Here is a 62500-nt window from a genome sequence, read left to right as displayed (position 1 = left end):
TTCAATAATATCAGTGCTGATAAATCTTGGAATATTACATTGATATATAGTTTCTTTTAATAATAAAGTTTTATTTTAAATTATTTTCATTCTTCTAATGACTATTCTTATTATATTTAAGCCAACACTTCGAAATGAGAGGAGTATAGAATCAAAAAAGGACCAAAATCAGGTATAAATTTGGCTTTTTTTTTTAATTTAATATATTTTTTCTTAAGGTAATTTGTAGATATATTTAAAGGTATTTAAAAAAGTAGGAAAATAAACGATGGGGACAAGACAAATAATTCTAAAATGTGGGAATGTAAATAAAAAAATCAATGCAATTTTATTTAAAGTGTCAATTAATAATTAAGTTACCTCAAGACACGTAACAGTTTAAGAACAATAATATCGGAGAAAATAAAAATAGATTCAAGACAGTGGCGAGGAGAACTTTATTTTAATCAGGAAGAAAACCTTGAGCAGAACCAGACTCAGTGTTGACTGCTGTGACCGACTGTTTGTTACAGAAATATGAAGAAGAATCTAAGTGTTGAATCCTTAAAGGTCACAAAAGGTCGTAACTACTAAAGAATCCTTAAAGGATGTGGAAAATAAACAAATGAATAAAATAGAAAAATACAACATTTATGGACATGAGTTTTATTATTATATATTAATATAAATGTATTCATGAATATTGGGCCTTTTAAAATGAGAAGGATTTTTTATACTCAGAAGCTATAATACATATTTAAACAAATATAAAGAACAGCAAATCCTGTAAAAAAAAAAAAAAAAAAAAAAATGAAATAAATAAATACATATGCAGTGGTGAAGGTTGTTCACCTTTAATGCAGAGGCAACACAAGGGATACCGCAAACACATTTGTTTCCGGGCCTTCGGGTCACCTTGACCCTGAGATAACACAAGGGTAAACACACATAATAAATGCTAAACTTGGATTTTAAACAAGATTATTGACACATTTTCAAATAAGTATTCGTTTCATTTAGGACTAAACTTTCTTTTTTATTAAAAAACAAAAACAGTGTTTAATCAGAGGAAGTTTTGAGACGAAAACTGACAACTTGTTTCAACCGGTCGGTAACATTCAGTAACCAAATAAAAATAAGTAAATAAAAGAGTGCTCGTACCTGCAGAGACAATACTAGAAAATTGTTGTAACTCACAGTTTGACGTTTTTACGATCACCTCTCATGAATTCTTTGGTTTAACAGGACAGATCGGGGAAACATTGCTACGTGTCGACCAATCAGAGAGCAGGGTTTACGCTGATGAACCCAAAGATGGAAATTTAAAAAAGAAGAAGAAGAAGCAAAATAGAGGGAAACTTGCCGCCCTGATGACTCCTCTGGATGATCGTTCACCAGAGATGGCATCAAAATCTGCCCAATGCTATGCCTCAAATCCTGCACTTCTCTAAGTGCACTGCTTTACAGTACACTGTAAGACAATTTTCTGTCCGTTTGAGTGCACCAATTGAGTGTGCACTACATTTTCGCACACTGTTTAGTCAAAATATATATACAAGTTTAAGCACAGAAGTGCGCGATTTGGGACCCACCACAACTCATCATTTCTAAACCACCATTTTGACTTTCCACTAACTTTAGACCCAACAGATTTCCCTACTATCTTAAGATGTCAAAAGAGAACATTTCCGCCTCTTAACACTGGAAACGAGTGATGAGAATCCATGTTGAAAGTCATCTCAGTGAATCTACACCAGAGACATGAGCTGAATATCAAACCATCGTTCCAAACATCCCATAATAGTCCATATATTCTGACGGGAGCTGAAGTACAGACAAAGGGAGACAGGGTGAGACGGGGGGAGAGAAGGCCGGCACCAGGAGAGGAATAATTATTTCCAACAATTTGATCTCCTCAGGATTTCCTGAACGAGCGAATGAATCCACTTCCCGTCACTGAGAGTCTTTACGAGCGTCTGACGAATGTCGAGCTTCGGCTACGATTAAAACCGACGTCTGCGACGATTAAATCCCGTTTTTATTGCCTCGCGACGGCACCTGAGAGAAGACTCGTCCTCTCCTGGAGGGAGGGATGATTGTCTGGGATTCACGAGTGACAGACGGAGGATCGCTCGTGAGAATCCCCGTCGGTTCGAGTGACGTTTTTCGGAAGCGAGCGAACGTCCGATTGTTGTCGGGTTGAATCACGCGTCGACGGGATCGTCTGGAGCCCGGAGGGCAGGAAGCGGTAGGTGAGCCCAAATCACGAGGAGACGCTTGAGATCATCGGCGCCTCCCACGGAGAGAGACGCAGGAGTTGAAATAGAAACATGCAGAATCCGCCCGAGGCTGCTCTTCATGATACTTTCACCTCGAATCATCGTCACCGAGTTGAACTGACGCAGAGAGAAGCCTTAACTTGTCTTTTTTAGGCAAAATATTACCTTAAATTAAAAGTTAAACTTTGAATATTTTCTCAAATTTAAGTCGAGAAAGTTCATGTTGTCATCAACAGTGGATGTTGTGTCAAAGGACAGAAGCTCGTTTCCCTGAAGGCTAAATTTAACTTCCTTATCTCCGTGTTTGGACTGAAAACACTTGAACACAAAACAAACACTCGTTCACATCCGTCATCACATTGTTTTCTCTCCATGTTTAAAAATGGCTTTTATAATAGAGAAGGTTCTGATCCAGGGAGATGGTCACATGATGGGGTAGGATGTGTACGAGTACATTACTATAATATTGCAATACTTTTTGTATCAATATTCAGCACTTCATCCATTTTTCATTTTCAAAAACGGTAACGTTTTTTTTTTTATTCATTTTATTATTATTAACATTCTTTTTATGGTTTAGATTTCAATCAAATGTGTGTAAAATAAAATAGTTTGATTTTGATATACAATTAACATGAAAATATTAAATGCGCTTTTTTTTTCGTTGCCAATACGTCCTTCGCAGCTAAAGGAACAATGAAATCTCGCAAAATCCCAGTAATTACCGTGGACGAGAGGATACAGTCGACTCCAGCAGCTTTTAAAGCTGATGTTTGAACATATTTTGGTTTCAAAACAAATGAAAAAGGTTACGACTTTATCAAGAGTCAAGTGGCCTGTAAATTCTGCAACACCAGAGTCAAGTACTCGACAATACTACACATATATCCTTGGTACTACAGTATCACAATATGTCGTATTGTAATGTGAAAAGAATCTTACTTTTTCTTGCCAATAACCAGAGCTATTTTTCTTTATTAAAAAAGTTAATTATTGCCAGGATCAATCACAGCAGAGACACACTCAAATTACACACACACACACACACACACACACACCCAAACACACACATATATATACATATTTAAATCTTTTTTTCACGTTACTGTATCAACAGTGTGGTATCAATTTTTTTGGCAAATATTCCCAGTGTTTCTTAATTTTGGTGATGCAATTAAACTTCCGTCTTTACGAAACGCAGTCTTTACGTCCTCCGCATCTAAAGCAACAATAAAATCCTGCAAGATATTGCTGAGGACGAGAGGATACACAACCAGATCAGCTCTGTATTTTTTTTTTTTTTTCACCATGGGAGGAAACCGGGAGCAAACACACACACACAAAGAAAACTCCACACAAGTGCCGTCACCAGACACACTCGAAGATGCAACAAACTTATTCAACTAATCTGTGTTTGCGATAAATCAAAAGTCCTACATGGATGTAACGTCCTGCAGTCGTAGCTCCGGCACTAATCAAGCTGGAGTTTCCACTGTAAACATCCCAGGAACGCTTCATCCGTCTCCTGACTGACGGGAGTCTGGCAGCAGCAGCATCATTAGAGCGCTCAGAAAAAAACACTTCGGATCAGTGCTCCAGAAAACTGCTCAACAACACATCGTTCCGACGTGTTTTACTTTGAAAGCATTTACTGCATTTTTAGTTCACTATTTCCTGAATAACTCTTGAATAAAAACTGGGAGACTAGACCAGGGGTTGGCAGTTAGACTCGCTCAGGGGCCGCATGCCATTTTACGACTGTAGTAAGGGGCCATCAAGCTATAAGGAATAAAATAAAACTTAAATATAATCAGAAAAGAAAGAAAAATAAAGAATGAAAAGGACTATCTGAAATAAGTTTAGGCTTTTTTTTTATGGAAAATTATCTCATTTTAATTCAAGATCAAGAAGGAAATATAAATTAAATATTTTACTTATGACAACAAAAAATAAATGCAAAAGATAAAATGTAGTTATGCCATGACATCATAATCTAAATAAGCTATTTTATGGTGTAATATTTCATTTTAATTACAATTAGAAATATTATATAAAACACTTATTTGAATAGTATTTCCCCCAAACAACAGAGAAAAGAAAGAAAAGTGAGGGGAAAAAATCCTCAAACAAAGATCTTTAACGACTTAAATTGGTTAAATAATCAAATAGTTCACCATCAGAAACATTTAAAAACAGAGGGGCCACATGGGCCCTACTACTAAGCTATTTTAGCATGTTAGCAACAATTAATGCAACAATGTCACTTTGGAAATCCAAGTCGTTTTTTTTGCTTCTTCAATCAGTACTTGAATGAACCTTTTAAAGGTGTGTAAGGTGTTCCTCAAAACTGCGTGAGCAAGCTGCATATTTAATTACGTGGAATTAAAGAGGGGCGGGGCATTGATTGACATATCACTATCCAATCATGTCAAATAAATAAAATTAAATAATTGTAGTGTATTATTTTTGCTGTACTGTTTATTTAAGGGTGACTAAAGTTTTCAGATTTTAATTTTTTAACTAATAATTAATGGTTTTTCTTTAGCTACATTAGCATTAGGCTCTAAATTTTCAATTTCACATCCGAAAATATCACAAATCTTCGCCAAACACGTGTTAGCCACCTCCGTTGACCTCCGACCTCCACGTTGGCCGTTCCCATCGCTCCACTGTTTACTCTCCCAGACTCCCATCAGCCATTGCGGGATCGTCTCCCGTGGACACCGTGAGTTGGCCAATGAGCCCGAGCCGCACCAGCGCTCTGTGCAAACTGGACTTGTGTGTTCTGTCAGTCAAACACACGGATGACCCGAGACTCTGTAGGTTCTGACTCATCATTTATAACCGCCGTGATGACGAAACACTAACACTGTGAGATGACTTGAGTTCTTCCATCGTTTGAGGTGGTCTGGATGTTCTGTTCAACTCAACCTCGAGATGATGTTATTCTACGTTTGTATCCTGTCAGGTCTTCGTGTCATTTCCTTTGATCTATGCTTGTTATGTTTGCACTTTGTTATGTCTTTGCACTATTCTCTTTTTATTTGCACTTTGTTCCTCAATTTCATGAAACTCTTGTACCTCTCCAGAGGGATTAATAAAGTCCATCTAATCTAAAATGAAAAGTAACATCTTTAAAGTTGCCGACTCTTCATATTTTGGATCTTCTAGAACAGACCTCGGAAGTGTGGCCGGGGGGGCCACATGCGGCCCCTCGACTGTAAATTCCTGGCCCTCATGATATCAAAAATAATATAGAAACTAACATTTTTTATTTTGCATTCATACTCATTCATTACTAGTCTATACATATTTACTGTGAGATTACTTTGAATTTTAAGACTTTTGTCAGGTTTATGTGGGTATTGTTTTGAGTATTTATTGATCCTCAAAAAGATTATCAGTAATGTGGCTAAAGAAGTGTTTTTTTATTTACCTGCTGCCTTTTAAGTATCTTTAAAAATGTGCTTAAAATTTGGATGAAGCTACACCAAACACTAATTATTAAATTACACAGAATATATCACATATACAACGTTAAACAGTTTTAAAAATGTTGCTTTATTTTGCGAAAGAAAAAAATTGTCAGTTAAAATATTAATTTTCCATTAAGTTTTTTTTAAATTAGCGTTTCTCCCCCTAGTGCTGGAATAGTGTAACTGCATCAAGGCAAATCCTTCATCCTATCGTTTACTGCGTTTTACAAAAGCATAGAAAGACTCTTTATCTTCTGTAAAATCTTAAGTGCTGCTTATTTAAAAGCCGGGCATTTTTGAAAAGTAATGTTTGACATAGTTATTAAATAAAAACTCCGAAATACACATCCTTATATTCAGAATATCTGTCCCATCCAGTGTTTACAACTTTCTTTTCACACTCGCGTTCAACACAAATTCAAAGATCAGCAACACAACCACAAACATTATTTACCCACAATGCAACAACCGATCAGACTACATCTTCCCACTTGATTCGTGATCAGCTGAAGAGAGAGAAAAAATGCTGTTTTCAGATGCTCACATCTCTATTTTCAACCATCTGTTCATCTTCCCACCCTCTCGCCCGCCTCACCGTCGATACTCGTCTGATCCTGACAAACCATCACATGTGCTGACGCTTCATATCCAGAGACCCCCACAGTGAAACTAAATAAGTCATCAATCACGTTCTAGTTCCTGGTATTTGACAAACATTTTTCCTCCGTGGATTTTTACTTTTCAGCCTCAGCCTATTTCTGTCCGTTTCCATCTCTTCAGTGAACTTCTCTTTCTCTGCCGCCCATCTTTGTTCCTCACGTTCTTCGCCTCATCTTCAAGTGAGGGAGGAGAAGACCCGTGGAGAGGTTTTCGGTGAAGATATTTTTTTGGGTTGTTAACAAATATATTTCAAGTTGTGTTGCGAGAAAAATCAGATGATCGATGGATGGATGAAGAGATTGGAATAGTGAAAGATGGGTGGTCGAGAAATGGACGGATAGGTGTATAGAGGCTGGGGGAATGAAAGGATAAGTTTGAGGGATGGGTGGATAAAAGGATAGATCGTTTAAAGTATTGGGGTGGATGGAAGGACGGGCGAATGGACAGATGGGTGGTTTGAGGGATGGACGTACAGATGGACGGGAGGATTGAGCGATGGACGTACAGACGGATGGAAGGATTGAGGGATGGACGTACAGATGGACGGGAGGATTGAGGGATGGACGTACAGATGGACGGGAGGATTGAGCGATGGACGTACAGACGGATGGAAGGATTGAGGGATGGACGTACAGATGGACGGGAGGATTGAGGGATGGACGTACAGACGGATGGGAGGATTGAGGGATGGATGTAAAGACGGATGGGAGGATTGAGAGATGGACGTACAGACGGATGGGAGGATTGAGGGATGGACGTACAGACGGATGGATGTAAAGACGGATGGGAGGATTGAGAGATGGACGTACAGACGGATGGGAGGATTGAGAGACGGATGGGAGGATTGAGAGATGGACGTACAGACGGATGGGAGGATTGAGGGATGGATGTACAGATGGATTGAAGGATTGAGGGATGGACGTACAGACGGATGGGAGGATGGAGGGATGGACGTACAGACGGATGGGAGGATAGAGGGATGGACGTACAGACGGATGGGAGGATTGAGGGATGGACGTACAGACGGATGGGAGGATTGAGGGATGGACGTACAGACGGATGGGAGGATTGAGAGATGGACGTACAGACGGATGGGAGGATTGAGGGATGGACGTACAGACGGATGGGAGGATTGAGGGATGGACGTACAGACGGATGGGAGGATTGAGGGATGGACGTACAGACGGATGGGAGGATTGAGGGATGGACGTACAGACGGATGGGAGGATTGAGGGATGGACGTACAGACGGATGGGAGGATTGAGAGATGGACGTACAGACGGATGGGAGGATTGAGGGATGGACGTACAGACGGATGGGAGGATTGAGGGATGGACGTACAGACGGATGGGAGGATTGAGGGATGGACGTACAGACGGATGGGAGGATTGAGGGATGGACGTACAAACGGATGGGAGGATTGAGGGATGGACGTACAGACGGATGGGAGGATTGAGGGATGGACGTACAGACGGATGGGAGGATTGAGGGATGGACGTACAGACGGATGGGAGGATTGAGGGATGGACGTACAGATGGACGGGAGGATTGAGAGATGGACGTACAGACGGATGGAAGGATTGAGGGATGGACGTACAGATGGACGGGAGGATTGAGGGATGGACGTACAGACGGATGGGAGGATTGAGGGATGGATGTAAAGACGGATGGGAGGATTGAGAGATGGACGTACAGACGGATGGGAGGATTGAGGGATGGACGTACAGACGGATGGATGTAAAGACGGATGGGAGGATTGAGAGATGGACGTACAGACGGATGGGAGGATTGAGAGACGGATGGGAGGATTGAGAGATGGACGTACAGACGGATGGGAGGATTGAGGGATGGATGTACAGATGGATTGAAGGATTGAGGGATGGACGTACAGACGGATGGGAGGATGGAGGGATGGACGTACAGACGGATGGGAGGATAGAGGGATGGACGTACAGACGGATGGGAGGATTGAGGGATGGACGTACAGACGGATGGGAGGATTGAGGGATGGACGTACAGACGGATGGGAGGATTGAGGGATGGACGTACAGACGGATGGGAGGATGGAGGGATGGACGTACAGACGGATGGGAGGATTGAGGGATGGACGTACAGACGGATGGGAGGATTGAGGGATGGACGTACAGACGGATGGGAGGATTGAGAGATGGACGTACAGACGGATGGGAGGATTGAGGGATGGACGTACAGACGGATGGGAGGATTGAGGGATGGACGTACAGACGGATGGGAGGATTGAGGGATGGACGTACAGACGGATGGGAGGATTGAGGGATGGACGTACAAACGGATGGGAGGATTGAGGGATGGACGTACAGACGGATGGGAGGATTGAGGGATGGACGTACAGACGGATGGGAGGATTGAGGGATGGACGTACAGACGGATGGGAGGATTGAGGGATGGACGTACAGACGGATGGGAGGATTGAGGGATGGACGTACAGACGGATGGGAGGATTGAGGGATGGACGTACAGACGGATGGGAGGATTGAGGGATGGACGTACAGACGGATGGGAGGATAATAAACGTGATTATTAATATGATTAGTCAGCATGTATTTTACAGACATGACTAATCAAACATGAACGTTCGTGCCTCAGTATCGAAGATGATGAGAACTTTCTCTCCATGAACATCTGATGAGTCCCTTCATTCTCTCTCGTCCAACCACAGCCAAGCAAAGCCAAGCCAGAGTTGCCATGGATGCTGCCGTCAAGGAAACGACTTCCAGATCCAGACGCCGTGTGAAGAACAGACGACCAGGAAGGCTCTGCTGTCACAGCCAGAGGTTCCACCAGCGAGAGAAACTCTGTGGACACTGGTGTGTCTGAGAGCCTCGAGCTCTTGATCCAACCAGACAAACAAATCCCTTTTTAAAATTACAGCTGAATTTACAGCCTCGGAGGAAACTTCCTGATTTACACGGATCAGATAAAAACTGTAATCACGACCGACTCTCTGATGTCTGCACCACATTTCTTAGATTCTCTGGACGTGTGAAGAATCTCTGCCTCGTGACCTTCAGTCGATTGTCCTCCACAGAGATGTTGAACATGTCAAGGTAGTCGTAGCATCAGCGTTCCTACCAGTCGTCACACAAGGATGGGTTTCATTTCTGATTCACTAGAGCGTCTCGTTAAAAGATACCTTGAATCTGATGTAACAATATAGTCCATTGATTTATAATCTGTTAAAGTTTCAGTGAGATTTTGGGTAAATTCTGTATTTTTCAAACCAATCGAATGTCAATTCTGAGATCATTTAAATCACAAATGTCAGTGGAAAGTAAAGATGGCAAAGTGAAGGTATAGTGTTGAATATTTAGCATCATATTTTTGCTAGAATGGGATAAAAATGTGTATTTATTATCAGTTAAAATGTTTCTATTTTCATCATCACAACTATATTTCCTATATATTTAATAACATTAACCTTGAAAGTAAAAATGTAATTATTCCCGGGCATTGGACAATTTTGGTCAAAACTTTGTCACCACAAAACTAGTGATTTTTTAAAATTATAAAATAAATAACATTTTCTGATAATTTAGGAAGATTTGGGAAAAAATATATAAGGAAATAGAAGATAAATTTAATGTTTTTTATTTGGCACTAAAGGAGTAAAAATTCGGATTTATTTATTTAATAATCGGACATAAGGAGTAGTATCATATTCAGTAGTATCATATTCATGATACTACATGATAGTAGTATCCTAGATAGTAGTATCATATTCATGATACTACATGATAGTAGTATCATAGATAGTAGTATCATATTCATGATACTACATGATAGTAGTATCATAGATAGTAGTATCATATTCCTGATGCTGTAGTATCATATTCATGATACTACAGCCGGTATTTTGAGATGAAACTTCGGCTCCCTCTCCTGGTGATAATTAGAAATGCAACTTCATGGTCCGTGTTTGTATCTTTTCTTTCAATTCATGCATTTCTCTTTAAAGGATTGAATTCATTTTTTATAAACTCCAAATATGTTCTGCTTTAGAAAGTCCCCAGACTGACACAAAATATTCTATTGTATTGCAACTTTATTTTTCTTTTACATCAAAACATTATATTTAAGAGTTTTTCCCAAGAATCTTGCATGAAAAAGACAGTTTTTGATAACAAATACAGTTATAAAGATATCTGACATTTTAATCTCAAAAGTGACAAACATTGAAATAATATTTTCTATATTTTTTCAATTATTAAAAAAAAATTGCATTAACAAAATAAGTTTACAAAAGGTTTAACATTTCCAACTTTATAAAAATGCTAAGTGTAAAGAAAAAAAAGAGGTTTTGATTCGATTTCTAGATAAAAATGTAAAAAAAATCGGAAAAGTTTTGAAAAGTTTTATGCATCAAGTCAATATATAATGATGAAGCACAAGAACAGAAGAAAATAATTATCATATAAAGTAACGATAAAAACTCTTGAGTAAGAAACATGATTTTTAAACAAAAGTGTAGTATTCTAACTAAAAGTATAACTTTTTTAATAGATTCTCAACCTCATGCATTCATGTAGTTAACTGTCATCTGACAACAGTATTGTCTGGTAACAAGATTATACTAATCTAATACTACTATTATATATTGATATTGATATATATTATATTGATTAATATAATCTAAAAGGCTATGATAAAAAAAAAAAGAATTTTGATAATTTTTTCCTTTTTTTTATTATAATAGCAAACTATGTGTAAAAAACAATTCATTTTTTTAATATATTCAGATTTTTATTGAATCATTTGAAAAAAACAACAACAATAAAATAGCCTTTCAAATGAAATTCAATCGTTCAATTTTCCGATGTCACTGATTCCCTTCCAAAGATTCTCCTCTGACAGTTTGGTGTCGATTCACGTCGTCTCACACTTTGGCCGCCGTCTATTTCTGTGGTCGCAGTTATGTGCGAGTGTCTTCAGGAATGAGTGGGACCACATTACCCCGGAGGACCCTCCCTCGCAAGTCTCTGCTCAAGTAACAGCTGATGTCAGTGCTGCTTCCAGACCGACCGCCACGAGGGTCCCTCTGGACTACATGACCCCTCGAGAAGTCAGCCAAAGGATTCTTCCCCATCCTTAGTCCTTCTTGGCAGCGCCGGTGAACCCCATAATCGCAGGTCCCAGGTTACAGGGGTGGGCAGTTATCCGAGGCTCCTAGCAAAACCGCATTTGGACCATGGACCTGCCCTGTCTGCAGGTTGAGACCCCCACCACGTCCAGCTCCTGCTCCACGGATCCCGTGTACGACAACTGCCCACCTTTCACCCCGCGAGGGAGGGACGGAGACATGGAGAGCAGGGTCCTGTGTCCTGCTGTAACTGGATTCCCTGGCCCCTGTACCCCCTTGCCTGGTCTGGCCCCAGCTGGAGCTGAAGTTCCCACATGGATCAGTGAGAGACCAGAGCCTGGAGCGTGGCCAGACCACAGCTACTGCCGCTGGAGGGGACGCTCGGGAAGACAGGCCTGGGAGACGCCGTGGGATCCGGTCGCCGGCAGAACCCTAGGAGGGGCGACGGGGGACTGGAGGAGCCACAGAGGAAACGACAATGCTAGTCCCTCCCAGAACCCGAGCCCATCGTCCAGCGCCGACAACCGGAGCACCCTGTCCGTGTACGACAACCTCCCCGACCCGGACGGCCTCCAGAACATCTACACCATGGAGCCCGACTTCACCGAACACATGCTCAGGTTCCAGAAAGTCGAGGACGAGAGGAGCATGTGGTCCTCTTCCCAGGACTTTCTCACAGACTTCAAGAACCAGGCGGACCAGGAGTTTGTGCAGGAGGATCAGAAGATCCATCTCCGTCAAGCAGAACTCGGACCACAGCCGTGTCTGCGGCGAGAAGACTTTAAAGAGGCCGTTGGGTCGTCGAGGGTTCCCCCACCTGTTCCCCCTGCTGACCCCTCAGCCAGCGCTCTTCGCAGCCTCCTGACGGGTCTACAGCAGCAGATCCTGAGACAGCAGGAGGAGTACGAGGCTCGGATACTCAGGTACGCTTCCTTCACTGACAGCAACCACGACAACATCGAAATAGTTGAAGCTTCAGTCGCGATCTCTGCCGTTCCCAGGCCGTTGACCTTGGAATGACCCGACATCCTGTTTCGTTCCCTCACAGACTTGTTGAACTCAGATGTCGAGCTTTGTTTAACTCAGCGTTTCCCAAAATATACACCAGGGTCCGACTCTAGACACGATCCAGAAACTTGCTCCTGGATTTTCCACTGTATTGCAACTTGACATAAATACATCAAATCTTTGTACAATTACACTTTGAACTATGAGCTGAAATCTTTGGAGAGTCAAAGTGACTCAAAATACCTAATTTAAATATCAATTTGTTTTCAGCATTCGTTTAAGTAATTAAATTTCTGGTTAACGATAGAAGAAGAGTAATAAAAAGTAATACTTTTAATATAAAAGTTTTTTAATAACTATAAATAACTTTTTTTAATTCCCTTGGAATCCATTGTAGGATTTTAACCTTTAGAAAAAAAGAATGTTTTGACTATAAACTGATGATTCAATAGCAGTTTGAAAAATAAAACAACAGTCAAAAACATGTTATGTATTATGTATTGATTCAGGATATACTGATAAAACAACAGCATACGAACGGAGCAGAAGACATCTGTGATAAATATATAAAGATTTTTTATTCCCTTTTTTTTTTCAAGTCGTTTTATCGTCATTTGCTCAATCATTGTATCTGGGTTCGATACTTAATGCCTGTGAAACTCTGTTGTATTTTGGACAATATGTAATTAACAAAAGTTTATTTTGGTTCATATTTAAGTATAAATATTTGATTAATAGGCTCTTATTTTTAATATGCTTTGTTTACAGAATAAGTACTATGCAAATATTTTTTTTATTAATTCAATTTCGGCGACTTATCTTGGCTTTAAATCCTTAGAGCTCATTATGATGTCATTGGTTCATTTAAAAATAATGTTGTGGCTTCATAATCTGTAAAAAGGAAAACAGAAACATGTATAAAATGGTAAATCCCACTTAAGAATGATACATTGTTTTACCTTTAACTAAAACATGAATCCAAAACTTAAATATGCGCAAAAAAAAGATCAAAATATATGAATAATATAATCAACAAATAGGTTCTTCTGACCCAGAATGTAGCTGAATTTCCGCGGAATATAATCTCATGAGCTTCTATAGACTCGGAGCTAATTTCAGAGGCTGCTGACCGAGACACAACACATGCCTCGACCGACTGATATAGCGAGAGCCGTCTGAGGGTCAGAGGCCGACAAGGACAAAAGACATATAAGGGGTTCGAGACTTTAAATGATCTGGAGACAAAAATATGTTTAAAGTAGAAAAAAACACGTAGTAGGTATTGCCATGAATCTAGCGATACCATACGTATCACCATGCAGTGGTAACTATATATTGCGATAATATTTATAATTGGTATATTTGATCATTTAATGAGAGACAAAAAATATTGTAACTTTTTCATGATATTGTAATTTTTTTGAGATGTACCTGTATTGAGGTATTGTAGGAACAAGGATATATGTATAGTATTGTCGAGTACTTGACTCTGGTGTTGCAGAATTTACAGACCACATGACTCTTGACGAAGTCGTAACTGCTTTCATTCGTTTCTAAATCAAAATTTGTCCAATCATCAGCTTTAAAAAGCCGCTGGAGTCAAGTGTATCCTCTCATCCTCAGTCATCATTATTCTTTTAGTTGCCATCTAGTGGCCTGGAGTTAAATTGCAAAACAAAAATGAAGAAACTGCGTGAATATTTACATGTTAAGTGTAAACGAAAATTATTTTGTTTTAAACACACGCTATTAAAATATAAACCATAAAGATTATGAGTAAAATAACATTAGATTTGACAGCAAAAAAAAAGAAAAAGAAGTACATTTAAAAATAGATTTTCATTCCCCCCAAAAACAACGCAGTACTGTTAATATTGATACAGTGTAGTGGGTAATGTTGCGATATTCAAGTGTATGAATATTTTCTTATAAACCTAATGTCAACAAGGAAAATAACTGTAAATTATCATAATATAGTTTAAAATATACATATTTTGAAGGAGTTGACGAGTTAAATGACACAAAAAAAAAAAGTCAATCCACTCACATGGTTAGTTGTGCTATCCTGGTCTGCCCTGTGGACTCCTCCTACCTCTAAAAGACACTCCTAGAAGACCTTCCATTGTGAAGAACCTTCATGTTTTACAAAAAACAGACGTTCATTTTGAATCAATACAGAAAGTTTTTTTAAAAATTGATCAATGTTCAGCTTGAACTGACCTGCTGTATCTCAGCCTGGAGCAGAAGAACGCCGAGCTGCAGCTGGAGGTCTTCCGTCTGAGGACCAGCCTGGCCCAGCAGCGCCACTGGTACCAGGCGGTCCAGGCCAGGATCGCCGAGGCGGAAACGGAGCGAGCGGCGGCGGAACGACGCAACGCGGCGCTGCAGAAGGACATGGACACGTTCCTGGACACGTTCGGGGAGCTGAACAACGAGGCCAAGAAGACGGAGGGCATCGTCAAGAGCTTCTGACCGAGACGTGACGGATTCAGACACGACCAATGGATTGAATCACTGATATTTATTGGATACACACAGGCAGATGTTGTCCACAAGTTAGGAGTCACGGATGCAGAAACAATCTTCAAACCAGCTCGGATGAGTCGTAACCAGGTTGTCGGAGGACGTTCGGCTAAATGCTAACAAGCGACCGGTAACTCAAGGGAAGCTCAATCGATGCCAGATGGAACCGATTGTCAAACTGTGCGAAGACTCGAGGAAGAGACTCGTGTTGGCGAAATGTTTTTTTTCCGAACACATGAAACACAAAGTCAGGATTAAACCGTTCTGAAGGTTTCAGAAGACGAGGCGTGTGTTTTTGAAAAGTGCTTTTTTTTTCCCCAGCTAAGGCAGATTTGCCGACGTCGCCGAGGATTTGCTCGATCACAACAGCTGTCCGGGGAGATAACGACGCCGTGGCGATAACAGCGACGAAAGTTAAAGTCTTCCGAGAGTCGAGAACATCAAGGAACAGCCAGAGAAAGTTAGCAGAAGAGTTGTGTTGAACCGGCGTCTTAGAGGCCTTCGTGCGGGTGTTTGTGTGCGACTGTTCTTTTGTCGTGTTGTTCGTGGCGCGACAACAGGTCTCTGATTGTAAATAGCTTTGTTTACATGGACAGCATGTTCAAGATAAGTTGACAGTATTTAATGACCGTATTTATCCTGAATTAACAAACCTGACCAAACACCGTTATTTTTAAATGTAGGGGCTAACACAGCTTATCTTCAAAAACCCTTCAAACTACTATATGGATTATGGACCCCAACGTTGATGCCTCATTAAGAAAAACTACTTTCTCACTTTAGTAAAAGTAATATTCGGTATGAAAAGGTTAAAACTGAAATCGACATTTTTTGTCTGTTGGACAAACATTAGTGAATAAAAAGTACATCAACTTTCAAACTAAAACATACCTAAATACGTCTTTAATTGTCACAGATTTTTGTATCAAACAACACGTTTAATTTCAGCGATAAACGGGAAAGGATTTTTTTTAAAGCGTCAATATTTAAAATTTTGATATTCTTTTTGTTCCATATTTTCTTCCCGTTTTATTTTGAAGAGTCATGACTTGTAGAATAGAACTCTGAAGCCATTAACTTCGTTATGAAAAGACACTTTAAATAAAATTGAGCAATTCAACAAAATTGCAGTTACTCTGTTCTGACACCAGAGGGAGACAAAAACGCGATTCCATTCTACCTATTGCAGCTTTAATTTTTTTATTGGATTGTGTTGCCTATGCTTAAACTGTGCTGAAAACAGTGCTAAACAAATGGAATTAAAATAAAATCGTACGTGATACGATCGTTAAATTTTGTTGCATTATCAGATTCTTTCAGATTATTTGGAGGGAAACTTTTTTGTTTTCTGGTAGCTATTATGCTACAATATTATTAGCTATAACTTGGAACAAAACCTAAAATACATCCATTTGCTACCAGCTTCATGTTTTTAAATATCCGTACATTGCTGTCCATGTAAACGCAGCTATTGTATTGACATATCAAAATATATTTCTCCATATCAGCCTAGATTTATGTGCAACATTACGCAAAAGTTCATCAGTTCTACGAACAGGATTATCAAGTTTTTTTTTCTTCTATATACATCCATTAGTACCGCACTGATTGATATTCATGGATTTGTTTGTAACACTTCAATCGAGAAACAGCCACACTGGACCTAAGATGTTTTTTTGTTTTTTTTTACATATATTACATTAAATCTACAAATTAAAAACACTGCAACCACAGCGCCACCATGCTGTCAAGATTAAAATGTTGAGCGTACAAAGGGGCCGCTGACCTTCAGTCTGGATTACACGACTGGACGTAACATGCAGAGCCGCCGCCGCTGTTGTTGTTTCAGTTTCTCGTCTTCGTAAAACTCCTGCCGTTTGCTAAAAAAATAAACTATTCAAATACAGACCAACATGTTCTCGTGGTTCTACGACCGTCAACACTAGTGCGTTTGTATTTTTGATCATGTAAACAAGAGCGGTTCAGGCTACGTCCACATCACTGACACTTGAGGAAAAATTCAGCTGTTCATACTAGATGTAGTGTAAGTACTTCTTTACAAAAGTTTAGTTTTATTGACACATGTTCACTGGTTCACATGGTCACCTTTTTTGTGTTCGGGCCATATTATGTCTTAATTATTCAACCCCAAAACATTTGTTTTAATTGAAAAAAAGGTTTAAAAGTGAAAAGTTGTGAAAGAACAAATTTGATGTAATCTATATTTTTCTGAAGACTTTTTTTGCTGAATAAGCAACTTTATTTAAATGAAGCAACTTTCTTAAAATTCTATAATAATTGTACTTCATTGTAATATAAAGTAATACAACTACATTTGTACTTGGGACCATATCAGGTCAAGTTGAAGAGGATGTTTATATAGATTATATACAAGTTTCCAGGTTTTTGAATGAATAGCTAGAGTCAAAAATTGTGTATTTTGACACTCAATACTGAAATAAGCCGAATTAATATTCTAATTCTGTTATATGTATATGTCTGTAATATTTTGATTTACCTGCTTCACAATAAAAAGCTGGTACACAAAATGTATTTTTCCACAAAAGTATCAGTAGTGAAGACGTAGCTGAAGAAGCTCAATAGTTCAGAATGATTGAGTGGGACTAAGAACCCACCAGACGTCACAATTAAAAAATGTTTTTTTTGTTCTGATTTTAGCTGAACTACTGAAATAAAAAAATAAGGAGGAAACTGTATGTCAAATGGATGCGAGGGAACCGAAGGAGGCACAAGAGAAGATGGACCGTGATCACGGAGCCTCGTCCAGGGGTCCCGTGATCACGGAGCCTCGTCCAGGGGTCCCGTGATGGTGTCGATGCTGCTGCTGTCCGTGTCCGAGGCCAGGGTGTGCTCCGTGGACATGGACGAGATGTCATTGGCTGACGAGGACTGGGAGGCGGAGCCAGACACCACGTCTGATACTGGAAACAGAAGCGTCACAACTTTAAATCGTGAGAAGTATTACATGTTTTATATGACTTGCAAGCCAAGTTTATTTTTATAGATATTTATATTCTTTCAATTTAACTGTTTCTCTTATTTTGCCATCTTAAATCAACCTCTCGCCCATCAAAATAAAAAAGTAAAAGATATGGGAGTATATTAGTACTATAAAACATTAAATAGTGAATATTTCTTTTTTTTAATAGAATTTTTTTTTTAAAGCATTGAATTAAATAATCAAATGCAATAATGTGTATATTTAAAGGTTAAATTAGTATTATTAAATAATTTAATTTAATAATTTGTATAACGAAAGTGTTTTTTATCATTGTAATAGAAAAATAAAAAACTATTCCCCTTATTAAAAATATATATTTCTTATTTAACTACTTAACTTTATTTGTAGCCTTTTAAATTCAATATAAAATGTGTCGGTAAAATAGTGGCAAAGTTTTAGAAAATCAAACAATGTTTAACAAAAATAATTCATTTAAAATACTCTATATTCTTGAATTAATTTATTCTAAAAGAATAAATTCGATATTTTAATATAAAAATTGTTTCAAGTTATTAATATTCCCATTCTTAAAAAATAAAAATGAAATATTGTGATACATATCTATATTTACGAGTTCATCGTTTGTTGTTTGAGGGGTAGTATTTGCTGACCTGAGCAGTCGTCTTTCATCAGGCCATTCTTGTTCCTCTCCTCCCAATCGATCACTTCTTCATAGATGAGTTCTGGGAACAAAACACGGATGACATCATTGTGACACCTGATCCCGCACTTCCGTCGTCTCTCTCTAGAGGGCGGTGTTTCCCACCTTTCCACTGCTCAATGCTGTGTTCTCTCTCTTCGAGCTGCTTGTCAGAAATCTGCGGAGGAGGCTGAAAAATATATATATATTAAAAAAAAACATCGATTTAAACGTCTCTGGCGAAACACGCCGACGGCGTAACGAAGCCTCTCACCGCGTCGGCCTCGCCGGGGTCGTACCACACGTGGATGTAGGGGTGATTGAGGGCCTCCTCCACAGAGATGCGGCTCTCGGGATCTATAACCAGCATTTTGGACAGAAGGTCTCGAGCCTGACCTGCTGTGGGGGCCACAGAGAAGTGGAAAAAAAAAGAGGGTTAGTAACCATGGAAACAGGAGCATGATATCGCTTTAATCAGAGCTGATTATTTTCAGTGTTTGTTTCCTTCGCCGACGCCGTCAGTTTGGATTCCCTCGCCGCGGTGACGGAGCCTGCAGGTCGACGCCAGACTCGCAACTTGTGTAACAGCTCATCAACTTCAAGTGTGAAGTCACATGGTGTTAACTCATGAGATCTTGATGAAGTTTCAAGACAAAGTGACACAAGTAGTTCTTGTGTAACCTGAGCACCGCACGGAGGAACAAATGATTTTTATGTAATAGAGTTTAAAATAAGAGGCCAAATAAATAGAAACAATTCAAGTAGTTAGTGTTGAGGGATTCATCATAATTTGGTAGAGAAAGAAGAGGAAAATATTTAAATTAATTCATTAAATAAAGGTAAAAAGTATTGTGAAAATTGAAATATTCATGAAATAAAATTATGTATTAAAGGTTGAACATGAAAAATAAGTACAAAACGAAACGAACTGTTAAAATAAATTAAAAATAATAATATTCAAAATTAAATTAAAAATGAAATTCTAAACGTGAAACTTGTTTAAAAAATGTACAATAAGTAACAGTAAATAAATAAATACATAAATTCAAGGAGTTGGTGTTTATTGTTAGTAAGAGTGAGGAAATAAAAATAATGAACACTAAAATTTTATGAAATATGAAAAAGAAATCTAAATATTTAATAATAAAAAAATAAATAAAAAGTAAATTAAAAATAATTAAAAATGTAAAAAATATATATATATAATAAAAGGATAATAATAAAATATTTCTATGTACATTGTTTATATTTATTTTAGTTAAGGGTGAATAAGCAGAATTGTTGTATTATTTATTCTAGCAATAACATATTAAAAAATGTATTTAAAGCTACAATAGACAAGATTGAACAGATTTGTTTCTGGCGCCCCCCGATGTAAGAACAGTGTAAGTTTCCTCAGCCCTGCGTACTTACTCTTGAGCTTGTCGTGTTCCGAGTCCGAAGGAAAGGCCCAGTCAGGGAACAGGTCCGCGAAGCTCACGCCGGGATATTGAGGCTTGTTCATCACGTAGTTCCTCACGGTCTCCATCAGTCGGTTCATGAACTCCAGGCTCGGCGTCCCGAGAACCTCGATCACTTTGTTCCACTGGTCGATGTCTGGACACGACTCTCGTCAAGAAACAACATGAATTGACAGCAAGACATTTAGAATGTCCATTTGTATTTTTTAATTAAATTAAATTAAAAAACTAAATATTTTATATTTTCAAAATGTATTTTAATATTCTTTTTAATAGCACACAATCTTAAGTTTTGTTGTGTGTGTACTCAAGTGAGTATGTGTGTGTAGACTCAAGTGAGGAAGTGTGTGTAGACTCAAGTGAGGAAGTGTGTGTAGACTCAAGAGAGGAAGTGTGTGTAGACTCAAGTGAGGAAGTGTGTGTGGAGTAAGGAAGTGTGTGTAGACTCAAGTGAGGAAGTGTGTGTAGACTCAAGAGAGGAAGTGTGTGTAGACTCAAGTGAGGAAGTGTGTGTAGAGTAAGGAAGTGTGTGTAGACTCAAGAGAGGAAGGGTGTGTAGAGTAAGGAAGTGTGTGTAGACTCATGTGAGGAAGTGTGTGTAGAGTGAGGACGTGTGTGTAGACTCAAGTGAGGAAGTGTGTGTAGAGTAAGGAAGTGTGTGTAGACTCAAGTGAGGAAGTGTGTGTAGAGTAAGGACGTGTGTGTAGACTCAAGTGAGGAAGTGTGTGTAGAGTGAGGACGTGTGTGTAGACTCAAGTGAGGAAGTGTGTGTAGATTGAGGACGTGTGTGTAGACTCAAGTGAGGAAGTGTGTGTAGAGTAAGGAAGTGTGTGTAGACTCAAGTGAGGAAGTGTGTGTAGAGTGAGGACGCGTGTGTAGACTCAAGTGAGGAAGTATGTGTAGAGTAAGGAAGTGTGTGTAGACTCAAGTGAGGAAGTGTGTGTAGAGTGAGGAAGTATGTGTAGAGTAAGGAAGTGTGTGTAGAGTAAGGAAGTGTGTGTAGACTCAAGTGAGGAAGTGTGTGTAGAGTGAGGAAGTGTGTGTAGAGTAAGGAAGTGTGTGTAGAGTAAGGAAGTGTGTGTAGACTCAAGTGAGGAAGTGTGTGTAGAGTGAGGAAGTGTGTGTAGAGTGAGGAAGTGTGTGTAGAGTAAGGAAGTGTGTGTAGAGTAAGGAAGTGTGTGTAGACTCAAGAGAGGATGTGTGTAGACTCAAGTAAGGAAGTGTGTGTAGAGTGAGGAAGTGTGTGTAGAGTAAGGAAGTGTGTGTAGAGTAAGGAAGTGTGTGTAGAGTGAGGAAGTGTGTGTAGAGTGAGGAAGTGTGTGTAGAGTGAGGAAGTGTGTGTTGAGTGAGGAAGTGTGTGTAGAGTGAGGAAGTGTGTGTAGAGTGAGGAAGTGTGTGTAGAGTAAGGAAGTGTGTGTAGAGTAAGGAAGTGTGTGTAGAGTAAGGAAGTGTGTGTAGAGTGAGGAAGTGTGTGTAGAGTGAGGAAGTGTGTGTAGAGTGAGGAAGTGTGTGTAGAGTGAGGAAGTGTGTGTAGAGTGAGGAAGTGTGTGTAGAGTGAGGAAGTGTGTGTAGATTAAGGAAGTGTGTGTAGAGTGAGGAAGTGTGTGTAGAGTAAGGACGTGTGTGTAGAGTAAGGAAGTGTGTGTAGAGTGAGGAAGTGTGTGTAGAGTGAGGAAGTGTGTGTAGAGTGAGGAAGTGTGTGTAGAGTGAGGAAGTGTGTGTAGAGTGAGGAAGTGTGTGTAGAGTGAGGGAGTGTGTGTAGAGTAAGGAAGTGTGTGTAGAGTGAGGAAGTGTGTGTAGAGTAAGGAAGTGTGTGTAGACTCAAGTGAGGAAGTGTGTGTAGAGTAAGGAAGTGTGTGTAGAGTAAGGAAGTGTGTGTAGAGTAAGGAAGTGTGTGTAGAGTAAGGAAGTGTGTGTAGAGTAAGGAAGTGTGTGTAGAGTAAGGAAGTGTGTGTAGAGTAAGGAAGTGTGTGTAGAGTAAGGAAGTGTGTGTATTGCCACAGGAAACATGTCAGGACGAATAAGAAAGTCAGCGAGGCTCTAATAGAGGGTGAAAGATGGAAGCAGGGATGATGGCGAAGGATACGGTCCGTGCCCTGGAAGATGACGCCGCCTTTAACCATCTCTCCCATGATGCATCCCACCGACCAGATGTCCACTGGAAGAGAGAAGCAAAAGCGCCTCCATCACTACAACTACATCAGTAGTCAGCTTTGTGTTGTCATTTACGCGACACGGAATATGAAACCAGGGCCGACACTTTCACATTCATCGTCTCGTTGGCTCCGATTTCCTCCCCTGGCTTCACAGACACTCACAGCCTCGCAGGCTTTTCTGCTCGGCTTATCAGTTTACACAGCTGCTGCTGCTTGTTTTCTTCCCTCCTCCTCTCTTCCTCGCTTTGAAACCAAACAACGCGTCTCCATTTTAATTCAGGCTGGATTTCACAACATAAACAACGCACTTGTTAGATCCTGTGTCACAGTTTTTGGACCAAAACTGTTTTTATAGTCATCGGCAATGAGCAGAAACTAATGAATTTGTATCCGTATTAATTGATTTATGTCTAAGACGTTTAAGTTTCCACCTGAAGAATCTCACCTGACGCATTGAACACACCTGTGAGACGACACACACCTTCGCTACACAACTTCTGTTCTTTGTGTGTTCGTAGATCATAATTAACAACAACGCAAATGATGACACTTAATTATCTGAGAAGAATTCAAAGCATGAAAATTGACATCACGTGATTTACTGGAAACGACGTTGGCTCCCTGTTGACCTTCGCCTTCTGCCGATAGAGGGCAGTGTTTCTGAGTTTTTTTTTAAGCGAATCCCAAACATGAAATAAGTAAAAACTTAATTTTAAAGGGCACCTAATGTGTCTCTTAAATTGTTCTAGGACCTCTATTATACTTACCAGTATGTTTCTTTTTGCACAAAACTCTCATATAATAAAGATATTTATATTAGAAAATACGCTTAAGCCCCGCCCACTTCAAATGCGCCGTTTCGTCCAAGCAACCACGCCCACTCTGCTCTGATTGGTCACAAAACAAAAGTTGCATTCAAGGACTCTCGTAAATTGCAAACTCACCCCAAAAACTCCTGTTTTGTTTCTACAATTAACATGTAGGTACTGAACTGATTTAGGGCTTCTAGGGGCGGACACCTGCACCAGAGTGATGTCAGAATGTATAATTTAAACCGTAATCTCGTTTGACAAGATTTCAGACGGGAGAGAACTGGATTTTGAATAGGACGACTTCAACATTTAGAACATGTGAATAAGTCAGGAGAGTTGGGTTTTCACATTAGGGGCCCTTTAAAGTGATAGTTCACCCAAAATTTAAATCAAGTAACAAGTAAAACAAACAAGTAATCCGTTTCTTTTTAGAGTTATAGGCACAAATGTTTGTTAATGCTGATGAATTAAACAGTTTTTTAAAATTTAGCATAAACCTCTGATTCCAAACCACCGGGCCAGTCTGTGAGGAATTTAATACCAGGTTACAAAGAAAGAAAATATATTGTTTTTATGCATCTAGTTATGATTATAACTGTATGAAAGGTGTTTTGATTGAAAAAAGTCAGGGTTTTCTCTTAAAAGTAAAGTTAATCTCTGACCTTTGACAAAACAACATCTTTGTATCGGTCATGTTTACTAAAACAATAAGCCCGGAACATACTGTTGCTGAAGAACCAGCCTGAACCACCTGTTGATTCTTCGTTAAGGTGAGATGTCTTTTTTAATGCGCTTAAAGGTTTTTTTGACAGCCATTTTATGTGTGTTTTAATCTAAAAGTCAGCCTGTGAAAATAACATCATCTGTGTAAAAAAGGTCCAGGGAGGTCGTTGACCTTGATCCTGAGACAACACAAGGGATACACATTTGTCTTCGCGCCTTTGGGTCACTTTGACCCTGAGATAACAAAAGGTTTATATAGTAGCATGAAGTGAGATTTATAGAATGCTGAATGAAATCTAATGAAGTTGTTGGCAGAGATTTTCTTGGTTGTGTGTGACATTGTTGTGTATTATTTTAATAGCCCTACATCCATCACCACAAGTTCAAAATATGTGTTCATTTTAATAATTACAACAAACTGCTGTAATTGTAGGGCAGAATTTTCTCTTTTGTCTTCCTTGAACAACAGTCACAGTGCCAGACCTTCAGACTGTATGTGTCAATCAAAGACCTTTGTGCTTCACTCACATGACAAACAGAGAAGGAATGAAAGCAAATGAAAAACGATTAAATAATTAAACTTTACGGTATGTTAATAAGCGACAAGTGGTGAAGATCAAAGATGCTCATCAGGTTCAACTCGCTCTCAACTTACCGTTTTCCTTGTACTTCATTCCCAGAATGACTTCTGGCGCTCGGTAGTATCTGGTCACCACGTACGGCGTCATCATGAAGTTAGTGCAGGCCGTACGAGCCAGACCGAAGTCCAGGATCTTCAGAGTGCAGTCGGATTTTACCACAATGTTGCTGGGCTTCAAGTCCTGTGACAGAAATGAGCACAAAAAAAAACACATTAATTTTTATTAGAGGGTTGATTTATTGATATTTAATTGAACGATTAGGGAAAATAAACAATAAGAAATATTTTTCTTCCTTCAATATTGCATATATTTAAAATAATTATGGGAAGTACTAGAATTTTACTGGATTAAATGTGAACAAGTTCTTAAAAAAAAGAAGACATAAATTGCCTTTATAGAGATTTTTTTTTTAAAGTAGCAGCGATATATTGGACTATTTGTAAAAGCCTCTTAAGGTAAATAAAATCAATACTGCATAGAAAGAAAAAATATATATTTGGAAGAATAAAAAAAAAAAAGATTTAAAAATGTGAAAAAATAAATAATTGTGCGTTAGTGTTCAGGATTAGTTAGTAATATATTTAATATAAAAAGTAAAACATTAACATAAATATGAGGGAAAAAATGTTGTATAAAGTAAAAAATATATTATGAAAATTGAAGACCCTGAAGTATTCAAGTAGTTAATCTTAAGTCATATAATACATTCAATTAAATATTCATAAATAAAGTGGTTTCAGGGTTAATAACGTTGTTAATAATACAAATTAAATGAAAAAAGTTCAAGTACGTGGAAACATTTTAATGAAACAAGTATTTAAAATTGTTTAAAAAAGATTAAAGATCAAGATATATTATAAAAATGTTTAAAATAATTAAGTTGGTTGTGTGTTACAAATAAAGTTCTATACTTTATTGGTAATCTAAAGACAAATAATGTTGATTTAATTTAAATAAAATATGAAACTCAGGCTATAGATGTAAAACCACAGCTGGGTTTTGAGGAGGCGTTACCCTGTGGATGATGCCAGCAGAGTGCAAGTGTCTGATGCCACAGAGGATCTGGTAGAGCAGGTAGGACATCCTTTCATGGTCCAGATCCATGTGGATCACCTGACACAGGCTGGCGTCCATCAGCTCCATCACCAGGTACCTTGACGGAATGAGAAAATGAAAGTAAAACCCTGAGAAAACCAAAAAAGGAGACAAACTCACAGATCCTGGAACTCCTCGAGAGACTTCTGAGGCGTGAACACGTTGATCAGACGGATGATCTGCAGGCACAGAGTCGGGCCATTAGTCCACTTCCTGTGAAGAGCAGCCGACCGCAGAGCCGGCTCTCCTCGAACAGGAAGCATCACTTCTCACACAGGGAGGAGACCAGACCAGGCCACCTTCCCCGTGGAGGGTCATTAAAGGCTCTTACGTTCTTGTGGTTGACACATTTCAGCAGCACCAGCTCTCTGTAGGCCCGCTTGGCGTGAGTCTGGTTCTGAAAGGGACGACACAGCTTCTTCACGGCCACTGGTAAACCCAGGACGGTATCTAGGGCAGAGCTGTTTACAGAGACACAAACCATTGTTTAGGGAGACGACGATTCACTCACTATCGCGGGGCAATGGATTCTGCACGGCCGGAGGAAAATATGAAAACATTTTTCACACTCTTGATGATGAAAACAAATGTGCAGACAAGAGATTTAGTGGAACGAGAAGGCAGTCAAAGAACGGAAATATAGTAAATTAAACTTCTCTGTGTTCTTTCACAAGAAGGTCAAACTTGCATGAAAATAGATCAGAATCAGAAATCATTTATTAGCAGTAATTTAATAATTAAATGAAATAAAATAAAAATTACAAAATTATATATTTATGTATAATAAAATACATGAAATAAATAGTAAGTGAATGATGAACTAAAAGCGAAGATGCTAGTAGACTTTTTTAAAGTAAATAAAAATAAATAAAAATAAAGATAAGCTAGTTTTCCAGCAGCTTTTTAAGGGTAAATAATAAATTACTTTAATAAAGTGAGAATTATTACCAGAACAAAAAAGAAGAAAGTAACGTTCTCATGCAACTGGAATTGTTGATGATACTATGTCTGCAAAAACATTCTTATCTGATCCTAAAGCTTTCAAAATAAGAGCCAAAATATTCTCAATGTGACAGCCGGTGGCAGCAGAAGAAAACTGACCAATCCTGCAAATAAATGGTGGATCCGGGTGGTAATTTCGAACGACCCAATACCTAATGTCTACTCAAAAAACGTTTTTGTTTGTTTGTTTTAAGACATTTTTCAAAAAAGGAAAAAATAATTGTTTTAAACACACATATGTTAACCTCCTTGGCGTAGATAAATTAAATCAGTGCAAACCATTTCCTGGTAGCTTAAAAGCAAGCAACCTTTTAAAAGACTGCATCAGTGAATCCCTAAAAATATGAAAAATAAAGAGAAACAAAGGGAAATTTGACTTGATTAAATTGCATTTCACTATTTTTTTTAACGGAAGGATATATTCAATGTGACAGGAGGTGGCAGTAGAAGAAGAATCTTGATCTATCCTGCAAACGATTTGTGGATCCAGGTGGTAATTCCAAACACCCTCAAAATTCTATCGTTAAGCCTATTATCAATTTCTAATCAAAAAACATCTTTGAGTTATTTTGCAAAAATAAATGAATATGTTTACCTACTCGGGGCAAGTAAAAAGAAATCAGTACAAACCATTTTCTGTTACCATAAAGCAAGCAACCATTTTATGTACTGCACCAAAAATGAAACAAGGTAACGGTAATTTTAATTTGATTAAATTGCATTTAACTTTTTTTTAAAGGAACGATATATTCAATGTGACAGTAGGTGGCAGTAGAAGAAGAAAATCGACCAATCCTGCAAAGGGTTGGTGGATCCGGGTGAATCCAAAAACAATCAAAACTTCCAAGAGACATACACAAGTACAAGTGATAAATCAGTTTAAACCATTTCCTGTTACTGTGAAATAAGCAACAGTTGCATTAGTCGAACAAAATAAAGAGTCTATTGTTCTGCTCTCATAGACGAAGGAACAGACGCCCTCCAGGAGCGATTACTGACACATAGATTAAAAAAAATGAAACACATTAAACTCACCACACGATGCCCTGAGCTCCCGAGCCGATGGCGCGGAGCTGCTGGTAACGTTTTAGTACAGTGAAGGTGGAATCTCCCACCTGAGTGCTGTAGAACTGACTCTCCGCTTCACTCATCCTGCTGGAAAGTCAGGACCACCAGCTCTATCTGCAACAACCAAAACAAAGAATGAGTCACAAGCTAAAATAGCTATACTTTGCTGAAATGCAGAAAATAGGGTATTTGCAGGAATCTGGCGATGGGACGAGTATCACAATACAGGGGTAACAATATGATATATTGTGATACTGTAGCAGCAAGAATATATTTGTAGTATTGTCGAGTACTTGACTCTGGTGTTGCAGAATTTACAGACCACATGACCCTTGACAAAGTAGTTACTGCTTTCATTTGTTTTGAAACCAAAATATGTCCAAACATATGTTTTAAAAGGTGCTGGAGTCAACTGTATCCTCTTGTCCTCAGTCATTTTCATTGTTCCTTTAACTGCGGACGACTTAATTGCACAAAAATGAAAAAAATGCTGTGAATATTTGAAGGTTAATTGTAAATGAAATATAATAATACAAAAATTGATAAAGTGCTGACATAAATCCACATATCATTGTGGACCGACATTTTCTGACCCCCTGATTGAATTGCGCCTCCAAAATCAACCCCCTTTTCGGGACGTCATCTTACAAACAGAAAAAGGCTCACGATGTATATTAGATGACGACTGTTTTAGTAATAGTTATCCACAGGTCAAACAATTACAACAGCAACTAAACACCTCAACTATACAAGTACATCTCAAAAAACGAGAATATCATGAAATATCAGGTGTAGTTTCCACAGTCAGTGATGATTTGACAAGCTTAACGGAGATGCCGATTTCATTTTCCGGCAGGACTTGGCACCTGCCCACACTTCCTAAGATACCAAAAGCTGGTTCAATGACCGTGGTGTTACTGTGCTTGATTGGCCAGCAAACCTGATCTGAACCCCATAGAGAATCTGTGGGGTATTGTCAAGAGGAAGATGAGAGACACCAGACCCAACAATGACCTGAAGGCTGCTATCAAAGCAACCTGGACTTCCATTACACCAGAGCAGTGCCACATACTGATGGCTTCCATGCTAGGCTAACATTTTCAGAAGCCTGACATTTCTGTTTAAAATATCCTTTATTTCATTGATCTTATGTAATATTCTAATTCTCTATGACACTGCATTTTGGGTTTTCATTATCTATAAGCCATAATTATCAAAATTTCAAGAAATAAATGTTTGAAATGTTTCACTCTATGTTAAATGAATCTATATAATATATGGGTTAACATTCTGAAATGAGAGTCAAAAATTGTAGTATCGTCGAGTACTTGACTCTGGTGTTGCAGAATTTACAGACCACATGACTCTTGACAAAGTCGTAACTGCTTTCATTTGTTTTAACACCAAAATATGTCCAAACATCAGCTTTAAACGCTGCTGGAGTTGACTGTATCCTCTCGTCCTCAGTCATTATAACTGTTCCTTTAACTTCGACTATGACATAATAACTGCTGCCATCTAGCGACCAGAGGGTTAATTGCAACACAAAAAAAAATAATATCTGTGAATATTTGCAGGTTATTTGTAAATAAAAGATACAATAATCATTTCAGACACACTTGATTGAAGTATAAATCATAAAAGAAGTATAATTAAAAAATAAAATGTGATGCAATCAATACATCATCGTGGACCGATATTTTCTAACACCCCGATTGAATTGTGCCTCATAAATCAACTCCTTTTTTCGGGACGTCCTCTTACAAACAGTGTATTTTGGATGACGACTGACTCAGTAATAGTTTAGCATTTATTCAAAGGTCAAACAATTTCTACAGCAACTAAACACCTCAACTATTTTAGCTCGTTAATTTGCAAACCAGAAACTATTAAAAAAATATATATATATTGATCTTATTTAACAGCAGCGATGGAGCCAAGAACTGAACCCACTCACGGGGCTGTTATGTTTTCCGTCTGTTGGCAGGAGTTGGAACCTGCTTCACTAAAACTGGACGTTTGGCTCCATCGTTGGTCGCCATGGAGACGATTGATTCGGCCCGACGTTAATAACAATATAAACGCCGGTGTTTAAATCTCTTCATCATGGAATTGCGCGTTTAAAAAAACTCCATCTACAGTATCGACAAGTGATGTTATTCCGGTTAAAAATAAACAAAAACCCTTTTTCCATCTGCCCACAGTCGTCTCTTCTTTCTCACAGGAGCGTCCAGCTGGCTCGCTCTCCGCAACTGAAGACACCAACAAAGGCTTTTTACTTTTCTTTGTGCGTCCCTCGTTCATTCCATCTTTTAAACCGGCTTTGTAATCCACGCAGGACGTTGCCAAGCTGTCACTCAGCACTTCGAAAACGAGTGGTTATCGAAAGATTTTAGTTCAATTATTTCCCACAAAGTGAAGAAGATGCTGAAGCAAAACCTGTTCGTGTCATCGTTGATCTTGTCAAGCAACTCAATTGTTTTATGGATATACAGTCGTGAGATATTAAATCACCGTCTTCAGCTTCCACCCATCATGACTCGCTCTGCAGTTTCAAGCCTCTGGCTCCGGCGTGACCGTGAATTCTCATTTGGGAGCTGGAGTCAGCGAGCGAAGATATCAGACGAGCGTGGCCTGCAGACCCTCGCCCATGAATCAGACACAGAAGAAGGAAAAAACGGACCAGAGACGTGACTCGTCGTTTTTTTTCAACCGTAAACAAAATCCTTATTTGAATTTGAAGTGTTGGGAGATGATTCTTGGCATTCAAATCAATCTTATTACCAAATGTTTATTTTAACATAGGAAGATTTTGTTAAACCTTTGCAAACCCATTTAATTTATCATTTTATTTAAGTTATTTCCACTTACTAAACAAACCTCAAATTTAACTATTATTTAAATATAATGAGCGTTGGAGGAAATTAGCTAACAAGCTAAAAAAAAAAAGCTAATATTAAGCTTAAATTAATATAAATTGGACATTAATTCATTACTTTACTCACAAAAATGTTGGAATTCTAACCAAACATCTGTTTTTTTTTTTAAAGGTGGCAAAACTTTTTATTTTGAAAAATATTTGTCTACCAAAAATATTTGTTTAATGATGATCAATTTTTTTGGCGTCCGAGCAAACACAGCATCTCCCCGAGCAGCCCCTTGTACCACCGCAAGCAACATCAGACGTACTGTAGTCTTGCCAATTTAACAATAACTTGATTTATATCTCTGTCCTAGCTACAATATTATGATTTAAATATCAATTTCTCAATTTTATCACAATCTTAAATTTGCCATTAAAAAGTAGATTTAAATCAACTGCGTGATAATCTAAAATGTGTTCTAAATGATTTGAATAATGAAATAATGAATTATAAAAAAAATAACAAATTAATGAGTTTATAATGAGTATAACCATGATATTAAAGGATTACAAGGAAGGTAGAGCGTAGCTGAAAAGTAGCTGGTCTACGTAAGGCACTTCACAAATAAAACCTACTTAAGTTACGATGACTCGATCACACTTTCGTGTTATGATTAGTTAGAGACGCTAAGACCCGCCTTGTGTTGCTTGTGATTGGTTAACATTGCGCCGTGCCTAATGTGATTGGCCAAAGTTTATCACCATTCAAAAACAAACAAGAGTATAACATTGGTAAATATAAGCGTGTGGCATGAGAACGGCTTAAAGCGTAACACTTGACAACTCTGGTCCACGCTGGTCTTCAAATCGACTAGGACCCCCGCAAAAGCTGCCCAACCAGACGCCTGCACCCCAAGTTTATACAATGCACTGTCACTGCCTGCTCACAAATGTCATCAGATTAAAATAAAGACAAATACATTGTTGGTTTGATCTTTCATTTTTTAGCAGTGATGATGATCCAAATAACTGAGACCTCTGACAAACAGTCCTCCGAAAAAAAGTGTCCTGTTGTATTATACAAATGATCTTCCTCTCTCTTTGCACTTGATGGATCTACTGACTCCTTTAAGAAACACATTAAGACATTTTTATTTCTTCAGGCTTTTCCTTGATTTTCTGGAACTCCTGTTGTGTTATCAGTTTTATCTTGCCCTTTAAAGTATATATTTTATTGAGTATTGTTTTGATTGTTTAAGCGCTTTGTGACCCTGGTCTGGAAAAGCGCTCTATAAATATAAATTACTTACTTACTTACTTATATACATACAAATGTTTGGTTCATGGTGCAGAATCACCTACGATCGAGCTAGCGAAGCAGCAAAGTCATTGTGCCCTCCCAAGTTAAAGGAACAACAAGTTCCTGGGAAATCCCGGTGATGACTGAGGACGAGAGGATACAGTCGACTCCAGCAGCCTTTATAGCCGACGTTTGGACATATTTTGGTTTCAAAACAAATGAAAGCAGTTACTACTTCATCGAGAGTCAAGTACTCAACAATACTACAAATATGTACATGTTACTAAAGTACATATCGCAATATATTCTACGGTAATAAAAACAATAGTTATTAAACAATTATGTTGAAATCTAGACTAAGGATTATCAAGTTAAGTATTTAAGGCGAAATGAAGTTTAAAACAAATCATCATACGCCGTATTATGGCCTTCAAACATCCTTGTACTGTATATCACTCTCACTACTTCTATCAAGATGTTCCCCTGCCAGAGTAAAGGGTTGATCATCACATTTCTACAACTTAAGTTTCATTTTAACTTGCAAGAACTGGAACGTGATTGTCTTGTAAAGATATATTTATATTTCCGTCCTTAACATTCTGAGAACGTATTACACCACCATAGCTATGCCTACGAGCAAAACTATCGGCACATGTCTGGACTTAACCAGCTCATTTGAATTTTTTCCATAGCGACTGATCCCATGGAAGAAAAATGTAGCTCAGGTACTGAACATTATGAAGAACAAACGTGTATTATTACGACATGTTGATTCCTGCATCGTTGTAGGCATGTGTGTACTATTTATACACGAATACTGATGACATAGTACACGCGTACTAGTCCATCAAGAATATCAATATCCTCACAAATCTGACATTTTCCAAGTTTTAACACAACAAAACTCACTCGCAAAACATCTAAGGCGAGTTAAATGTTAATTGGAATCCCTGTAATAATATAAGTGGTACATGTATCTGTGAGTCTGACAAACATCTCTGAATATTATCAATTTGCACATGGGTTTTTTTGGACCCGTCTATTGCCCGGTCGAGTCTAACCAGCCATGTTTACTTTTCTGTCACCTACAAAGATAATTTAACAAATTTAACCAATTGAAAATACATTGTAACTGTGATTTATTTACCAATAATGTATCTTTAAAGAACGTATGGCGTGTTTTTTCGATCTGTGCAATTACTTCACTTTTTCGAGGCATTTTATGACAATTTTTGTCATGCAACGTTAATCAATTGATTTAAAATGATTATAATAATTTTAAACTGTGTTGTTCTCAGTATTATCTTGACCTTTAAAGTATATATTTTACTTAGTATTGTTTTGATTGTTCAAGCGCTTTGTGACCCTGGTCTGGAAAAGCGCTCTATAAATACAAATTACTTACTTACTAAACTTCTTTTTCTGTTTATTTTAGCGAGCTTTCCAATGATAGCAACACAGGGGTAAATATTACGCAACTTATTGTTAAAGTGAAACGTTTTACACCTAAAATATTGAACCCATTAATAATAATTATTACCATTAATAATCCATAACTTTCTTAACATGGATCACAGGAAAATTATACTTGCATCACTGTTATCGTCTGATAATACTTTAAATCAATTATATTAAAAATGTTACACACATACTGTACATATTCACTGCAGGACATTTAAGTCAATTATTTGTGACCCTGGTCTGGAAAAGCGCTCCCTAAATACAAATTACTTACTTACTTACAAATTAAACTTCTTTCCTGTTTATTTTAGCGAGTTTTCCAATGATTTAAAAAAAAAAGGGGTAAATATTAAGCAAGTTATTGTGAAAGTGAAACGTTTTACACCTAAAATATTGAACCCTTTTGACCATTAATAATCCATAACTTTCTTAACATGGATCACAGGAAAATAATACTTGCATCATTGTTATCGTCTTATAATACTTTAAATCAATCAATTATATTAAAAATGTTACACACATACTGTACATACTCACTGCAGGACATTTAAGTCAAGTATTAAGAGGATAAAACCACAGAGAGTACACGGTGTGTCTGTTTTCCTAACAAAGACTTGTGTTTAAATTCTTCAGCGTGGATGTCTCTGTCCTGAAATACACACACCGAGACACACACACACACACACACACACACACACACCGACACACACACACACACACACACACACACACACACACACACACCGACACACACCGACACACACACACACACACCGACACACACACACACACGCAGGATGAAGTCACCGTGGATGACACACCGCGGCACAGCTGGCATTAAACCCTGGAACTATCGCTTCACTCAAACAAAGTCTTATCCCAAAACCCATCCCCTCGTTTTTAAGGCACAATCCCTAAAGTTGTGGACGTTTCCAGGTCTGAGGCTCCACTTCTGCCGGCAGCACTGCGGTAGTCAGGCCGAGCACCGGAGGAGGCGGACTTACCTTCTCCCTTCGCGGACCTCAAGACACTCCCATGCATCGAACCGCAGATGAAACTCTCTCCCCCCCACACCACCGCCACCGGGGCTCCGAGACTCGAACCGCGGCTCGGTAAAAAGTTTGGGTCGAGCGGCGGCTGCTGCTGTCACGACGGGTAGGAAAAGGTTCAGTTCCTGTGTCCAAGTCACACGCAGGCGGAGGAGGCAGCGAGGAGCCGGTGACGTCATCGCGTCAGCCTTGCGTGCCGTAAAAGTTTTTCTTTTTTTTTTGCTTTCTTTATTCTTAAAAAAACAATAAACGTACTATGAACTGCAGCTTACGTGAGCGTATAAGATTCAATTAAAATATATATATATTTTTTTTAATCCTGTTTTCATTTCAATTTTTTTATCCGCCCTGTTTTACGTTTTATTTTTCCCGCCCATTTTAAGTAAGTAGGCGAACAATTGTTATACTTTTTTTACCGCCCTGTTTTAGGTTGAAAGAGTTTTACCCTGTTTTAAGTTCGACTTTTTCCCACCCTGGTTTAACTTATAATGTTTTACCGCCCTGTTTTAAAAAAAAAAAATCCTCTCTGTTTTAATTCCGATTTTTTTCCACCCTGATTTAAGTTATAATTTTTCACTGCCCTGTTTTAAGTTTACAATTTTTCTCCCTCTTTCAAGTTATATTTTTCCCGCCCTGATTTAACTTCTAATTTTTTATCGCCCTGTTTCATTTAACAATTTTTCCACCCTGTATGACGTTGTTATTTTTCCTAAAATTTGTTCCTTTTGGGTATGAATTATCTCGAAAATTCAAAATGAAATTATAGTATAAATTATAAATTAAAACAAGACGCAATAGGAAGATAATTTAAAAGTGGGCGGAAAAAAATGACACCTTAAAACAGGATTATTTTCCAAGTGAATGCAACATGCTTTCGTATCCACCAGTACTATTATTAATTATTTTAAACTGATAATTAAATAATGGCGTATCGTTAATATGTATATAGTTAAAGCTCAGATGGTAGAGTGGTTTGCTTGTGGCCTGAGAAGTTTTGGGTTGAGCTGGTGCACTGCGTCGCAGCCTACTCCCATCGGTGTGTGTGTGTCAATTTGTGAATGTGTCACTTCGGCTGCTGAAAAAAGCAATACATAAGTGAGAGCCAATTATATTTAATTTCCATTTCCACTTGATGTTAAAGAATCTAATTAATTGAGTTGTTTGGGTTTATTTTAAATTGGTTATTGGAAAATAAATCTAGCATAAAATGTATATCTTTGGACCTTGTATCAACATGCGTGTGTGAGCGAGACATTCTTATCTTTTCAGCACATACTTTGGTATTTTCTTAGTCCATGGAAGTAGATCAGTACCATCACAATATTGAATAGTTGTATTTAAACTTTCAAAAGTTTCATCGAATGAAATAAGTGAATTAATAATGAGAGAAAAGGTCAATATTTGACAGGATACAACAGGATATCAAGATATGTTTTATTCGAGGGAACCTTTTATTGGTTATTGTTTATTAAAAGTGCATGTTTGTGGTTATAAAAACATACAGTACATATTAAAGATAAAAACCCCCCAAAAGTCTGAAACCATTATAAAATACAATCTAGATAAATATAGACGTAATAAACTGTTTTTAAAAAAAAACCCATGGAACAAAAGACAAAAATAGAGTATGAATTACACTTTAACAATATTCTCGCTGCAGTTAAATAATGTGTAAACTGATGTGATCCTTTTTGGTAACAAAACATTAAAAATGTCTTACACAAGTGTCTCATTTGGTTCCCGTATTGCACAAATAACTTCAATTGTCCTATCAATACTCGAGGCTGGAGTGGGTGATTTTGGCTCATGATATTTAAAAAATAAAAAGGCACATCAAGTCGGTTTGATTTCATAGATGTTCTGCTGAACTGCTGCTCCTTCAAGCGTATTGGTCGGACTTCACATTGTAGAAAAGTACCACATCCTTTATCCGCCTCAAAAAACTCTCTCTCTCTCATTGATTCGCACATGAACATTCGGATCAGTTCCCCAGTTTCCCAATAACACACACACTCACACACATTCATACGCACACAAACACACAACAAGTACGTCAAGCAATGGATTGCACAATTGTAAATCTTTCAGCCTTGTCTAACTCTTCATGGCTCGCTCCACCGCGTTTACTCCACCGTTACTGATTTGGCCAAATTTCTGGGACAGTCCACCTGGAAAACAAAAACAAATTGATTAAATATCAGGAAACAAAATGAGCAAAACTCTTAAACAGCATCTACCACCAAAGACTGGTGGAGTCAAGTAAGCTAGCTCCTGCTAGCTTGCTGGTACATGCTAATCTGTTAAGGTGGTAGTTCAGCCCAAAATTCGAATTTTCGCTCATTTTCTAGTCGCCCTCATGTCGTTTTAAGGTTGGGATTATTTTCAGTGTAATCTAAGGGGTTGAACAAGATTTACCCAGAGTTTTTACTGTCTTTGTAGCATTTTAGCCTTTTAGCTTATGCTACCAACAAACTTAACATATAGACTTGTTTCATTTGTTTTCGCACAATTTCTCTTGTCAATGTTTCAATACAAGATGGATGTTCCAGACGAGCAATATGGAGGTATTTGGATGTTTTTACGTGTCTTTTTGGATGAAGACGAAGAAGAAAATGACTGCGACCGTCATGTGAACAAACATGTTTGCTTATGACTCTCAAAAGAAACAGATTACTCTGAAAATAATCCCAACCCTTAGTCGACATCAGTGTGAGAAGAAAATTAGTGAAATGTATATTTTAGGTGAACTATCACTATCAACTATCAACTATCAAAAGTTAGCTAGCCAACGCTAGCTAGCAGGTACGCTCTGGCTAGCTAGCAGGTATGCTCTAAAGAGGCAGTTGACAGTAGTTAAAAAAATAGCAACAAGAGGCTAATGGTGAGAACAAAAACACATCCTCACTGACAATGAAGAAGAACATAAATTTAGCATGATAAGCTAATCATCGTGTAAAAATGTCCCTATAAATACGGAGTTGTCCTCCTATGACGTGACATCTAAATGGTGCTCGATGAACTGTGATTTGAGCCTTGTTTTGAGTCGTCAATGAACGCAGCACCGTTGTTTACATCTCAGTTAAACTAACGTCTATTTTTTACTTTATTGGTGCAGTATTGAAAAGTAAAGTCTGACTATACTGGATCAGCTGTAACAATCTAGAAACTTTATTTGATTTCAGAGGCAAGCGATGTCTAGTGTCTGAGTCAGAGACGAGTGGGCGGTCGAAGCACATGCATATGCTGAGCTGCTTCAGGCGAGGACGCCGACTCCACCACCGCCGTATATCATATCAATTATTTATCCCCTGGACTCTATAAATAGGGTCCATACTGCACTTAAATACTCCATCTTAACCTCATACACCTCCCGTTCTATTTGTCAGAATAAACGCGACCATAGGCAGGAGATCGTGGAGCAGGTTTGATAAATGATGAGCATTGATCCGTGTTATATTGCTTGAGGGGCCACATTATTTACTGTCAGTGTTGTGAGGGGCCATCAAGATTAAAACAGAGTTTTATTAATATGATGATAGAAGAAAAAAAGGAAATGATTTGGTTTTAAAATATGAATCATGAACATATTATTGGACAAAACATAAATAGCTTATGTTATAAATTTTTATTTGAAGGATGGCAGAAAATACTTAAAACAAGAAGACGTAAAAGAAGTAACAAAAAACTTAATCTAATTATATTTAGACTTGAAAAAACAAAGTCATTATGTGTAAGTAAGTAAGTAAGTAAGTAAGTAATATTTATTTATATAGCGCTTTTCCAGACCAGGGTCACAAAGCGCTTTAACAATCAAAACAATACTCAAAAAAGTATATACTTTAAAGATCAAGATAATACTGAGAACAACACAGGAGTTCCAGAAAATCAAGGAAAAGCCTGAACAAATAGAAACGTCTTAAGATGTTTCTTAAAGGAGTCAGTAGACTCCATCAAGTGTCCGACTGCACTTTGACCAGGTCTGGTATGAACTCATCTCTGACTTGACTTTGTCAGTTAGCATTTTGGCTAATGTTTGACGTTTCCAAGATACGAAAAGCTGCCTGATTACTGTGATTTGAGTTCTTAACCCTTACGTTATCTCAGGGTCAAGGTGACCCAAAAGTCCGAAAACAAATAACCTCCCTGGCTTCTAAAAATACATATGGAGAGGTGGAGGTGGTTCACTTTTACCAAGAGTCAACACAAGTGATACCTCAAACTTCTTCGTTTTCGGATCTCCGGGTCACCTTCACCTTGAGATAACACAATGGATACCTCAAACATATTTGTTTCCGAGCCTCCGAGTCCCTTTGACCCTGATATAACACAAGGGATACCTCAAATATATTTGTTTTCGAGCCTCCGAATCCCTTTGACCCTGAGATAACACAGGGGATACCACAAACATATTTGTTTTTGGGCCTCCGGGTCACTTTGACCCTGAGATAACACAAGGGATACCTCAAACATAGTTGTTTTCGGGCCTCCGGGTCACTTTGACCCTGAGATAACACAAGTGATACCTCAAATATATTTGTTTTCAGGCCTCCAGGTCATTTTGACCCTGAGATAACACAAGGGATACCTCAAACATAGTTGTTTTCAGGCTTTCGGGTCACCTTGACCCTGAGCTAAAACAAGGGATACCACAAACATATTTGTTTTCGGGCCTCCGGGTCACTTTGACCCTGAGATAACACAAGTGATACCTCAAACATATTTGTTTTCAGGCCTCCAGGTCATTTTGACCCTGAGATAACACAAGGGATACCACAAACATATATTTTTTCGGGGGCTGCGGGTCACTTTGACGCAGAGATAACACAAGGGATACCACAAACATTGTTTTTTGGGCCTCTGGGTTGCCTTGCCCCCAAGATAAAACAAGGTATACCTCAAATACATTTGTCTTCGAGCCTCCGGGTCACTTTGACCCAGAGATAACACATGGGTTAAACAAGCATTTTTTGTTTCTTTTGATCATTAAAATGCGGTTTAAGATTTAAGAGATTGAGAAGATCTTTATATTCAGGGAGAAAAATAAAAAGCTAATCTGGATACTTTAGTCTTCATGATGAGAGGAGGGTAGATGTACTTGAACTATGAGGTCAAGAGTGTAAACTAGAGACAGATACAGGCTGAAGAATGAAGAAAATGTGGACTTACGTCAAATCCCCTCAGGACAGCCAAGTGGAATGAGAGCAGCTGCAGAGGGATGACACAGAGGATTCCCTGAAGACAGTCCACGGTGTGAGGCAGCTCGATGGTCTGGTAGGACGAGTTCTTCGTCACCTCGGGGTCGTCCTGGCAGCACAGGATGATGGGCCGACCCTGGTGGACACGTCAACGGCGGCGTGTTTTAGGTGCGTTCGTCGGGATGGTTTTTACGGACTTTTGGATCATACTCACGGATCTGGCTGTGATCTGTTGCAAGGCGTTCTGGCACTTGGTGTAGCAGGCGTCCTGCATGATGATCATGATGACCGGCATGTGCTTGTCGATGAGGGCCAGGGGCCCGTGCTTCAGCTCCCCGGCCAGGATCCCTTCTGAGTGCATGTATGTGATCTCTTTGATTTTCTGGAATATGATCAAGAATCATTACAACTCAGGGAATAACTCACAGAGATAAAAGAAACGTTATCTTTTCTAAAATCTTTCAATCTTTTTAACAGAGTTCATCTTGGGCTTTGTTGTTTGTTTTTTTTAACCCTTGTGTTGTCGAAAACAAAAGTACTTTTGGTATGCCTTGTGTTGTCTCTGGGTCAAGGGGATCAACCTCCCTGGCTTCCATGAATACATATGCAGTGCTGGAGGTCATTTACCTTGACCCAGAGACAACACAAGGCATACCAAATAGACATTTTTTTAACGTCTTCGGGTCACCATGACCCAAAGACGACACAAGGGATACATTTTTTGGGGGGGCTTTGGGATCATATTGACCCTGAGATAAGGCAAGCGTTAAACTGTTCCTTTTTTTTATATACTGTAAGATATTTAGTTTTACATATTTTGTATCCAAATGTTTTTTTTTGCCCAATAATATATCAGCAGGAAGGTGTCAAACTGAGTCTGGTTCTACTTGAGGTTTCTGCCTATTAAAATGATTTTTTTTTTGTTATTTCTCTGCCACTTTACCTATTTTTTATTCTCTTATAAAATGTTTTTTTTAAATGATAAAGTGTCTCAAGATTACTATGTTATGATTTGACAGTTTAAATAAACTTTATTTATGGTCTATTATATCGTAATTTTTTATGATCGTCTGTGTTTATCTATCCATCTGTCTTTGTGCAAAATAACCCAACAGATGTATATACAGAGTTGAATTGAACGTTCAGTTTCATTATCAGAATCAGAATAATTTCTTATATCCCTTTTATTGTCGGTGAACCGTTTGATGAAAATAAATATTAAACATCATTAAAAAAATAACTTTTTAAACTCTGCAGTGTAACGTTGATTAAATTCTAATGGTGTTCCGAATGGAGACTTAATAAATTGCCTCGATTATTTCAACATATGGAGCAATATTTATGGAATGCAATAAATCATAATATGGGTGTAGTTTTGCTTCTCCAAAAAGTTAAAAACACCCTAAAGAATAATACTGTATTTGTCGCACCAGATTATATAGATAATATCAATGAACAGGTCATTTATATAAAGCAAGATGTGTCTTCATAGCTTACTAATGTCAGATTTGTGAGTGCCTTGTAAAATAACATAAAATCAGTTCAGGGTCAGTAAATTACACAAGAATTAATAAACAAAACAGAACAGATTATAAATCGCACTCTCGATATTTAAAAAAAAGTTATAAAATGTAAGTGCGCCTTATAGCCCAAGGGTTTTTCCCAAATCACACACTGCCCTTACACTTGATATTTTGAGTGCACAAGTGCGTCCTGATGAGCAGTGTGCGAAAATGTAGTGTGCACTGAGCACTTAAATTGCCAGAAAATTGAGTGTGGATCGATGGACACTTTCAACCCTCAACGGTCGACATCTTAGTGACATAGACGACGCTAAATGGAAGCTACGTCACTGACGACACGTCTTCGGAGCAAATACCGGCGTAAATGTCTAAAGAAAAAACTCATTTTACCACAAAACAACACAACAACCACAAAATGAAACACAACTTAATGACTAAAAATTAGTAGAAGAAGAAGCTGTCGAGCCAATTCCAGTAAGTGTGTAGCGGCAGTGGTTGATTTGAGACAGTACTACCCTGTCGAAATTTGCACACTGCACAAGTAAGTACACTGTCTTACAGTGTACTGTAAAGCAGTGCACTTAGAGAAGTACTGCGACAATACGAAAAATAGGGCGTGTGTTCGTATTTTGGGTGGTCTTATCTCGTCTTACCAGAGCTCCTTCGAGGCAGGTGGCGTAGTTGAAGCCTCTGCCCATCACCAGTAGTGACCTCTGCTGGTAGAGTTCGTTGGCAATGTCCTTGATCTGCCTGTCCAAGGTCAACACCTTTTTGATCAACTCTGGAAATGAAGAAGCAGGATGATGAAAGTCATGTTTCTACATACATTTCCACCTCATTTATAGTTGACAAATTTGTCATATTTTCGGGTAAATAAATGTGGAACTAAAGCACTGACCAGGGAGCATTTTGAGCCCGTTGATGATCTCAAGTCTCCTCTGCTGCTGGGACAGTCTGTCCTCGCTCATCATCAGCCCGAACATGATGAGGGCCACGAACTGACTGCTGTACGCCTGCGCCACAAACACCAACAACATTCATCATCTAACGTCTGGCGACATAAACTGTGCTGTCTGACGGACAGAAGGCGAACCTTCGTGCTGGCCACTCCGATCTCAGGTCCCGCGTTGATGTGAACTCCGCAGTCGGTTTCTCGACAAATGGAGCTGCCCACGGTGTTGGTGATGCCCACGGTGAGAGCGCCGCGGTCCTTGCAGTAGCGGAGCGCCATCAAGGTGTCGGCCGTCTCTCCTGCACGACACACCGTGAGATAAAGAAGAATATATATTGAATAAAAAAAAAGGTACTAAACATTTTTTAATGTCATTTGTTTGTTTTTAATCCTTGTGTTGTCTCTGTGTCAAGCTGATTGTGATTCACTTGTACCAAAAACACATTTGTTTTTGGGCCTCTGGGTCACCTTGACCCTGAGATAACACAAGACTTTTGATCTAGATTTTTGAATAATATATTTTCTTTATTCAAAGTTGAAGTTTGTTATTTAATGAATAACTAAATGCAATAATTTGTATATAGAAGGTTTAATTGGTTTAAATTTTAAAAAAAATGAATGTAATATTTTATATATTTAAAAAAGAAAAAAAAAATATTCTGTAATTACAGAATTCTAATTTTGTAATATTTTCAAAATTAATTGCAATTCCAATTATTCAAAAATACATTTTCTAGTTAATCCATAGCCCTTTTTAATTAAGTTAAATAAAGGTTGATATACTTAACCCTTCTGTTATCTCTGGGTCAAGGTGACCCGAAGGCCCGAAAACAAATGTGTTTGAGGTATCCCTTGTGTTGCCTCTGGGTCAAGGTTAACAACCTCCTTGGCTTCCATAAATAAATATGTATATATATGCAGTGGTGGAGGTCGTTCACCTTGAGACAACACAAGGGATACCACAAACAGATTTTTTTTCGGGCCTTCTGGGTCACCTTGACCCTGAGATAACACAAGGTACTTGATCAAACTTTCAGCAAAGACGCTCAGAAAATCACATGACTGATCAAGTTATTTTGGAGCTATTGGTAGTTGTTTAAGAAAAAAATTCACCCTTCCAAAATACTGCACACCAAGAGAATGTTCTCACCTGACTGGCTGATGAAGAAGCAGACGTCGTCCCTGAAAACGGGCGTGTTTCGGTCCAGGAAGTCGCTCGCCAGCTCCACCATGACCGGCAGCTCCGTGAGCTCCTCCAGAATCTGCCTGGTCTGAAATGACGGATGGATGGAATGAATACAAACAGCAGCGTGAGATGAAGGAAAAAACCATCTCAACTCACGGCGACACCAGCGTGGAAACTCGTGCCGCAGCCGATCATGATCAACCTTCTGCAGCGCTTGATTTCCTTCAGGTGGTCGTTGAGCCCTCCAAGAATCACTGCAACATTGAAGCGTGTATAAAACAGTTTTATATTTTATAAAAGAGTTATATATATATATTTAGTTCAAACTTTTTATAAAGGCTGTAACGTCACAGCATTATAACCTGTATTCATCCAATAATGAGCAGCAACGATTGGAGAATTGTTTACATAAAACATAACAAATACTAAAAAATAAAAGAGAACGTATAAGACACACATTTTATAAATATAAAGTCTTATTTTTTTAATTTAATTTATTTTATGTTTAGGAGATTGATTCCGCTTTAAGTACTCTTTCTAGCCGTTTCATTAAATGTAATGTATTTTATTTTAAATAATTAATCATGTAAGATACATCCCCATTCAGGAGATGTATCTTACAAGCAAGGTAATGTATTTTATTTTAAATAATTAATCATGATTTATTTACATGTCATTTATGGTAATGTATCTTATATAATTCTATTTAATGGTATCTTATTCTAATGTCTTTTTATTTCTTTTTTTTTTCATTCTGTTATGGCAACACAACAAATCCCTTTATTGTGTTTAACTGGCAATAAAAGTTTTCTGATTTATGATTCTGATGTTGTACATGCTCACATGCTCCCCCTACTGTCCTGGAGTATACCTGCGGTTTAGGACACATTTTCTTGAATACACTTTCTGTCAGATTTTTTTTTTTTTTTGATGCTTTGAGTTCCACATTTTTCACTCTGATTATTTAAATATACATTTTAAAACAGTGCAACATGCATAAACATCACGCAAATATTCGTTTTTAATGATTGAATTTATTACTTTTTGAGAAAATACGTGATATTTTAGTAAATATAAACTGCTTTTAACAATAATTAAGAACTTGTTGCAGATTGTTTTCTGTAACTTGTAATTGTTTTTAAAGTGTTTACCTGCGTTGGTGTCAAAACAAATCCGGCCGCGCATGGTGTTGACGACCGACTCTGGCTGCTCGAAGATTTCTTTCTGCATAAAAGCTTCAAAGTTTCCTGGGAAGAGAAGAAGGTGATGAAAGAGTGTTTATTTTTCCCCTATTCATCCAGCAGAGGGCAAGCACGTCTTCTAGAACAGAAAATCTGCTGCTTCTATCTTCTCATTTCACTTTTATTTGAGCTCCAACCTTTCATGATTTGCTGCAGCTCCATCTGAAGCGTCTGGATGGCCCTCACCGGGTCCTCCCCGGCCTCCCGGTTCATCCTGTGGATGGAGAGTCTTCCTCCGTTCACCACCGCGATGTCGTTGTCCTCCATGTACAGCACCTTGTTGGTGTGCTCGATGATGGCGCTGCGGCGACACACATTCATGAACGAGTGCCTCAGGAAGTCAAAGCTCAAGACCACAGTACCATCAGAGTAAATCCAAAACAAACATCTGGCTTCTCACCTGGCGTCGGAGGCGAAGTAATACTCCACGGGGCTCCCATCCCCCACAGAGTTAATGGTGCAGGAGTCCCGGCGATTACGGCTGTTCTTCTCCTGCACTCCCTCCTTGAAGTGACCTGGGAGGTCGAAGGACAAGAGGTCGTGTATTAGAGGCTACCGACGGCACTAAAACAATCAAGATGTGACCCTGCAGTCGAAACACGTTACATATGCAAGACTGGAGTCGAATAGTTGTGTAGAGTATTCCCAGGGGGGCGACAGAACCAGAGACCACAACAGGAAGTTTGACTTGACTCACCAAGAGAATCTAGAGTTGTAATACAGTTGATCATCGATGCTCAGGTGCCCATGAGCAACACAATGGAAATTTACCATGATGAAAATATATCTGATGACTCAAGGATTGGCGGGCATTTGGCCGCCATTATCATCAGTTTATAATATGAGGTTTAAATATCACATGGCAGAAGAAAGATACAGAGAGTTCTCAAAAAATATTTTTTATAAACAAAACAAGGAAGTCTCTCTAAGAAAAATACATTAACTTGTCCGAACCTTTCCCTTAACAACCCAAGAGCCAGTAATGATTTTCTTTGCACAAACAATCGCGGTTATATTTGTTTACGATTTCACGGAGTATTGTCGAGAAACTCACCGGTGTTGTACTGGACCGGGATGTTTTCGGTTGTCAGCTCGTTCTCACTCCGCACGCCGATCAGTAACGGACTCCCTCTCCTGTCAGAGCAGAGTAAATATTTAAGAGATTTCTGAGTGAAAGATTAAATACTGAGGCCATCCGCTGTTTTCTTTTTGTTTGGTTTACTTTCAGCCTCCTTTCAATTTCCCCCCTCGATGGGCCGGCCACTTGAAAACCACCCACTACATCACCTTGTAATCAAACAGTAGACCTCCTATGGTGGTAGTATATGGAGTAAAACATTGTGTATTTGAGTCGAAGATTACACAAATACATCAACCCTGGAATTTTAATTACATCCTATTGCGGGGGTTTCATCTTTGACTTAAATCAACCTTTATTTAACAATATTTATTTGAACTTGACATTGCATACAAGGTGCCGTCCCTTAATGCTTTGTCGCCCAGCCAACCAATCAGCATTAAGCTTGTTAATGACTTTTAAAAAGGCAACATAGAGTAGAAATACGGTGTTGTAGCGACCAATCCGCCTTCACTAAATAGAGCAGTGTGTAGAAAGGCATCATGGGAGTTCAATGTTTTGTTGGCAGCATAAATAAGAAGTGCCTCCCGCAAAGTTCTGGTTTTGTTTAAGTGTATCTGTGGTTCAAATACACCACATGTTTGTAAAAAATAACTGCAGTTTGCTACAAAGACAGCAAAGGATTCATTATAAAGACACTTTTATTCGTGCAGGCTTTTCCTTGATTTTCTGAGACTCCTGTGTTGGTCTCGATGGCGTCTTGACCTTTTAAGCATATATTTTATTGGGTATTGTTTTGATTGTTTAAGCGCTTTGTGACCCTGGTCTAGAAAAGCACTCTATTAAATATTACTTACTTACTTACAATATATTAAACTACAAAGTACTGTTTACCGAAAAAAGAAAATCTGCGAGAGCACTTGATTCAAACGTTCTTTATGATCCATTACCTCTCTGTGTAGTGTTTAGAAGTGCTGACTCAATACCTCTTTTCTCTTTAGCACTCCCTCCCAGTTTGTCTCAATGCAAACGACTTTCTATAGGGCTTGGCTTCATTGACGCAGGATCATGGGTGTGGCATGAAACTTTTTTTCCAGTCTGTTGATCTTCGATTAAGGTCTAGGTATTTTATGGCACATGCAGGGCATATAACAATATAAGTTCTTTGTCTTTATACTTACATTGTGTCATCTTTTTCTTTCTCTTATTTCTCTATCTATCTATGTAGAATCTGTCAATCTATCTAGTATCTATGTAGAATCTATCCATCTATCTAGTATCTATATAGTATCTATCAATCTATCAAGTATCTATATAGTATCTATCAATCTATCTAGTATCTATGTAGAATATATCTAGTATCTATATAGTTTCTATCAATCTATCTAGTATCTATCTAGTATCTATCAATCTATCAAGTGTCTATGTAGAATATATCAATCTATCTAGTATCTATATAGAATCTATCCATCTATCTAGTATCTATATAGTTTCTATCAATCTATCTAGTATCTATATAGTATCTATCAATCTATCAAGTATCTATATAGTATCTATCAATCTATCTAGTATCTATGTAGAATATATCTAGTATCTATATAGTTTCTATATAGTATCTATCAATCTACCAAGTGTCTATGTAGAATCTATAAATCTATCTAGTATCTATATAGTATCTATCAATCTATCTAGTATCTATCCATCTATGTAGTATCTATCTAGTATCCATCCATCCATCTATGTAGTATCTATCTAGTATCCATCCATCCATCTATGTAGTATCTATCTAGTATCCATCCATCCATCTATGTAGTATCTATCTAATATCCATCAATCCATCCATGTAGTATCCATCCATCTATCTAGTATCTATCTATCTATCTATCTATCTATCTATCTATCTATCTATCTATCTATCTATCTATCTATCTATCTATCTATCTATCTATCTATCTATCTATCTATCTATCTATCTATCTATCTATCTATCTATATATATAGTAAGAGTAAATGTGTATAAACAGGCTGAACAAACCACTTCTACTTTTCATCCTGGAAGTGGACAATGGCTTCATCTTCTGTGATCCATGACGGCTCAATGAAGCAAAGGCGCTCGATATAAATGACTAAAAAATGATAAGGACTGATTAAACAGAAGGAAATTCTTCAGCTGAAGCTGGAAAGTTTTCCTCCTGTTTCCGAGTAGTGCTGACGGCCAAGGTAGATAAAGGGATGTGGGGGTCGTACGAATATATTTGACGCACTGACTGTGTCTGGAATTTACGCCATAGACTCATATCATGTTTGTATTAAGATAAGTCGAAAGATCATGTGACTCACGCGTTATCATTGATAGGAAAGACTCTGCTACTGACCTGGTGGACACAGCTTCTCCCGGGTAATGGCGACTTTTAAACACCAGTGCAAAGGCGCCCTCCTGGTACATTGAAAGAAAAGAAGATGAAGTTTAAACAAAGAGAATGTTGGGGGCAGCGAGGAGGGGGAGGTCTGTAGAGGCAAAGCAACCGTATTAAGTTTCACAAATATTACGTCGGACCATGTGGGAGCTGGTGTTTGTGGTGAGAAGAGTACGTAAGCGTTGGTCTTTTCTTCCTCCTTTAGTGAGTGTCTTTAGTAAGCAAGACGTCTTTGTGCGTCTGCTGAAGAGTGAGGGGTGGGCGAGCGTCGAATGTTCAAGTCTTGTTAGAGACTCTGTCTGGTTTCCATTAAAACTCAAAATGGCTGTTGCTTCAGAGGACTAATCACTTTTAATCCATAGAATATAGTGGAGGTTTAGGTCAGCGTTGATGTCACCCTTGAGTCTGTGGTTACCATGGAGACCAGTTTGTGGTGATCTTACTAACTTTAGTAGAGGATGTGTGTGTATTAAAATAACTCACTGAGTGACAAACATACAAGCAGATCTTTTATGAATAATAACATTGTAGTTATCCAGCTATTGAGTGATTATCATTGTATTGCTTTTAATTTCATATTTTTTTCAGGGTTGATATACTTGTTATATATTATTATTGATTCTCAAAATGTACAACCTAACGCAACCAAATTCATGATGTCATCTTAAATAGATGACATAACAAAACACAGTAAAATAGTACAGTAGAATTCAAGTTTAAGTTTCAAGTTTACAATTCGGATAAAAGGTATGTCATGTAAATGTTTCCTAAATCCTTGATGCTTTAAACTAAATCAGTATTTTTTTTTTCTTGTACTCTGGCCAGCATGCAGAAGATGGATGAAGATGGATGGTGTGTGTGTGTGTGTGTGTGTGTGTGTGTGTGTGTGTGTGTGTGTGTGTGTGTGTGTGTGTGTGTGTGTGTGTGTGTGTGTGTGTGTGTGTGTGTGTGTGTGTGTGTGTGTGTGTGTGTGTGTGTGTGTGTGTGTGTGTAGAAAGGGGGGCACTCACCAGCTGCTGAATGACTCTTTCCACCAACTTGGAGAAGGTGACGTGGTCGTTCTCACGGTTGTCGTAAACATACTTGATCAACTTGGGAATAACCTCTGTATCTGTTTCCGACTCGAATTCGTAGCCTTTGTTGATCTGCCAGGAGGAACATTTCCAGCACATGTAACATGACTTCTGTCTTAAAACACGTTTATAACCATGAAATAACTTGGTAGTAGTTATAATAATGTGGAATTAAAGTGAGATCAGAGAGGTTAATTGAGGCTGAAACTGTGACATTTGAGTCAGTGGAAAGAAATGTAGGTTGACGTGACAGAACTATTCAACAAGTCAGAAGCGCTTTATACTGTAGGATTATGAACTATTTATCATCGATGCAAGAACTCATCAGACAGCTTGAACTTGTTTACCCACTTTTAAAGACGCCTCTATTCCTAATCATAGAGACCAAAACATTGAATCATTTCAAACAAGTTGTTGCCCCTTCATTTCAGTTATGATAGTTTAAATCCAATTGCTACTTTAACCAATCTTTTAAGCTTCATATCATTATGATCCACCAGAGTACTACAGATTGGTCCACACAAAAATCATTATTTTTCAGTTATGACATACATAACTTCTGACGTGCAACATTTGTCTTTGACTAATTGGCTAATTGAAGGAAGAAGAAAAAAAGTGACAGTGACTCACCAGATACTTTTTCAGTTCCTTGTAATTTGTGATGATTCCATTGTGTACGACAACGAATTCTACGGAGAGGATACAAAAAAGTACACTTGAATTATGAGCTTAAATTAGTTGGGCTTTACTTTTTTAGATAGTAGCAGTATTGTGCTCAACTGGTGAGTAAAAAAATGTGAATTTTAGTTGAACCATCACTGTAAGGTCTATTAGATATTAGAAGTAGCAGCTGTACTGAAATCCGATGCTGGCGACAGTAAGTCAAAAAATGAAAACATATTGAAAAACTATTACGAGCGAAGTTATATAACAAAATTACATACTGACAGAGTGTAGAATAACACAAACCCTCTTATTCCCACTTTTGTGTAAACATTCCTTCCGTTACCAAGAAGAATTCTTTGGCCAAAGGCCCAGATAGTGGAGATTTGGGAAACACCTACCAGTTTATCTTCAATTGAGAACCAGTTATGAGTAAATAAAGAAACGTTCTTTTGATGGATTACCATTATCTTTGTCGGAGCGATGAGGGTGGCTGTTCACGGCGCTGGGCTCTCCGTGTGTGGCCCACCGGGTGTGAGCGATGCCAAAATGTGTGCACAGTTTTTCGTCCAGGTCCAGCGAGTCTTTCTCTGATCAAATGAAAAACACATCATTCACTGACACACATGGACAGAGAAGGGGATTTCGGGGGGGGGGGGGATGTCGGCGCCAGTTTTTGTATTTCCAAGAATTGATGCAAAGTAGAGGAGAAAAAAACACGTACTGTACAGTTCCTCGTCCAGAGCCTTGACCTTTCCTTTCTTCTTAAACAGGCAGATGGAGTTGTTGTTTAGATCATTGACCTTGGAGGGTCCGTCCACGGCGATACCTGACGTCAGAAGAAGTTGCGACAATCAAACGATAATTCTTCGGGGGGATCGTTCAAGCAGCGAATCAGAGTGAGTCGCCGGGCGACGCTGGGTGTGGGACACGTTGTATTAACAAGCACCAAAGTACATGCGTGGCTTCATCCTGCTTCAAGAGGATCAGCAAACATGTCCATGGGCGTGATAGTGTGGACCATAACTGCGTGGAACTTGACATACGTGGACCTAAAAAGACGTAACCCTCCCAGCAAAAGACTTTTCCACTGATAAAAGTATTTCGAATATGTGGCCGTGTGTATGCAAATATCACGACATCTCTTGACAGTAATTAATAATAGATTTAAACAATTTATACGTCTCCCTACTTCATAAACCGCTAGAGGGTTTGGCTATTAAAACAAAACTTGTAATTGGTTTGATTTGATCTGCTCAAATAGCAGTTTCGTTTCATTAGAACGCAAAGCTGATTAGGTCATTTTAAACTTCAAAGGGCTGTCAAAGTTTTTTTTAAATTTCATGTCTCACAGCATTCCATCGTTATTACCTCTAACAAGTAGAAGTTATTTTTTAATGCCTGGCAGGACTGTAAGCATAATAGTGTATTTAATTATGCATGGATCTCAGTCAAATAATCAGAAAAGATGTTATACAAGAAGATATATATATGTGCCTGTGGTGTAATTACCATATGGATCCACTAATATTTTGAAGGATTTGTCTCCAATATGTTGGGTTTTTATTGTGCTGACTTCAGGGGAAAAGATAAATATGGAAAATCTCAGGATAGAATTAAATCAGATGAGCCGTGTTTCCAAATTGTGTTGTTCAATTGACATTGTTTTAGGGTTACCTTCCGAGATTGCTAGAGGTTTGCTGACTTCAGGAAATCTGACGTTCTCACACCACTTTGTAGGAATAACCTTAGGTGAGAATCACATTTGTTCTGGAATCCATTTCTTGGCAGAGGTCTGCGCTCTCTGAGTGCTTTGATATTTTTTTCTTAAATTTAATTAAACAGCCAAAAGGAAAGTAAAGAAAAAGCCATTTATGATGGAAAAAATGAGGACTTTGCTTAAAATGTGTGAGTCAGTGTACGTGTCCGGAGGTTTGCTAGCATGCGTGGAAACAGTGGAGCTTAAGTCTTACCTGCTGAATCGTAGCCTCTGTACTCCAGCCTCAGCAGTCCCTTCACCAGAGTCTCGAATATCTCCTTTCGGGTGCGAGGCACTTGGTAATTCAGGTAGGCGAAAATACCTTTTTGGACAGAACAGGACAGAGTCAGCTCAAGTCAATCATGCTTTAATTTAAGTTTGACATCCTAAAATGTATTATTATTTTATTAAATTAATGAACATTATTAAAAACTCCTCCCCCAAAAGGTACCTGGTTTAATTTCCTGCATCCTTTTCTGCCAATTTAACAACTTTTAAATGATGTTTTAACTCATTTAATTTTAATATTGTTCATCTCGCTGAGTCACAAGTGGGTTAAAGATCAAAGTCTGTTAATACGTGTCAATTTCAAGAAGCAATCTGTTTCTTTGATTCATTTAAAGGATTCTCTTTAAATCAAACAAGTTTAGATTGATACTGATTCAACCTTTAAACTTAAAGGGTCCCTAGTAAAAGTCATAACAAAGCAGGGGACGAGCAATAAATATCCCCAGGGGCCGCGTTATATACTGGGATTGTTTGTGTGAGGGGCCAGTTCGCCAAAAGAAAGAGATAGAACCAAAATATGATGGAAAACATTTAAAAACAAAACATGAGAAAATATGCCTAAGTTTAAGTTCAATAGCATATTAGTTGTCAATCATTAGTTAGTTGTAGTAGTACATGATATATTGTACCATAGTCTACATTTGTGTCTTTGGATCATTTTCTAAAAACTTAATGTGAACCTTTTGTAAAAAGAATTATAATAATTTGACAGAAAATAACATTCTAAATATGATATAAACTATTACTCAAGTCATTTTTAAGTAAGTAAGTAATTTTTATTTGTATAGCGCTTTTCCAGACCAGGGCCACAAAGCGCTTAAACAATCAATACAATATTCGATAAAGTATGTACTTTAAAGGTCAAGATAAAACTGATAACACAACAGGAGTTCCAGAAAATAAAGAAAAAGCCTGAACAAATAAAAACGTCTTAAGATGTTTCTTAAAGGAGTGAGTATTTTCACAAAAAAAAGACAGGAAAAAGTCAAAAGAAATATCGTAAGGAAGTTCTATTTAAGTTAATAAATACAAAATAAAAGCAGTCAACTAATACCTCCATGTTTATAATAAACGTTGCTACTACTGTTTAATAAGCACATCATCCACGAACACACGCACTTTTTATTAAAGCTGTAACAGATGCAGGGAAAACATTTTGGCGTGAGTTCGTGCGTGTGTCAGGAATGTCTCGGGCACACAGCTGGCCATTGACGGACGCACATTATTGCGCACACGCTCGGAACCAACGGCGTTAAAACTGGATCCGCGACCAGAGGTTTTCAAGCGAGAAAATAAACGTGACGTAGAGCCGTAGACACCGTGGTTTAAAAAAAAAAAATCAAAGTTCAGGGATGAAAAGAAATAGCGATGCTAGTCTTGACGCACAAATCTGATGCACTTCAGGAGGGACTGGTTTGACGACACTCCAAGGATGCAAGTCAGTGACACGTCGCCACTTCGAGAACACCCCCCAAAAAAAAAATAAAACCTGACCTGGAACTACTACTTTTATTCAACTAAACACTGAACAAATCTCTGCTCCTTCCTCTTATTTTTTCTCGCCAGCATCGAACTGTCAAGACGATCTTTGCGCAAAAACAAAACAACTTTAGTAAATACTCGTAACTTACCGCACATGTTCCAATCCGTCGTGTTTTGTTTTTTTTTTAAAGAAAGAAAGAGTTTAAAAGATAGTTTGTGAGTCGAAGATGATGCTGCTGATCCTCCGGCGCTAAAACATCCACATAAGCTCCACACACTCCCACTAGAGTTTAAATGGTGTTTCTCGACTCCAGCTCCACCTCCAGCTGTCAGCGCCAATGTCCTGCTGACCCTCTCAGGTGCTCCTACGTCACTGCCTCGCGTGTCAGGGCGGTGACGTCACGGGTGAGGCGCGGAACTGGTGTCTCCAGTCAATCGTTCGGTGTTTTGATGAATCATTTGATGAATGAATATAATTGGTCTACACAACAAACAAACAAATAAATAAACGTTAAAAGCTGGTAAGTTTCCACTCAAAATGGCGGTGGCTAGTATTATTATCAATTAGCTGAGCTAGCAAGGATATTATTGTGTGAATGCTGAAGACACTTCTACTAATTCTACTACTACTAATACAATTACTACTAATTCGACTTATAGTTTTACAACTCATTCTACTACTACTTGTACTACTACTTCTACTACTCCCAGTACTACTTCATCTACTACTTCTACTTCTTCTTCTACTACCACTACTACATCTACTTCTACTTCTACTAATTCTACTACTTATTGTACTACTAATTCTACTACCTCTTCTACTCTCACTACTACATCTACTTCTACTTCTACTAATTCTACTACTTATTGTACTACTAATTCTACTACTTCGTCTACTCTAACTACTACATCTACTACTACTTCTTCTAATTCTACTACTCATTGTACTACTAATTCTACTACTTATTCTACTCCTACCACTACATCTACAACTACTTCTTCTAATTCTACTACTTATTCTACCACTAATTCTACTACTTATTCTACTACCACTACTAAATCTACAACTACTTCTTCTTATTCTACTACTTATTGTACTACTAATTCTACTACTTCTTCTACTCTAACTACTACATCTACTACTACATCTACTACTACTTCTTCTAATTCTACTACTTATTGTACTACTAATTCTACTACTTATTCTACTCCTACCACTACATCTACAACTACTTCTTCTAATTCTACTACTTATTATATCACTAATTCTACTACTTATTCTACTACCACTACTACATCTACTTCTACTTCTACTAATTCTACTACTTATTGTACTACTAATTCTACTACCTCTTCTACTCTCACTACTACATCTACTTCTACTTCTACTAATTCTACTACTTATTGTACTACTAATTCTACTACTTCGTCTACTCTAACTACTACATCTACTACTACTTATTCTAATTCTACTACTTATTGTACTACTAATTATACTACTTATTCTACTCCTACCACTACATCTACAACTACTTCTTCTAATTCTACTACTTATTCTACCACTAATTATACTACTTATTCTACTACCACTGCTAAATCTACAACTACTTCTTCTTATTCTACTACTTATTGTACTACTAATTCTACTACTTCTTCTACTCTAACTACTACATCTACTACTACATCTACTACTACTTCTTCTAATTCTACTACTTATTGTACTACTAATTCTACTACTTATTCTACTCCTACCACTACATCTACAACTACTTCTTCTAATTCTACTACTTATTATATCACTAATTCTACTACTTATTCTACTACCACTACTACATCTACTTCTACTTCTACTAATTCTACTAATTATTGTACTACTAATTCTACTACTTCTTCTACTCTCACTACTACATCTACTACTACTTCTTCTAATTCTACTACTTATTGTACTACTAATTATACTACTTCTTCTACTCTAACTACTACATCTACTACTACTTCTTCTAATTCTACTACTTATTGTACTACTAATTCTACTACTTATTCTACTCCTACCACTACATCTACAACTACTTCTTCTAATTCTACTACTTATTCTATTACCACTACTACATCTACAACTACTTCTTCTAATTCTACTACTTATTCTACTCTTACTACTACATCTACTACTACTTCTTCTAATTCTACTACTTATTCTACTACTAATTCTACTACTTATTCTACTACTCGTACTACTACTAGTACCACTTCTTCTACCACTATTTCTATTTCTCTTACCTTAAAATGTATAAAGGGGTGTCGAGTATCAATAAAAAAACTAGAGATATATTGCTTACTACTTGTACTACTACTAGTACCACTTCTTCTACCACTATTTCTATTTATCTTACCCTAAAATGAATAAAGTGGTGTCGAGTATCGTTAGAAAAACTAGAGATATATTGCTGTATGGATATTTTCGTACACCCCTAAGGCATACATCGCGGTATATTATCATATCAATATATTTTCAGAAGACCAATCACAGCCCTGTTTATAATACTGGATATTTTTAGTTTTAAAGCGATTATTAAAACAGATTTTTAATCCTCTGCCTTTGTTTCATTGTGTGCAACAGTCCGTCATTGGCTGTCACATCAGGTCATTTGTGAGGTCATAATGAATGATCGCTGGGCAGGGACAGTTACAAGGGCCCTCGTATAAACATTTCAAATAACATCAATCACCCAAAAACAAATTATTGTGTTTATTGAGGAAATATTGTCGTCAAGGGAAACTTCAATAGCAGAGTTTCTCTTTCTTTCAAAGGTCTTAGTTACAGTTGGGAACTCTTTAACGGCTCCATTTTATTTTTATTTTATTTTTTCAGTGACAGACTGGAAGTTTCAAAGTAGTGGTTTGATTAAAAACATTGTCAAGGAGTATATTTTAATACAATCATTGTAGGAATAAGTAGAGGCTGATCATCATTTAAATGTTAAAACATTATTAAAGACAGCACTTTTATTTCCATTATAAATCCTTTACATTCAATTTAAAGATAAATGTAAAAAGTTTACAATTTAAGATTTCTTCCTTTAATATATTTGTCTTATCAGGTGTTTCCACAGAAAGTATACCTCTATACTATAAATATAGACTTATTTAGTTTTTAATTTCTGAATACTCATGTCAAGGCTTCAATATAAGAGGGACGTTACAAACGAGCAGTATGAAGGTATTTGGATGTTTTTAAGTGTGTTTTTTACATTCAAATGAACATACATTTTTGCCTGCAACTACAAAAAAATACAGATTACGCTCTATATAATAGTCTATAATAATCTATATTAATAATAATCTCAACCCTTAGTCGACATGAGTGGGAGTAGAAAATGAGTGAAGTTTGAATTATGACTGAACTATCACTTTAAATTTCAATTCCTTAACTTTTATTTGGATCACAAGCCTAGTGACTACAAGAAGCCATTATTATGTTTAATCCAACGGTCCAGTCTTTGGTGACTTTCCTCTTTGATTTGAAGCCCGAACCATTATTACATGTGAACCCCCTTTCGGCCGCGACCACGTGCGAAAATGTGTCCGCGTGCAGATGTGCGTGATAGGATATCTGTGGCGGCGGCCCAAGATCTGCATTCTTTCCGCTAGCTTAAAGGATTAATACGTTTAATTAAGTTCGCACCGTTATCCAATGAGATCCACCCCAAAGATCAAAGGTTCCTTAATCACTATGGTGATACAAGGTGATGGGAAGATGATTGCAAACTCTCTCCATGCGATCAAGAGGCACTGGAAGTTCATCAAGTGCAAGTGATTTTCTGGGTCTTGTCCTTTGAAGCAATGTCATTTTGAATTTGAGTAAAACGAGGTTAAATAAATATATGACTTTGACAGTGCAGACCTCTGTCAATGAGCTAGCAATGAGCCGTACAGATAACCATACTCAATACAATGGTATTTCAATATACTGCAATTAGGGGTGTATAGGACCATACATCACAATGTACTTTTTCTCAATAGTGTATCGATATGTGAGTGGGGCTTTCAAATCATATTCTAATTTTTTTATTGAGGTTATTTTATGGTTTACAGTTCCATAGTGTGTTTAAAATTAATTAATTAGGTTTTTTTTCAAACACATTTTCAAATATTCAAAGAATGTGTTTATTTTTGTGTTGCAAGTAAACTTCAGGTCAGATGGCAGCAGTCATTACGTCCTACAAGGCTATAGGAACATACTAACTCCTGTCAAATCCCTGGCACGACTAAGGACGAGAGGATACGCTCGACTCCAGCAGCTTTTAAAGCTGATGTTTGGACATATTTTGTTTCAAAATAACTTAAACCGGTTACAACGTAACCAACAAGAGTCATGTGGTCTGTAAATTCTGCAACCATACTACAAAAATATCCTTGTTTCTACAGTATCACAATAATGCAATATACTGTATCGATGTTCACAGAATTTGTTTATTTTTGTGTTGCAAGTTAACCTCAGGCTGATAGATGGTAGCAGTCATTATGTCCTATAAGGCAATAGGAACAAACGAATTCCTGTGAAATCCCTGGCATGACTGAGGACAAGAGGATACAGTCGACTCCAGCAGCTTTTAAAGCTGATGTTTGGACATATTTTGGTTTCAAAATAACTGAAACAGGTTACAACTTCGTCAAGAGTCATGTGGTCTGTAAATGGTGCAGCACCAGAATCAAGTACTCGACAATAGTACAAACATATCCTTGTTTCTACAGTATCACAATAATGCAATATACTGTATCGATGTTCACAGAATTTGTTTATTTTTGTGTTGCAAGTAAACTTCAGGCTGATAGATGGCAGCAGTCATTACGTCCTACAACAAGGCTATAGGAACAAACTAATTCCTGTGAAATCCCTGGCATGACTGAGGACGAGAGGATACAGTCGACTCCAGCAGCTTTTAAAGCTGATGTTTGGACATATTTTGGTTTCAAAATAACTGAAACAGGTTACAACTTCGTCAAGAGTCGTGTGGTCTGTAAATTCTGCAACACCAGAATCAAGTACTCGACAATACTACAAATATATCCTTGTTTCTACAGTATCACAATAATGCAATATACTGTATCGATGTTCACAGGATTTGTTTATTTTTGTGTTGCAAGTAAACTTCAGGCTGATAGATGGCAGCGGTCATTACGTCCTACAACAAGGCTATAGGAACAAACTAATTCCTGTGAAATCCCTGGCATGACTGAGGACGAGAGGATACAGTCGACTCCAGCAGCTTTTAAAGCTGATGTTTGGACATATTTTGGTTTCAAAATAACTGAATTCAGTTACAACCTCGTCAAGAGTCATGTGGTCTGTAAATTCTGCAACACCAGAGTCAAGTACTCGACAATACTACAAACATATCCTTGTTTCTACAGTATCACAATATATCGCAATATACTGTATCGGTGTCCCTGTGTTGTGATACTAATCCAATAGCCAGATTCTTGCCGATACACACCCCTAATTCTAATATTAATTTAATAGATATAGTCGATAGAATGAAGACTCAAAGAACATTTCCTTCCTGTTAGTCACTTAATTTGTGTAAATGTCATTCTAAATTAAGGTGAAAGATTCTTAAATATGTATATGCCTGTGACAGTGCATACCTCTGAACAATGATCTGACAATGAGCCACACCTTACACCTCACACACTATTACACATTACTTTATATAAACACTGCATGCTAACGAATTTAGTAAGACAACATTTATGGGCGCAATATTTGTGCTGGCTCATGGTAAAAACTAAGTTCTCTCACCAAGAAACAAACAGGAGAAGCTTGTGTGAAACACAAAGTGTGAAACCCGAGAGAAGCACAAGGCGTGGTACTGTGTGACGAACGACTGTATAAAGCTACAGCATTTGTTTTAACACACACTTCCTGACCAATGAGCCACCAGTGTGTCTATGTGTGTGTACATCCTGTGGTTCTTCACTCTACAGGTGTTTTCAATCCTCTTTAACCAATGGTGTAAAAAGAATCACATCAAAGGCCCGTTTTAATAGCGTGAAGGACCCAAAAGAATAATTATAAAGTAGATGTCTCTCAATAGGCAGGGACTGGGATGGTTTTGATGGCGACGAGTGAAATACAAATGCTGAGTGAAGCTCAAAGGAGTGAGAAGACTTTAGCTCCAACATAATGTTGAATATACACACTTGACTGCCACACCTGGAAGAAATGTTTGCATTGAAAACAAATTTTCCAGGGTTGAAAATGTTGGAAAAGATAAACATTTGTTTAGATGTGTTGCAGGATATGTTGCAACCCAAGGACAGGGGGTGAAAGAATGATTATATACCCTTATTCCTCACACATTGGAGAAATTAAAGACTTTAATAAACTTAAATTTAAAGACTGAGTAAAGTTAAAGTTCTTCCAAGAGGAAGGACCAACGATCCAGGCTAAGTTAGAAGAAACATCTTATTCTTTACACAACAAAGAAGTTAAAGAAAATGGGTAAAATAAAAGGATGGTAGGAGAAAGAAGGTTGAATTCAAAATGAAGTTTATGACCTTCATAGTTGCCTTATAAAACATCAAAGTGTCTGGAGCAGTTCACCTTATCTTATCTCATTTACAGGCAGGATTAGATCCTCACTATGAGCAGTGTTACCTCTAGATAAAAACCTATAAAGAACCAGACTGTGGGTGCCAAAATGTGGGGTTTCAGGTGACAGGTCAATGAGAGAAAAGTTGAAAGGGAGTGTAGTAAAATTTTAAAGTTTCAATTCTCAAAAACTATAGAGTAAGTTCTAAAGGCTGAGGTACCTCATGATAAATGGATCAAGGTGGGATATTGTATTTGATAAAGATCTTAATTCAACGGAAAATTGCTTTTCTTTCCTTCCATAAACTGGTTGTCTTTGCTGTAAAATATGCCTTGTTGATGGTCATTTAACTGAGTACGAGACATGTTGTTCATAGCTAAATGTTTTAAGGATACACCCAAAACGGTGGTGATTCACAATGACACTTAACAATCAACCCAGCCAAGACAAACTTCACTTTGGTACCACTCGAGTCCAAAACAAAGCAAAACCATGCGTCACTCCGAGACACTTCTTGACTCTTGTGAATGATTAGATAGTAAGAGTCCTGTGAAGCAATAGAAACATTATTTATGAAGTGATTACGAAGCTTAATCGGGTACTTATGTTCACTAGAGAAACGATTAACACTAAACATAGATGGTGTCATAAGTTATAGCTCTGGGTTTCGATGACAGGCTCGGACAATGGTACCACTCTGGGTGTTGGAGGTTTCTTAAGTAAAAACATGGGCTCAGTGTATCAAGGGGTTGTGGCTCTGGTGGGCTGAGCACCTCCAGCTGACTTGTTATAGGGGATCTCCTCTTCCAACATCTGGTTTGTGTTAGCAACACACTTCTTTCCCTTTTCCTCGGAGGGGGGATCGCGTCAGAATGTTGGATGAACACCGCAGAGACGGCCTTTTGTCAGCCAAGGTTGGCCGTTGCAGACATGTTGATGAGACGGCGAGCGGTAATAGACAAATGAACGGCAAGTTTTAAGTGCTTTTCCCACCTTCTAGTTCCACGTTCAACAACATGTAGTAGTAAACATGAGCACGGAACGGCCCTCCCAACCCCCACCTCTTTTTTTGTGAGCCTTTTCTCTGCTGGATATCAAGACAAACCATTGTGCTCTTAAAGTGTGTAACAAACACTACTACACGTTACTCTCGATATGAGTAAATAAGTGAAGGGGTTTATGTTTTAAATTAATTTGGAATTTCATTGTATGTCATTCTCGATACTTAAATAAAGATTTTTAGAGTTAGGCTAGTGTCATAAAATTATATTATTATTTTAAGATCTTTACACACATTTTATTTAATCCCTCTCTCATAGGATAACATAAATGTTGGAATACCATTGGCCTTTCCTCCAATCCGAGTCTTTGAACCAAACTCGAATCAGTTGGTTATTGGAACCGACCCATATTATTGTCAGGGGTATAGAAACGTCTTATCTAACCTTCGACATTGACACTTGTTCTTCATAGCGTTTCAACAAAACAAACAGGTAAAGTGAATATCCATGTCTGCTTATAGGGCCCTGGGGCCAAATGGTTGCTGGGTCTGAGGTTACACATTAAACACAATATACTGCTCACGCATATCTCCAGCAGATTTGCGGTCGGTGAATGCAATGCAATCAAGGCTATGTAGTGAATATACTTTTACTCATTTTTTTAGGTAACCTCAGTCCTCGAATAGAATAGTTGGATTAGTAGAACACGGGTAACGACTTTTGTTATTTCATTTTTCATTATCTTAGTTTTTTCATGAAGTCAATCATGGATCCAAAACTAAAAATGATACAGGCCAAGGAGACGAACAACTAGATTCGGTTGCTGCTACTTCTTCAAGAAAAAAAGACAAAAAGTGTGTCACCTGGTTGTTTGGAGGTATTCCAGGCATGTCCAGCCTGGAGAAGACCAAAGGCCAAACCAGATGGAGAGATTATATCTGACTTCTTGATCTTGATCCTTGGATCCTGTAAAAGATGCCTGAAAGAGAAAAGGAAAGTCAAGGATTACCTGAGGAAACTCCGCGACCTTTCAGAAGATTAAGGTCACTTACACGAAGATTTAAAACGAATTTAATAGTTTCGAAAGCAATAAATGAGCTTATAAAACAAAACTATATATGAGGTTTTATGAGATTGTACAAGTTTTTTTCAAAGACATTCGTCAGTCAGGATTCACCGTGAAAAAAAGCTGTTATGTAACATAAGGGCCACTGATTTGAGTCATATGTGACCCACATTGGATGTTAATAGCTGTGACACTGTAACCTTATCCCAGGTTAAAAGCATCAGGCAAGTCTACTTTGACATAAAAACGCCTCGGCAGAACGACCATCAGCTCGGACCGGGTCTGCGGTCCCCCCGATCTCTCACTCGCGGCTCGGTGAGTTCACCTCCGGGACAGCTCACCATGAATCAGCTCCAGATGTGGCGCCCGAGTCAGATGGGGTAGCGAAAAAAAAGCGCAAACCCACCCAAAAGACAGACGTCATAGAGGGATGTCGTCCAAATCCCAAGGTTTGTCACCAGCTGCTCATGTTTTCGCTCGAATATCTCAATAACAACTAAAAAAAAACTGTTGCTCATTGACTTCTTGACAACTTTCATTCTATTGCTTCAGACCTTTGAGGTACACATGATTCCGGACAGTCATTTCCAGGAAGTGACTGTGTGCGTTTGCAGACCACTAAACATGATTTGTAAGAGAGGCAGCAGACT

The 62500-nt window shown here is 38.1% G+C and overlaps 3 protein-coding genes across 3 annotated transcripts; 1 reads left to right on the top strand and 2 right to left on the bottom strand.

Annotated features, from left to right (window-relative positions):
* Positions 1-11729: 11729 nt before the first annotated feature.
* Positions 11730-14990, top strand: LOC148072042 (uncharacterized). Its single transcript, XM_087798639.1, has 2 exons — positions 11730-12433; positions 14753-14990. The coding sequence occupies exons 1-2, from the start codon at positions 11730-11732 to the stop codon at positions 14988-14990; spliced, it is 942 nt and encodes a 313-aa protein (XP_087654765.1).
* A 34-nt stretch (positions 14991-15024) lies between these two features.
* Positions 15025-34477, bottom strand: mapk9 (mitogen-activated protein kinase 9). Its single transcript, XM_087799754.1, has 12 exons — positions 34289-34477; positions 27628-27774; positions 25922-26051; positions 25711-25769; positions 25510-25648; positions 24510-24675; positions 22250-22321; positions 20117-20299; positions 18978-19102; positions 18830-18893; positions 18675-18746; positions 15025-17983 (listed from the first exon to the last, which is right to left on the bottom strand). The coding sequence occupies exons 2-12, from the start codon at positions 27741-27743 to the stop codon at positions 17841-17843; spliced, it is 1269 nt and encodes a 422-aa protein (XP_087655880.1). The 5' UTR covers positions 27744-27774; positions 34289-34477; the 3' UTR covers positions 15025-17840.
* Positions 34478-35750: 1273 nt separating this feature from the next.
* Positions 35751-53496, bottom strand: gfpt2 (glutamine-fructose-6-phosphate transaminase 2). Its single transcript, XM_087799055.1, has 19 exons — positions 53340-53496; positions 51635-51742; positions 50386-50490; positions 50126-50251; positions 49629-49687; positions 48936-49070; positions 47884-47945; positions 45485-45564; positions 44831-44945; positions 44568-44731; positions 44341-44436; positions 43346-43443; positions 43154-43274; positions 42145-42302; positions 41950-42064; positions 41705-41832; positions 39743-39910; positions 39500-39664; positions 35751-36501 (listed from the first exon to the last, which is right to left on the bottom strand). The coding sequence occupies exons 1-19, from the start codon at positions 53344-53346 to the stop codon at positions 36457-36459; spliced, it is 2055 nt and encodes a 684-aa protein (XP_087655181.1). The 5' UTR covers positions 53347-53496; the 3' UTR covers positions 35751-36456.
* Positions 53497-62500: the final 9004 nt, after the last annotated feature.

This window comes from Callionymus lyra, chromosome 9, assembly GCF_982586985.1.
Source record: "Callionymus lyra chromosome 9, fCalLyr1.hap1.1, whole genome shotgun sequence".
Taxonomy (NCBI): domain Eukaryota; kingdom Metazoa; phylum Chordata; class Actinopteri; order Syngnathiformes; family Callionymidae; genus Callionymus; species Callionymus lyra.
The sequence above is the reverse complement of the archived record's forward strand: the minus strand, read 5'-3'. Positions and strand labels throughout refer to the sequence as shown.

What these genes read in the sequence shown, in the direction of transcription:
- gfpt2 (XM_087799055.1), bottom strand. An exon ending in GCTGCAGCAAATCATGAAAG is followed by an intron (nt 44,437 to 44,567) that starts GTTGGAGCTCAA and finishes TTCTCTTCCCAG; the next exon opens with GAAACTTTGAAGCTTTTATG. An exon ending in TCGGAGTGGCCAGCACGAAG is followed by an intron (nt 42,065 to 42,144) that starts GTTCGCCTTCTG and finishes TTTGTGGCGCAG; the next exon opens with GCGTACAGCAGTCAGTTCGT.
- LOC148072042 (XM_087798639.1), top strand. Translation starts at nt 11,730, where the DNA reads ATGGAGAGCAGGGTCCTGTGTCCTGCTGTAACTGGATTCCCTGGCCCC. An exon ending in TACGAGGCTCGGATACTCAG is followed by an intron (nt 12,434 to 14,752) that starts GTACGCTTCCTT and finishes GCTGTATCTCAG; the next exon opens with CCTGGAGCAGAAGAACGCCG.
- mapk9 (XM_087799754.1), bottom strand. Translation starts at nt 27,743, where the DNA reads ATGAGTGAAGCGGAGAGTCAGTTCTACAGCACTCAGGTGGGAGATTCC. An exon ending in CATCTTCCAGGGCACGGACC is followed by an intron (nt 20,300 to 22,249) that starts GTATCCTTCGCC and finishes AGTCGTGTCCAG; the next exon opens with ACATCGACCAGTGGAACAAA. An exon ending in ACCCCGGCGAGGCCGACGCG is followed by an intron (nt 18,894 to 18,977) that starts GTGAGAGGCTTC and finishes TATATTTTTCAG; the next exon opens with CCTCCTCCGCAGATTTCTGA.